Source organism: Heterodontus francisci, chromosome 12 (assembly GCF_036365525.1).
Source record: "Heterodontus francisci isolate sHetFra1 chromosome 12, sHetFra1.hap1, whole genome shotgun sequence".
Taxonomy (NCBI): Eukaryota; Metazoa; Chordata; class Chondrichthyes; order Heterodontiformes; family Heterodontidae; genus Heterodontus; species Heterodontus francisci.
Window position 1 is genome coordinate 104071555 of NC_090382.1, and position 60948 is coordinate 104132502.

The 60948-nt window shown below is 46.2% G+C and overlaps 1 protein-coding gene across 1 annotated transcript; it reads right to left on the reverse strand.

The window, feature by feature from the left end:
* Positions 1-20349: 20349 nt before the first annotated feature.
* On the reverse strand, positions 20350-60602 carry mat2b (methionine adenosyltransferase 2 non-catalytic beta subunit methionine). The gene is made up of 7 exons (XM_068043985.1): positions 60498-60602; positions 51850-52044; positions 49248-49362; positions 47095-47247; positions 45565-45758; positions 43728-43841; positions 20350-23795 (listed from the first exon to the last, which is right to left on the reverse strand). Exons 1-7 carry the CDS (start codon positions 60564-60566, stop codon positions 23625-23627), a joined length of 1011 nt encoding a protein of 336 aa, XP_067900086.1. The 5' UTR covers positions 60567-60602; the 3' UTR covers positions 20350-23624.
* Between the last annotated feature and the right edge of the window lie 346 nt (positions 60603-60948).

Sequence of the window (60948 nt, forward strand, 5' to 3'; positions counted from 1 at the left end):
ATGCAGCACTCCCAGTACTGCCCATCCAACAGCGCAGTGCTCCCTCAGTATTGGCCCTCTCACAGTGTAGCGCTCCCTCAGTACTGTTGCTCCGACAGTGCAGCACTCCCTCAGTCCTGCCCCTCCGACAGTGCTGCACTTCCTCAGTACTGACCCTCCAACAGTGCTGCACTCCCTCAGTACTGACACTCTCAGTGCAGCACTCCCTCAGTACTGCCCCTCTGACAGTGCAGCACTCTCTCACTCCTGCCCCTCCGACAGTGCAGCACTCTCTCACTCCTGCCCCTCCGACAGTGCAGCACTCCCTCAGTCCTGCCCCTCCGACAGTGCTGCACTCCCTCAGTACTGACCCTCTGACAGTGCAGCACTCCCTCAGTACTGACCCTCCAACAGTGCTTCACTCCCTCAGTACTGACCCTCCAACAGTGCTTCACTCCCTCAGTACTGACCCTGTGACAGTGCAGCACTCCCTCAGTACTGACCCTCCACTAGTGCAGCACTCCCTCAGTCCTGACCCTCTGACAGTGCAGCGCTCCCTCAATGCAGCCCTTCCGACTGCAGTGCTCCCTCACTACTGAATCTCCAACACTGCAGCACTCCCTTAGCACTGACCCTCTGACAGTGCAGCACTCCCTCAGTACTGACCCTCCAACAGTGCTGCACTCCCTCAGTACTGACCCTCTCAGTGCAGCACTCCCTCAGTACTGCCCCTCTGACAGTGCAGCACTCTCTCACTCCTGCCCCTCCGACAGTGCAGCACTCCCTCAGTACTGACCCTCCAACAGTGCTGCACTCCCTCAGTACTGACCCTCTCAGTGCAGCACTCCCTCAGTACTGCCCCTCTGACAGTGCAGCACTCCCTCAGTACTGCCTCCAACAGTGCTTCACTCCCTCAGTACTGACCCTCCAACAGTGCTTCACTCCCTCAGTACTGACCCTCTGACAGTGCAGCACTCCCTCAGTACTGACCCTCCAATAGTGCAGCACTCCCTCAGTCCTGCCCCTCTGACAGTGCAGCGCTCCCAGTCCTCCCCCTCTGACAGTGCAGCACTCCCTCAGTCCTGCCCCTCTGACAGTGCAGCACTCCCTCAGTCCTGCCCCTTTGACAGTGCAGCACTCCCTCAGTCCTGCCCCTCTGAGTGTAGCACTCCCTCAGTTCTGCCCCTCCGACAGTGCAGCACTCCCTCAGTCCTGCCCCTCCAACAGTGCAGCACTCCCTCAGTCCTGCCCCTCTGACAGTGTAGCACTCCCTCAGTCTGCCCCTCCGACAGTGCAGCACTCCCTCAGTCCTGCCCCTCCGACAGTGCAGCACTCCCTCAGTCCTGCCCCTCCGACAGTGCAGCACTCCCTCAGTACTTCCCCTCCGACAGTGTAGCACTCCCTCAGTCTGTCCCTCCGACAGTGCAGCACTCCCTCAGTCCTGCCCCTCCGACAGTGCAGCACTCCCTCAGTACTGCCCCTCCGACAGTGTAGCACTCCCTCAGTCTGCCCCTCCGACAGTGCAGCACTCCCTCAGTACTGCCCCTCCGACAGTGCAGCACTCCCTCAGTCCTGCCCCTCCGACAGTGCAGCACTCCCTCAGTACTGCCCCTCCGACAGTGTCCTGATTTTGTGATTAAGTCTTGCTCCCACAATTATGAAATGAAACCTGTGAGTGCCATTATGAACCCAGATTGGCACTGTGGGATACGGGAGAAAAAGATACGGCTTAGTAAACAACAAACATATTTCACAAAAGAGTCCTAGAGAGTTTTCAATATTGACAAAATGCAGAAGGTGTGATTCAATCTTCCCTGTTTTCTCTGCTCTTTTTTTTACAGTGCTGCATTCCAGAGTGGGACAGATTGCTATCCTCAGGACTTGCTATGTCCTGCTCCTTTTTCTCCTCCTCCTCACAGGTTATACTGGATACTGCACGTACAAGAGTGAGTCTTCTTCATTATGGAAGCTTGTTCTGTTAGATTATAATTAAGGGTTTTGCTGCCACATTCTCCCATCATTAGAAAACTAATCTTCCCAAATACTTCACTTTGAAGTCCCTGTAACTCAGTGAACAGATACAACACCCTGCGTGGAAATCAGCCAAGTAGACCAGGGGCATCCCTGGTTTGATTCCCACTCTATGCTGATTAGCTGGTTGTAACCGAGAGTGTGACTGGGGTCCTTCACTCACTCATTCTCATTGCCCTGGTGTGGAAGTGGATGTTGAGCTCGGTTTCCCACTCCTGATTGCTTAAGGAGTGACCTCTGCTGGTAAATATGTGCACTTCAGATGAGGGGAGAGAAAAGGTCATCATTGCTGCTTCATGTAGTCGAATTGCCTCGCTCTCTGGGCTGATGTGAGCAGAATGGATGCTGGGGGCTGACTGGCACCAGTGGAACCTGTAGCCCAGCTGGACTCTATCTTCAGGAGGGCCGGGAAGCTGTTGAGCATCAGTTTAGCGAGTGCAAGTTATCCTAAACACTCCGATTACTGTAAAGCACCACATTAGGAAAACTAATTTATTTTCTTGTGTTCCACTTCCGATTTCTAATCCTCTCAAAGTCTAGCCCCGGTGCTCAAATAATTGTGAAACACAATCTCCAACGGGGGGAGGTACACACAGCGTCCCCTTCAAACTGAACTGGGTTTGCTGTACAATTAAAGATTGATAAACAATTGTCTGATTTTTCACATTAGTCCAGTTTTCAGAAGTGAAATAACAGGCTGTACAATTCTAATTGTGGTTGTAAGTAGGCATTTTATAACATAGAATTACATAGAATCTACAGCATAAATAGGCCATTCAGACCAACATAGGAGTATAGGAACAGGAGGAGACCATTCAGCCCCTCAAGCCTGTTCTGCTATTCAATGAGATCATGGCTGATCTATGATCGAACTCCATCCACTCACCTTTGCTCCATATCCCTTCATATCTTTGGTTAACAAAATTCTATCAGTCTCAGATTTAAAATTAACAATTGATCCAGCATCAATTGCTGTTTGTAGAAGAGAGTTCCAAACATCTCCTGCCCTTTGCATGTCGGAGTGTTTCCTAATTTCACTCCTGAAAGGTCTGGCTCTAATTTTTAGACTGTTTCCCCTAGACTCCCCAACCAGCAGAAATAGTTTCTATCCTATCTGTTCCCCTTAATAGTTTGAAAACTTTGATTAAATCACCCTTTAACCTTCTGAATTCCAGGGAACACAACCCTTGTTTGTGTAATCTCTCCTTGTAATTTAACCCTTGGAGTCCAGGTATCGTTCTAGTAAATCTACACTGCACTCCCTCCAGAGTTAATATACCCTTCCTAGTGTGTGGTGCCCGGAGCTGCTCACAGTAACTCCAGGTGTGGTCTAACCAGGGCTTTATATCGCTCCAGCATGACTTCTACTCCCTTGTATTCTAGTCCTCTAAATATAAATGCTAGCAATCTATTAGCATCTTGATTATTTTCCGTACCTGTTCATGACATTTTAGTGATCTGTGGACCTGAACCCCCAAGTCTCTTTGGACCTTCACTGTTTCTATATTTTCAGCATAGGAAGTACTATGTTCTATCCTTTTTACATCCAAAGTAGATGATCTCATATTTGAAATAAAAACAGAAAGTGCTGGAAATACTCAGCAGGTCTGGCAGCATCTTTGGAGAGAGAAACAGAGTTAAAGTTTCAGGTCGATGACCCTTCGTCAGAATTGGGAGTGCTAAGAGATGTAAGGCAACGAAGGTGGGGAGGGGAGGAAAGAACTAAAGGAGAGATCTGTGATAGGGTGGAGAGCAGGAAAGATTGATAAATAATGGGGGCAGGGGATACAGTCTGCAGGTTGTGAACTCAGTGTTGAGTCTAGAAGGCTGTAAAGTGCCATGTTGTTTAATGAGGTGCTGTTCCTCAAGCTTGCATTGAGTTCCATTAGAACACTGCAGGAGGCCGAGGACAGAAAGGTCAGAGTGGGAGTGGAGTGGAGAATTAAAGTGACAGGTGACTGGAAGCTCTGGGTCACAGCTGCAGACTGAATGGAGGTGTTACCCAAAGCGGTCCCCCAATCTACATTTATTCTGTAGAGGAGACCACATTGTGAGCAGTGAATACAGTATACTAAATTGGAAGAAGTACAAGTATATCACTGTTTCACCTGGGAGGAGTGTTTGGGGCCTTGGACAGTGAGAAGGGAGGAGGTAAAAGGGCAGGTGTTGCATCTCCTATGCTTGCAAGGGAAGGTGCCAGGAGAAGGGGAGTGGGTGTCGGTGGTGAGTGAGGAATGGACCAGAGTATTGTGGAGGGAACAGTATCTTTAGAATGCTGAAAGGGAAAGGGCGAGGAAGATGTGTTTGGTGGTGGCATCGCACTGGAGGTGGTGGAAATGACAGAGGATGATACGTTGAATACGGAGGCTGGTGAGGTGGAAGGTGAGGACAAGAGGAACACTATCTTGGCTCTGGAAGGGAGGGAAAGGGGTGAGAACAGAAGTGTGGGAAATGGGGTGGACATGGTCAAGAGGGCCTGTCAACCACGGTAGGGGGGAATCTTCAGCTGAGGAGAAAAGATATGTTGGAAGAGCTGGTATGGAAGGTTACACCGTCATAAGACATGCAACAAAGAGGGAGAAACTGGGTTAATGGAATACAGTCCTTACAGGAAGTGGGATGTGAGGACGTGTCGGCAAGGTAGATGTGGAAGTCTGTGGGCTCATAGTAAATATTTGTTGATAGCCTATCCCCAGAAATGGAGACAGAGAAGTCAAGGAAGGAAAGAGCTGGTGAAGGACCATGTATTCTGCTCCTGACCTCACATTTGCCACATTAAAATCTATTTGTCACAGTTTTTCCCATTCACTTAATCTATTAAATATCTCTTGGTGATTTTATACTTCCATCCACACTGTTTACAATGGTGCCTATCTTTGTGTCATCAGTAAACTTGGATATGTGGCTTTCTGTCCCATTACCTAAATCGTTAATAAATGGGTGATTAATCAAGTTCCCAACAAACATCTTTGCAGGACATCAATAATAACATCCTACCAATTCGAGTACCTGCCCATTATCCCTACTCTCTGTCTCCTGCTGTTCAGCCTATTTCCTCACCATCAATAATTTGCCTTTAATTCCAGGAACTTCAAGTTTAGCTCGCAGCTTCTTATGAGGAACTTTATCAAATGCCTTTGGAAGTCCGTATAAATAACATCCATAGACATTCCCCAGGCCACTACTTTATTTATTTATTTTTTATTTAGAGATACAGCACTGAAACAGGCCCTTCGGCCCACCGAGTCTGTGCCGACCAACAACCACCCATTTATACTAACCCTACAGTAATCCCATATTCCCTGCCACCTATCTACACTAGGGGCAGTTTACAACAGCCAATTTACCTATCACCTGCAAGTCTTTTGTTGTGGGAGGAAACCGGAGCACCCGGCGAAAACCCACGCGGTCACAGGGAGAACTTGCAAACTCCGCACAGGCAGTACCCAGAATCGAACCCGGGTCCCTGGAGCTGTGAGGCTGCGGTGCTAACCACTGTGCCGCCCCTCTTCAAAAAATTAATTCATGTTCGTCAGGAAAGACCTACCCTTTACAAATCCATGCTGGCTCTCTCTATCAGCTGACATTTTTCAAGGTGTTCAGTCACCCTATCTTTAATTATAGACACCGGCAATTTCCCAACAGTGGTTACTGATTGATGCCAGTGTTTATACACCACATAAACCTCCTCCCACTCTAATTGTTTTTCCCACTCTGCCCCTGTATTCTTCTATTCCCTTCTCCCACATGTGTGCATCAAGTCTCCCCTTAAATGCATCAGAGCTCTCTGCCTGAACCATTGCATGTGGCAGTGAGTTCCACATTCATGCCCGTCTCTATGCATTTGCCTGAGGCAATTGGTTACAAATCCCACAAACAGAAAAACTTACCGGCAGTGTAGTGTGTGGTGAGGTTTATTCAAATGGGCATTTCAGGTAATTAATGAATTAGTCATTAAATGCAGCATCTGTGGTTTCGAGCTCGACAATCTCGCACAATCCAACACCATCTCAGTACCCTTTCAATCTGCCCCAGTGAGGTTTCAGGTTTGGATCAATGGGGAGCACACTCTTGCTTCGCATTCAGAAGGTTGTGAGTTCACGTCCAATTTCAGAGACTTGAGCACAAAAATTAGGTGACACTTCAGTGCATTACTAAAGGAGCGCTGCACTGTCAGAGTGGCAGTACTGAGGGAGTGCGGCACTGTCTAGGGGCAGTACTGATGGAGCGCTGCACTGTAGGAGGGGCAGTAGTGAGATTGTGTTGCATTGTCAGAGCGGCAGTACTGTCGGAGGGGCAGGACTGAGGGAGTGATGCACTGTTGGAGCGGCAGTACTGAGGGAGTGCTGCACTGTCGAGGGGCAGTACTGAGGGAGCGCTGCACTGTAGGAGGGGCAGTACTGAGAGAGTGTTGCATTGTCAGAGCAGCAGTACTGAGGAAGTGCTGCACTGTCGAGGGGCAGTACTGAGGGAGCACTGCACTGTAGGAGTGGCAGTACTGAGGGAGTGCTGCACTGTAGGAGGGGCAGTAGTGAGATTGTGTTGCATTGTCAGAGCGGCAGTACTGTCGGAGGGGCAGGGCTGAGGGAGTGATGCACTGTTGGAGCGGCAGTACTGAGGGAGTGCTGCACTGTCGAGGGGCAGTACTGAGGGAGCGCTGCACTGTAGGAGGGGCAGTACTGAGAGAGTGTTGCATTGTCAGAGCAGCAGTACTGAGGAAGTGCTGCACTGTCGAGGGGCAGTACTGAGGGAGCACTGCACTGTAGGAGTGGCAGTACTGAGGGAGCGCTGCACTGTAGGAGTGGCAGTACTGAGGGAGCGCTGCACTGTAGGAGTGGCAGTACTGAGGGAGCACTGCACTGTAGGAGTGGCAGTACTGAGGGAGCACTGCACTGTAGGAGTGGCAGTACTGAGGGAGCGCTGCACTGTAGGAGTGGCAGTACTGAGGGAGCGCTGCACTGTAGGAGTGGCAGTACTGAGGGAGCGCTGCACTGTAGGAGTGGCAGTACTGAGGGAGCGCTGCACTGTAGGAGTGGCAGTACTGAGGGAGCGCTGCACTGTAGGAGTGGCAGTACTGAGGGAGCGCTGCACTGTAGGAGTGGCAGTACTGAGGGAGCGCTGCACTGTATGAGTGGCAGTACTGAGGGAGCGCTGCACTGTCGGAGTGGCAGTACTGAGGGAGCGCTGCACTGTAGGAGGGGCAGTACTGACAGAGTGTTGCATTGTCAGAGCAGCAGTACTGAGGAAGTGCTGCACTGTCGAGGGGCAGTACTGAGGGAGCACTGCACTGTAGGAGTGGCAGTACTGAGGGAGTGCTGCACTGTAGGAGGGGCAGTAGTGAGATTGTGTTGCATTGTCAGAGCGGCAGTACTGTCGGAGGGGCAGGACTGAGGGAGTGATGCACTGTTGGAGCGGCAGTACTGAGGGAGTGCTGCACTGTCGAGGGGCAGTACTGAGGGAGCGCTGCACTGTAGGAGGGGCAGTACTGAGAGAGTGTTGCATTGTCAGAGCAGCAGTACTGAGGAAGTGCTGCACTGTCGAGGGGCAGTACTGAGGGAGCACTGCACTGTAGGAGTGGCAGTACTGAGGGAGCGCTGCACTGTAGGAGTGGCAGTACTGAGGGAGCGCTGCACTGTAGGAGTGGCAGTACTGAGGGAGCACTGCACTGTAGGAGTGGCAGTACTGAGGGAGCGCTGCACTGTAGGAGTGGCAGTACTGAGGGAGCGCTGCACTGTAGGAGTGGCAGTACTGAGGGAGCGCTGCACTGTAGGAGTGGCAGTACTGAGGGAGCGCTGCACTGTATGAGTGGCAGTACTGAGGGAGCGCTGCACTGTCGGAGTGGCAGTACTGAGGGAGCGCTGCACTGTAGGAGTGGCAGTACTGAGGGAGCGCTGCACTGTAGGAGTGGCAGTACTGAGGGAGCGCTGCACTGTAGGAGTGGCAGTACTGAGGGAGCGCTGCACTGTAGGAGTGGCAGTACTGAGGGAGCGCTGCACTGTAGGAGTGGCAGTACTGAGGGAGCACTGCACTGTAGGAGTGGCAGTACTGAGGGAGCGCTGCACTGTAGGAGTGGCAGTACTGAGGGAGCACTGCACTGTAGGAGTGGCAGTACTGAGGGAGTGCTGCACTGTAGGAGTGGCAGTACTGAGGGAGTGCTGCACTGTAGGAGTGGCAGTACTGAGGGAGTGCTGCTCTGTAGGAGTGGCAGTACTGAGGGAGTGCTGCACTGTAGGAGCGGCAGTACTGAGGGAGTGCTGCACTGTCGAGGGGCAGTACTGAGGGAACGCTGCACTGTAGGAGGGGCAGTACTGAGAGTGTTGCATTGTCAGAGCAGCAGTACTGAGGAAGTGCTGCACTGTCGAGGGGCAGTACTGAGGGAGCACTGCACTGTAGGAGTGGCAGTACTGAGGGAGTGCTGTACTGTAGGAGTGGCAGTACTGAGGGAGTGCTGCACTGTAGGAGTGGCAGTACTGAGGGAGCGCTGCACTGTAGGAGTGGCAGTACTGAGGGAGCGCTGCACTGTAGGAGTGGCAGTACTGAGGGAGCGCTGCACTGTAGGAGTGGCAGTACTGAGGGAGCGCTGCACTGTAGGAGTGGCAGTACTGAGGGAGCACTGCACTGTAGGAGTGGCAGTACTGAGGGAGTGCTGCACTGTAGGAGTGGCAGTACTGAGGGAGTGCTGCACTGTAGGAGTGGCAGTACTGAGGGAGTGCTGCACTGTAGGAGTGGCAGTACTGAGGGAGTGCTGCACTGTAGGAGTGGCAGTACTGAGGGAGTGCTGCTCTGTAGGAGTGGCAGTACTGAGGGAGTGCTGCACTGTAGGAGCGGCAGTACTGAGGGAGCGCTGCACTGTCGAGGGGCAGTACTGAGGGAGTGCTGCACGTAGGAGGGGCAGTACTGAGGGTGTGTTGCATTGTCAGAGCAGCAGTACTGAGGAGGGCAGTACTGAGGGAGTGCTGCAATGTTGGAGGGGCAGTACTGAGGGAGTGTTGCATTATCAGAGGGGCAGTACTGAGGGAGTGCTGCATTATCAGAGGGGCAGTACTGAGGGAGTGCTGCACTGTCAGAGGGGCAGTAAGGAGGGAGCGCTGCACTGTCAGAGATACTGTCTTTGGGATGAGATGTTAAGTCGAGGCCCACCTACCATCTCAGGTGGATGTAATAGATCCCATGGCACTATTCAAAGAAGAGCAAAGGGCTTCTCCCTGATGTGTTGGCCAATATTTAACTTTCAACCAACACCACCAAAAAACAGATTGTCTGTTTATCTCATTGCTATAAACGGGATCTTGCTGTGTGCAAGTTGGCTGCTATGATTCCTACACCAGTGACTACACAAAATACTTAACAAACAAGTTTAGTTGGGGAAAATATATCTTTCAAGTTATGTTCTTGAGCTCAGTCATCGTGGGTCGAATCCAAATTTTCATTGCTTTTTGTTGGTTTAAATATCTTGACTACTAATCACTTGTCTAAATGTCCTCATAAAACATTGAATTCTGCATCACTAAGCTGAACAATGTTAAAGTTATATTGTTGACGGACATGGGTTAAGACTGCCTCACTTTATATTTAACATTCTCAGGGTCTTATCTCTCTCCTTCCTGAGATTACCAAACAAATTGAATTAAATCTCAATGGGTTGGTGTCATGTCTCTTCTCTCTCCAATGGTCAGTGCCATAAAGAAAGACTTGCATTTATATAGCACCATTCACAACCTCAGGACATCCCAAAGTGCTTTACAGCCAATGGTACTTTTGGAAGTAGTCACTGTTGTAATGTAGGAAATCCGACAGCCAATTTGCGCTCCCATAAACAATCCATGATAAAGATGCAGGCGGAGCCTCTCTGGGTACTTCGAAGAACCTTGCACTGACATTAGCATTCTACCTAACCCTTTCTTACCATGTCTGCAAGGAGCATTATAACCAGCCTTGCCACACTTTGGATTAGAGGATTGGAAAGGAAGATCAGCTCGGACTCCCCCTCCTGCCCTGTGGCTCTGGTGTTTTAACATTGAGAAAATGATTAAGCCCAAATTTGACAGCCTGTCCAACATCTAATCACCTGCCGATATTTACTGTCTGGCCTCACACTTCCAGTAGCCAGTTGCTAACAGCCAGGTAACTGATATTCCAGTGAGAGGCAGGAGGCAACATGAAAGGGAGCAAGGACAGAGGATTTTTTAATTCATTCATGGAATGTGGGTGAATCTGGCCAGGCCAGCATTTATTGCCCATCCCTAATTGCCCTTGAGACGGTGGTGGTGAGTTGCCTTCTTGAACCGCTGCAGTCCATGTGATGTAGGTACAGCCACAGTGCTGGTAGGGCGGGAGTTCCAGGATTTTAGCCCTAAGCAGTAGCAAAGGAACGGTGATATAGTTCCAAGTCAGGATGGTGTGTGGCTTAGAGGGGTACTTTCAGGTGGTGGTGTTCCCATGTATCTGCTGCCCTTGTCCTTCTAGGTGGTAGAGATGGCGGGTTTGGAAGGTGCTGTTGAAGGTGCCTTGTCAAGCTACTGCAGTGCACCTTGTAGATGGTACACACCACGGTAGTGGAGGGAGTGAATGGTTAAGGTGGTGAAAGGGGTGACAATCAAGCGGGCTGCTCTATACTGGATGTTGTCGAGCTTCTTGAGTGTTGTTGGAGCAAGTGGAGACTATTCCATTATGCTCCTGATTTGTGCCTTGTAGATGGTGGACAGGCTGTAGGGAGTCAGGAGGTGAGATACTCACTGCAGAATTCCCAGCCTTTGACCTGCTCTTGTAGCCACAGTATTTATATGGCCGTTCCAGTTAAGTTTCTGGTCAATGGTAACCCCAGGATGATGGTGGAGGATTCAGTAATGGTAACACCATTGAATGTCAAGAGGAGATGGTTAGAGTCTCTCTTGTTGGAGATGGTCATTTCCTGGCACTTGTCCACTTATCAACCCAAGCCTGAATGTTGCCATGTTTTGCTGCATGCAGACACAGAATGCTCCAGTATCTGAGGAGTTGTGAATGGTACTGAACATTGTGCAATCATCAGCGAACATCCTCACTTCTGACTTTCTGGCGGAGGGAAGGTCATTGATGAAGCAGTTGAAGATGGTTGGGCCCAGGGCATAATCATGAAGCTTTGTAACATCTCTTCATTTCTTCACTTAGGGTCAAGAGGACATGTGACTCCATGTATCCGATTGGAAGCTTTTGTGAGAAGACACAGTTTGCTCAGAGAAGAAAGTTAGAATCATCGAATCTGACAGCACAGCAGGAGGCCATTCAGCCCATCGTGTCTGTGCCAGCTCTTCGAAAGAGCTGTCCAATTAGCCCATTCCCGTGTTCTTTCCCCCAATCCTGCAAATTTTGCTTTTCAAGTATTTATCCAATGCCCTTTTGAAAGTTACTATTGAATCTGCTTCCACCGCCCTTTCAGGTAGTGCATTCCATATCGCAACAACTCACAGTGTAAAAATATTCTCCTCCTCTCCCGTCTGGTTCTTTTGCCAGTGATCTTAAATCTGTTTCCTCTGGTTACTGACCTTTCTGCCAGTGGAAACAGTTTCTCCTTATTTACACTATTTTTTTTATTATTGATATTTGTGGTATGTGGGCATTTCTGGCTAGGCCAGCATTTATTGCCCATCTCAAATTGCCCTTAACTGAGTGACTAGGCCATTTCAGAGGGCAGTTAGGAGTCAACCACATTGATGTCGGTCTGGAGTCAGATGTAGGCCAGACCAGGAAAGGACAGCAGATTTCCTTCCTAAAGGACAATGAGTGAACCAGATGGGTTTTTACAACAATCGACAATAATTTCATGGGCAACATTAGACTAGCTTTTCAATTCCATATTTATCAAATTTGACCATCTGCCGTGGTGGGATTCAAACCCATGTCCCCAGAGCATTAACCTGGGCTCTGGATTACTAGTCCAGTGACATTACCACTATGTCACCGCCTACCCTAATGAAAACGCCTGAAGGCTCTCCTCAGGATGCAGGTTTCAGCGGCTCCTTGCTGCCTCATTCAATGTCCATTGCTTATGTGAACAAGGATCTATCCTTGGTCCCTTCATATTTCTCATTTACATGCTGCTCCCCAGCAACATCATCCAAAAGCACAGCATTAGTTTTCACATGAACGCTGACAACACTGTTGTTACATTATAGACGGCTTCTCTGACATCCAGTACTGCAGTAAGGAGGGATGACATCTTAGAAGGTTCCTCAAATGAGGCCATTTGGGTAGAACTTAAAAACAAAAAGGAGGCATTCACTTGGCTGGGAGTGTACTACAGGCCTCCAAACAGTCAGGGAGAGATAGAGGAGCAGATATGTAGGCAAATCTCTGAGAGGTGTAAAAATAATAAAGTAATAATAGTATGGGATTTCAACATCCCCAATATTAACTGGGATAGTCTTAGTGTAAAAGGGGCGGAATTCTTAAAATGCATACAGGAGAGCTTTTTGAGCCAGTATATAGAAAGTCCGACAAGAGTAGTAGTAATGGCAGTATTGGACCTAATCCTAGGGAATGAAGCCGGTCAAGTGGTAGAAGTGTCAGTGGGGGAGCATTTCGGGGATAGTGGCCATAACTCTAAGATTTAAGGTCGTTATGGAAAAGGACAAAGATGGACCAGAAATAAGGGTACTGAATTGGGGGAAGACCGATTTCAATACGATAAAACAGGATCTGGCCAAAGCGGGCTGGGAGCAGCTACTTGTAGGAAAGTCTACATTAGACCAGTGAGAGTCATTCAAAGAGGAAATTGTGAGAGTTCAGAGCCGACATTAAGGTGAAGGGTAGGACTAACAGGCACAGGGAACCCTGGATGTCAAGGGATATAGAGGATTGGATCAGGAAAAAAAAAGGAGGCTTACGGCAGATGTCAAGCGCTGAAAACAGTGGAGGCACTAGAGGAGTATAGAAGTGTAGGAGAGCAAAGAAGGGACTTGAAAAAATACTGGCAGGCAAGATAAAGGAAAATCCCAAAGCGTTTTATCAGTATATTAAGGGTAAGAGGATAACCAGAGTAGGGACCAAAGTGGCAATCTGTGTGTGGAGCCGGAGGACATAGGTGAGGTTTTAAATGAATACTTTTCATCGGTGTTCACTATGGAGGAGGACGATGTAGGTGTAGAGATCAGGGCGGGGGATTGCGATATACTTGAACATATTAGCATTGAAAAGGAGGAAATATTAGCTATTTTAGCAGGCTTAAAAGTGGTTAAATCCTCAGGCCCAGATGAGATGCATCTCAGGCTGTTATGTGAGGCAAGGGAGGAGATAGCAGGGGCTTTGTTACAAATTTTCAAATCCTCTCTGGCCACAGGAGAGGTACCAGAGGATTGGAGGACAGCGAATGTGGTACCATTATTCAAGAAGGGTAGCAAGGATAAACCAGGTAATTACAGGCCGGTGAGTCTAACATCAGTGGTTGGGAAACTATTGGAAAAAATTCTGAGGGACAGGATTAATCTCCACTTGGAGAGATGGATTAACCAGGGATAGTCAGCATGGCTTTGTCAGGGGGAGATCATGTCTAACTAACTTGATTGAATTTTTCGAGACGGTGACTAGATGTGTCAATGAGGGTAAAGCAGTTGATGTAGTATACATGGATTTCAGTAAGGCTTTTGATAAGGTCCCACATGGGAGATTGATTAAGAATGTAAGAGCCCATGGGATCCAGGGCAATTTGGCAAATTGGTTGCAAAATTGGCTTAGTGGCAGGAGGCAGAGGGTGATGGTCGAGGGCCGTTTTTGCGATTGGAAGCCTGTGACCAGTGGTGTACCACAGGGATCGGAGCTGGGACCCTTGCTGTTTGTAGTGTACATTTATGATTTAGACGTGAATATAGGAGGTATGATCAGTAAGTTCGCAGATGACACGAAATTGATGGTGTTGTAAATAGTGAGGAGGAAATCCTTAGATTACAGGGAGATATAGATGGGCTGGTAAGATGGGCAGAGCAGTGACAAATCGAATTTAATCCTGAAAAGTGTGAGGTAATACATTTTGGGAGGACTAACAAGGCAAGGGAATATACAATGGGTGGTAGGACCCTAGGAAGTACAGAAAGTCAGAGGGACCTTGGTGTATTTGTCCATAGATCACTGAAGGCAGCAGCACAGGTAGATAAAGTGGCTAGGAAGGCATATGGGATACTTGCCTTTATTAGCCGAGGCATAGAATATAAAAGCAGGGAGATTATGATAAAACGCTAGTTAGGCCACAGCTGGAGTACTGTGCACAGTTCTGGTCACCACACTATAGGAAGGATGTGATTGCACTGGAGAGGGTGCAGAGGAGATTCACCAGATGTTGCCTGGGCTGGAGCATTTCAGCTATGAAGAGAGACTGAAAAGGCTAGGTTTGTTTTCCTTGGAGCAGAGAAGGCTGAGGGGGGACATGATTTGAGGTGCACAAGATTATGAGGGGCATTGATAGGTTAAATAGGAAGAAACTTTTTCCCTTAGCGGAGGGGTCAAGAACCAGGGCGCATAGATTTAGGGGAAGGGGCAGGAGGTTTAGGGGGGATTTGAGGAAAAAATTTTTCACCCAGAGGGTGGTTGGAATCTAGAATGCACTGCCTGAAGAGGTGGTGGAGGCAGGAACCCTCACAACATTTAAGAAGTATTTAGATGAGCACTTGAAATGCCATAGCATACAAGGCTACGGGCCAAATGCAAGAATATGAGATTAGAATAGTTGGGTGCTGGATGGCCAGCACAGACATGATGGGCCGAAGGGCCAATTTCTGTGCTGTATAACTCTGTGGATTAGCAGAAATTTTCTCCAATTGAATATTGGGAAGACTGAAGCCATTATTTTCAGTCCCCTCTCCAAACTCCATTCCCTAGCCACTGGCTCCATCCCTCTCCCTGGCAACAGTCTGAGATTAAACCAGATTGTTCGTAACTTTGGTGTCACATTTGGCCCCGAGACCAGCTTCTGACAAGATATTTGTGCCATTAATAAGACCGCCTATTTCCACCTCCGTAATATCTCCCAACTTCACCCGCTTCAGCTCATCTGCTGCTGTAACCCTCATTCATAGAGTCATACAGCACTGACAGAGGCCCTTCGGCCCACCAAGTCTGTGCCAACCATCAACCACCCATTTATACTAATCCTACATTAATCCCACATTCCCTACCACATCCCCACCTACCCTCAATTCTCCTACCACCTACCTACACTAGGGGCAATTTACAATGGCCAATTTACCTATCAATCTGCAAGTCTTTGGCTGTGCGAGGAAACCAGAGCACCCAACCGAAACCCATGCGGTCACAGGGAGAACTTGCAAACTCCGCACAGACAGTACCCATAACCGAACCCGGGTCACTGGAGCTGTGAGGCTGCGGTGCTATCCACTGCGCCACTGTGCCTTTGTTACCTCTAGACTTGACTACTCCATTGCACTCCTGGCTAGTCTCCCACATCCTACCCTCCATAAACTTGAGGTCATCCAAAACTATGCTGCCCATGTCTTAATTCACATCAAGTCCCATTCCCCTATCACCCCCGTGTTCGCTGACGTACGTTGGCTCCGGGTCAAGCTAAGTCTCTATTTTAAAATTCTCATCCTTACTTTCAAAGCCCTCTATGGCCTTGCCTTTCCTGATCTCTGTAACCTCCTTCAGCCCTACAACACTCAGATCTCCACGCTCTCCTAATTGTGGCCACTTAAGACATCCCCCACTCCCTTCAACCCACCACTGGTGACTGTCCCTTCAGCTGCCCAGACCCAAGTATTCCCTCTCCAGAGCTCTCCACCTTTAAGAGTCTCTGTAAAATTTTAACCATTTTTGGTCACCTCTCCTTCTGTCAATTTTTTTCTCAAAACATTCCTGTGAAGTATCTTTCAATGATTAAAGGTGCTATAGAAAAGAAAGTTAGGGCAGCACAGTGGCGCAGTGGCTAGCACTGCAGCCTCACAGCTCCAGCGACCCAGGTTCAATTCTGGGTACTGCCTGTGTGGAGTTTGCAAGTTCGCCCTGTGACCGTGTGGGTATTCACCAGGTGCTCTGGTTTCTTCCCACAGCCAAAGACTTGCAGGTTGATAGGTAAATTGGCCATTATAAATTGCCCCTAGTATTGGTAGGTGGTAGGGGAAGGTGGGGATATGGTAGGAATATGGGATTAATGTAGGATTAGTTTAATGGGTGGTTGATGGTCGGCACAGACTCAGTGGCCAAAGGGCCTGTTTCAGTGCTGTATCTCTAAATAAAAGTTGTTATCTTAGTGAGTGGACTGAAATAAACTGATTTAATTGAACTATTAAGCCTGTAGTTCATTACTCTCTTTGTGAAGTGTACCTGCAGACTGATTAAATCAGAAGCCCACTGTACGAGGAAACTCAGGCACAGACCCTCGCTGCATCACACCATAGCACTGTCCAATAGCCTATCAACAAAAGGTTAATGAGTGAATCTGTTATAAGGTTATCTTTGGTTAGGTAAATAAGCAAGCACAGTGTAACAGGTCTGAACATACACACACTGACTAGCCCTTTAAAATTCATTCTCAGGACGTCGGCATCACTGAACAATGGATGCAGGCAGCAAGGCTGGCATTTATTGCCCATTCCTAGTTGAACAAGTCCGTCATCCCTGGAACCATTCTTGTTAATCTTTTCTGCACTCTCTCTAAAACCTTCACATCCTTCCTAAAGTGTCGACTCCATTTGAGGCCGCACCAGTGTTTTATAAAGGATCATCATACCTTCCTCACTTTTGTACTCTCTGCTTCTACTTATAGCCCACGATCCCCTATACCTTTTTAACCACTTTCTCAACCTGCCCTGCCACCTTCAATGATTTGTGCACATATACCCCCAAGATAGTAGCAACCTCAACAGTTGATCTATCTAGGTAGCATTATATCAAATGATGCCACTATCAACAAGGACACAGACAATCAACTGTCCAAAGCCAACTGCTTCTTTAGCCACCTCCCTCAGTGTGTCTGGTGAAACCATCCACGACGCATCTCTACCAAAATTCATGTATACAGAGCGGCTGTCATCACCATCCTCTTGCATGTGTCAGAATCATGGATTCTGTACAGAAAACAAATGCAACTGCTGGTGCGCTTCCATCAACACTGTCTTTGATCCATCATGAACATCAAATGGCAGGACTCTATCACAAACAATGAAGACGTCAACAGAGCCACTCTTCCCAGCATTAAATGCATTCTCTTACATCAGTTGCACTGAGCAGGACATTTGTCACGCATGGAGGATTTCAGAATACGAAAAGCAATGCTTTACGGTGAACTATGCTTTGGTAAGTGAGATCGATGTGCACCTCGAAAATGCTTCAAAGACATCTGAAAAGACAGCTCTCTCTGGCTGGGAGCAGGAGGCTGCCGACACAGACAGCTCCAGCACAAGCACCAGGAAAGCTTTATTCCTACTCTATTTTCTGCCTGTTAACCAATTCTTAATCCAGGCCAGTATATTACCTCCTATCCCAGGTGCTTTAATTTTGCTAACCAACCTCCTGTGGGGGACTTTATCAAAAGCCTTCTGAAAATCCAGGTACACTATGTCCACTGACTCCTCTTTATCAATTCTGTGAGTAACATCCTCAAAAAAACTCCAACAGGTTCATCAAACATGATTTCCCATTCATAAATCCATGTTGACTATGCCCAATCAGATTATTATCCAAGTGTCCATTTATCACATCCTTTAGAATAGATTCTAGCATTTTCCCAACGACTGATGCAAGGCTAACAGGTCTGTTTTCTCTCCCCTTCCCTTCTTAAATAGTGGGAGATTTCTTGTATCTTCCTCAGTGAAGTCAGATACAAAGTAATCATTTAGCTTCTCTGCCATTTCTCTACTCCCCATTATAAATTCTCCTGACTCTGCCTGTAATGGACCCACATTTGTCTTTCCTTTTTACATACCCTTAGAAGCTTTTACAGTCAGTTTTAACGTTTTTTGCTAGTTTACATTCATATTCTATTTTCCCTTTATCAGTTTCTTTGCTAACAAGTCTATTAGGTGGCACATTAGGGAGTCCATATACATCAACCATCTGTTACCTCATCAAAAAACTCAATCAGGTTATCTAAACACAATTTGCTCTTAACAAATCCATGCTGGCTTTCCTTAATTAATACAGATTTATCCAAGTGATTGTTAATTTTATCCCTGATTATCATCTCTAAAAGCAAAGACTGCAGCGGTTCAAGAAGGCAGCTCAGCACCACCTTCTCGAGGGCAATTAGGGATGGGCAATAAATGCTGGCCGAGCTAGCGACGCCCACAACCCATGAATGAATAATAAAAAAAAACTGACTGGCCTGTAGTTGCTGGGTTTATCCTTAAATGCTTTTTTTGAACAAGGGTGTAACAATTGCAATTCTCCAGTCCTCTAGCACCACTTCTGTATCAAAGGATTGGAAGATTATGGCAAGTGCCTCCACAATTCCCACCCTCAGTATCCTCACATGCATCCCATTTGGTCCTGGCAACTTATCACAGGCAGCCTTTCTAATATCTCATCATTTTTTAGCCCATCCAGTGTCTCAACTACCTCCTCTTTCACTATATCTTGGACAGTATCTTCTTCCTTGGTAAACACAGATGCAAAGTAGTCCTTTAGTACCTCAGCCGTCCTTCTGCCTCCATGCATAAAGCTCCATTTTAGACCCTAATTTGCTCCACTCCTCCTTTTGCCACCCTTTTTCTATTTATATGCTTATAGAAGACTTTTGGATTCCCTTTTATGTTAGCTGCCAGTCTCTTCTCATACAGTCTGCTTCTTATTTCCTTTTTCACTGCCCCGCTGAACATTTTATACTCAGCCTCGTTCTCAATTGTACCTGTCATATGTACTATTTTTCTGCTTCATCGTATTCTCTACCACTGTCCTCATCCAGGATGCTTTGGCTTGTTTGCCCTACCTTTCCCCCTCATGGGAATGTTCCTCGACTGTGCCTGAATTATCTCCTCTTTAGAGGCAGCTGTCATGATCCTGTCTTTTTTTTTCCTCTGGGAAATATGTGGTGTGTCTTCAAGACAGCAAAGGATCAGTACTGCTTTAAGAACCAGCAAGCCTCAGGAATTATAAAAAGTGAATTTTGCTTGCCGTTAGCGACAAGCATATGGAGAGGGAACCAACCAGCTTCAAAGAATGCATCCTGGTTACCCGGCAACAGCCATTCAGGGACCAAGGACCGGATATAAATGTTGCAATTATCTTTTAAACTGGCTTTTTAGTTGAAAACAGACTGTTCTAACAGGAGAAACAGCTGTGTGTTAGCACCTGAAAGGAAAAACAGACCATTTAAACTGAAATTTTATCCCTCAAAAGTTCTAAAGCCAAATTGATTCATTTAAAAAGTGTTTGCAAGTCGTTAATTGTGGAAAATCATCGCTGGCGAAGGAAAGCATCACTTACTGCTGGAATTAGACTACGGACTGTTCTACTGTTGAAGAACCTATTTTCCTCCCCATCGGACGACTGTGAGGACTTCAAGCAACCTTGGACTTTTTCACCTGCGGAAGGAGCGTAAATTTGCAAGGACGTTAACTTTTTCTATTTTAAATGTTGTTTATATCGTCATAGTGTTTAAGAATTTAGTTTTTCTAATTAAACAGTTAATTTGTTGATTTAAAGACACCTGGTTTGGTTCGCCTCATTCGGGGGTTAATAGATGGTACAATATGGCTGGGTCTTTCTTTAATTTGGAAAGTTTAAAATTATATGTTAGGCGATCTGTGGAGGGATGGGATTGAATTAACTGCGTTTCTCCCACCAAAATCAGAATTGTTTATTTTGATTGGGGGCTTTGACTGGAGCAGTCAGTCGTAACACAGCCCATTGCTCTGTTATAGTTTTTACCTGCCAATCTTTGATTCCAATTTATCTGATAGACTTGTTCTCACCCCAGCTGAAACTGGACCTCCCCTGATTAATTATTTTTTTTACTCTGGATTGCTCCTTGTTCATATCCATAGCTAACCTAGCCCTTATGATACTATGATCACTGTTCCCTAAAAGTGCCTCGACATCATTCCTCAGAACCAGATCCAGCAATGCCTCCTTCCTTGTTTGGCCAGAAACATACTGATCAAGAAAATTCTCCTGAACACACTTCAGAAACTCTTCCCCTCTCTGCTCTTTGCACTATTACTATCCCAGTCTAATATTAGGGTAATTAAAGTCCCCCATTATTACTACTCTATAGTTTTTGCACCTTTCTGTAATTTCTCTGCAAATGTGTTCCTCTATATCTTTCCCACTAGTTGGTGGCCTATTTGATATTTAACCTAGCTGTTTCTTACCAAAATGTTGCACATTGTACACTTTGAAAGGAAAAGCACAGACTGGTCTGTAGAAGTTTTATTAATAAATTCTCTACTTCATGTGTCTCTACAGGACGGAATGTGAAAAGCATTATTCCTTTGATTTGCACATTTACAAGGTTGCAGTTACCTGTTCACAGGTGCAGTTTGCAGATATGCACAGAGTGAAAGAGAGACTCCAGTTTCCACAGATGTGTATAATTGTAACAAGTACTGTGAATATTTGAGCAGTTTCACAATTTGCACAAACACAACATTTTCACTGTTAAAATTAGAGATATATGTACTGGAGCTGAGCCATGTCAAACTATCCTCTGCTACACTCAGTCCGCTGCGAGCGACTGTTGCCCCGTGGAAGAGTTTTCTCATTGAGCAATGATTCATGTGCCAATGTTCTGACTCCAGCCTTTTCAACGGTGCATGAATGTTTGTGGGGTGGCAGTGGATGGGGGAGGAGGGGACTTTGGTCAGGTGAAAAGATGCATTGCTTCAGTAGTTGAGTAGCCTGCCAACACACAAGGAATGTGCACTTGACTGATGTACCAGAGATCTAACCAGACTCGTAGAACTGATTTGCAGTGAGAATTAACACCTTCGGGACATTAAGGCAGGCTAGTTTAGCAATTCAAATAACCCAATGAAAGTAAGGCTTAAAAGTAGGATTCCTCAACAATCAGAGCTCGAAGCTTTGGTCCACGTTTAGAGTGAGTGCTGCGAACTTTACTAAACATCTGGGGACAATTAATGTACACACATAAAAAAGGAAAGTTTTAGGTAGATTCATAGCCCGTGGCTCAGCTCCACTCAGACAGGTGATAATCATTTATAGAGTGTCTCAGGAATGTGCATGTGTGAGAACAATCCCATATCACAATGATTATCAATAAGACAGCATAGTATCCAGTGAAAATTACAGAAGGTGGTGATCAAAATATCCTTAGAAAATAAGGAAACAAAAAAACCATAAGCTGGCAGTGTAGGCATGTTTGATTGACCAATGGGCAGCTTTCAACAAGACATTCAGAGTTATCCTGACATACACAATCAGCCACATTAATTGGGAAGGAGTGTCTTCGGTTTGCAGTCAACAGGTTAGATACAGAGTAAAGTTCCCTCTACACTGTCTCATCAAGTACTCTGTCAGGTACAGCATGGGTTAGATACAGAGTAAAGCTCCCTCTACACTTTCCCAGTCTCAGGTGAATGCCGCACTCTGCACCTCAGTGATATGTTTCATTCCCTACACCAACCGTCCCATTTTCTGAGGGACATTAGTATTTGGAGCCAAATTGTGTTCAGTAGCAGATTTACTGCCAGCTCAGTCTCCTATACAACCAAAGTGGAGAGAGGGGAGCCTCAAATGCTCATGAGACACCACTCCTCTTCACTGTCAATTCCCAGCAGCGAGCGAGAGGTTAGTCAGCATGACAGTGGGCATGATGACTTTTCCCATAATGCAAGGGTCTGGAGTAGAATTGGCTAATATATCTGTTCACACGCATTCAATGCTGAACTCATTCTTGTTCAGTTTCTATGTATGGTCTCAATATGAGACTGTCGCCTTTCTCTATCACTCTCCATTAATATCGGATGGCAGCATCATGGGCCGTCCTGAACTTATACATGGTGACAAGTCTCACATGAACGGGAGTGGAACTTTTATACCCAGGGAAACATAAGCTATGAACAGAACAATCATTTAAAAAGCAAAAAAAGAGAGGCTGACATCAATTAACATGCAGCATTGAAAGTCACAAAAGAGAGATTAGAAACGAGAACACATTATTGGAGCTTCTGCTGTTTGCAATTATTGAATAATTGGAAAATCCTCAAGAACCAAAGATCTGAGGCCTTACCTGCTGAAACATGGTTTACAAATGAAAAATAAACGCTTTTCATCTTGATCAAAAATTACGTCCAAAACTGTTTCCTCACCAGCAATTCAAGTTTTAAAGATACAGGTCCAGTAACTTTGAATTTGTTTCAAAACTCATACAAATAATTGGAACAGTGAAAACCTAATTCATCAATTTTCCAACTCCCATTAGAAACCTGAAGCTCTCGAAAGCCCCCAAATAACATGAATTTGTTTCATCCTTACAAGCCCCTCAGGCATTAACAGTCAACCATGGAGTGGGGGGTGGGTGGATGGAGTCATGTGTAGGCTAAACTGGGTAAGGGTGGCAAGTTCCTTTTCCTGAAGGACAATAATAAACTTGTTGCGTTTTTATGACAACCCAACAGCTTCATGGTCACTTTATCTGGTGCCAGTCCACAAATCAGCAGGTTTAGTGAATTTAGTTTCACAACTTGCCCGAATGGGGCTTGAATTTGCAACCTGTGTTGTTCGTTCAGTACCAGAACCAGAAGGCTGCCTTACCAATTGGGTGAAAGCAGGATGGGAGCCAAAATTGGCTCCATTGTGTCTTGATTAGGTGATGGGTGGAGGGAGTTGAAAATCAGGGAGGGTTCCTGTTCGTGCTTACTATCTAATAACTCCTCGTGAAGATGTATATACAAAAACAGGATTGGGCTCAGCTGCCAAGCCCTTCCACAGTCGAACAGCCTGCTGGCACTAGAAGGATGAGGTATTGGCAGCTGGCCTGCATCCCAGTGAAAGACAGAGACTAGGGGGGGTGAAACAGACCATCACTCTGCTCCCTTCTCCATTTAGATAGTATGTATCTGTTGCAATGAGGAAACAGTGAGTGAAAGAGTCGCTGCATGGCCGTGCGCTGCAGATAGCAGGGGGGAGGGGGGGGCAGGACTAGCAACGGGTCAACTTCCACCGCTCTTCCACTCAACAGTAAACTGAAGCAACCTCCACTGAAACCACTTTTCAGTCACTGGTTGCGCTATATTAAGCAGGGGTTGGGAAGAGTATGGGAAGGATTGGAAAATTCCAACTTATCCTTTGTCACACTGAATAAAATATTCAGTAGTCTTGTTCGCCCCCCACCCCCGACACCAGCTGGAATGGGACCAAACAAAATTAAAATAAAGTACAAACTCCTCTGCATTTACAAACAAAATTACAAAAGCAAAGCAGAAAGGAAAGAGTTTAAAATGTGCATACATTTTTGTAAAGTTTACCCACAGGCGGACACGTGGAATGAGTAAACCGGCGATGTGCAAGGTTGCGTGATAGCAGAGAGCTTAGACAGATAATCTCTCAAAAATATTCTCTGGGGTGGAGAGAAGGGGTCGTCAAACTCTTGACACCCTTGTGCTTTTACACTGAATCACTTCTTGCTGCTGTCCCTCTCCCACACCGACCTCTTTCACTATGTCACAGGTTCAGTGAAACACCGTCTGTCTCCACTGCTTGTCCAGGAGGTAGGGCCAGAGGCAGCGTTGCATTCCCTCTCGGAACGGGGTCTGCTGTCCAATCCCCATCTTCTCTAGGCGTGAGCGGTCAAGCTGGGCATTCTTGGGTCGGGGAACACCAACAGCAGGACAATCTGTGACCTGGAGGGAACAGAGAGCAAGGAGTGACCATTCCACTAAAACTGCACAAAGCAGCTCCACAAAAGTAACTTGCATTTACACAGCTCCCTGAATCCAGTAAAATGCTCAGGAAATCTCACAGGAACTTGAAGACAAAAACTGAAAGCAAGTCAAAGGCGACATTAGGAAGGCTGATCAAACACTTGGTAAAGGAGGCACATTATGAGGGCGTTTAGAGATACAGCACTGAAACAGGCCCATCGAGTCTGTGCCGACCATCAACCACCCATTTATACTAATCCTACACTAATCCCATATTCCTACCACATCCCCGCCTGTTCCTATATTTCCCTACCACCTACCTATACTAGGGGCAATTTGTAATGGCCAATTTACCTACCAACTTGCAAGTCTTTTGGCTTGTGGGAGGAAACCGGAGCACCCGGAGAAAACCCACGCAGACACAGGGAGAACTTGCAAACTCCACACAGGCAGTACCCGGAATCGAACCCGGGTCCCTGGAGCTGTGAGACTGCAGTGCTAACCACTGCGCCACTGTGCCGCAATGTGGGGGTGAAAGCCATTCATTGGGTGGCATCCGGAAGCATCTCTTCACACATAAGGTAGTGGAAATCTGGAACTCTTTCCACCAGAAAGCTGTTGAGGCGGGAGGGGATCAATTGAAAATTCCAAAACTGAGATTGATAGTTTTTTTTTGTAAGGCAAGGATGTTAAGCATAAAGAACAGAGATGGGTTAATGAACTGAAGATATAGAACAATCATCTTAAATGGCACAACAGGCTCAAGGGGCAGAATGGCTTACTCCCATGTTCATAATGTGCGTTCTCCACAACTTTATTACACGTTAGGTGAAAAAAGTTCTCCCAGAATAGAACATAAGAAATTGGAACAGGAATAGGTCATACAGCCCTTGAACCTGCTCAGTCATTCAATAAGATCATGGCTGATCTACTTCCAACTCCGCTTTCTCACCCGATCCTTCGATATAGATTTTTGGGCACTAAGGGAATCAATCTGAGTCTTGAATACACTCAACAACTGTGCATCCACAGCTCACAAGGGTAGAGAATTCCAAAGATTCACAACCCTGAGTGAAGAAATTTCTCCTCAGCTCAGTCCTAAATCAACACTTATACTGAGACTCTGATCCCTATTTCTAGACTCTTCAGCCAGGGGAAACATTTTCTCAACATCTACCCTGTCAAGCCCTCTAAGAATTTTATATGTCTCAACGAGATCAACGCTCATTCTTCTGAACTCGAGAGAATATAGGCACATTGTACTCAAACTTGTTAAGAACAACAAGGAAAAGACTTTTGTTCCTCACATCAAACTTCAAACTTTTTAAGACTCACGTCTCATGGGTAGTTGAATACTTCACTATGATTAATTTGCCTGGATTCAACTTTTTCAGTTTCCTCCCCCCATTGAATCCTCTTAAACAAAGTTTTTAAGAGAATGGAATTGAAACTAACAACTTGCATTCAATTTTTTTTAAATTAAGTCTTCCTGCATCCCAAGGTGCTTCTCTATATATAGATATATACACACATATACATACACATACATATCTGTGAGCGTCTGCATATCTATTCAACACTTACTTAGTTTTTATTGTGGGGCAGGGAGTTGGACAACTCAACTTAAAAAAAAAAAAGTTTAGCTGTCCCCATTTTTTTTTTTTAATCAGTCTGGACCCAGCCAACCTTCCCCTCCGCACCTCTCCCCACCCCCAACAACATTCAACCTCTGGGATGATGAGACACAGATGATGCCCCCTCCCCCCCACCTCCCAGGTGTGCGCTCCCACTGGGAAGCTAATGGGGACCAGACAGGGAAGACCTCCAACTCTTCCCCTTGCTGCCACACTCAATCTTCCTCCACCCCCGGCATGTCAAGGAATGCCTCACCTCCACTTGGCATTTCTACATGTAGTGGCTTAGATAAGGATCTAAATGGAGGGGTTGATGCCACACAATTCCAACTCCACACACTCAATTCCAAGCCCCTCTCAATTCCAACCACATGACACTGCAGAGAGCTGGCACAGACAGGACGGGCCGAATGGCCTCCATCTGTGCTGTGACCAGATATTTACAGCTAAGTTTTTAAATCCCATTTTAAAATACCCTATAGTATACAGATTCTTATTTTACACAGGATTCCCTCATTGGGATAAGTTTTCTGAATGAATAGCGTATTATTTTGACATACTACTGTCTGGTTGAATCAGTGTCCTACAGGAGGATACACTGGCAGATTACCAACAAAATACTGAGAACATAAAAAGAGTCAGAATTAGCGGGCAATGTCCCAGGAGATTTACATAGAATCAGACTATTTGGCCCAACCAGTCGATGCCAGTGTTTAATACTCCACACGGGCCTCCTCCCACTTTACTTCATCTCAGCCTACCATCATAAACATCTATTTCTTTCTCCATTGTGCATTTCTACAGCTTCCCCTTGAATGCAGCTATGCTATTCACCTCAACGATTCCATGTCGTAGCAAATTCTACATTCTAACCAGGGTTTATCAAATGCCTGGCCTATACAAGAGGTGTCTCACAGGGCATGAATCAGCGCTTCTGTAGGGCTTTCCCAGGGTGCTGTTTCTGCTTTCAGGCCTGTTATTACCTTTTTAGGAGGCAGTCCTGGTGTATGTGCCTAGACTTCCAGTCAGCTACTTAGAACACCAGGTAGACTCTGGTTTCAGCAGCGCAGAGGACAAGGCAAAACAGCAAGGTAGCAATAAGGGAAATAATAATCAGGCAGGACGGGACAGAATACAAAATTAAGAGTGTGCAAGCACCAAAATATCTATGATCTGATAGCTATTACAGAGACACGGCTGCAAGATGACAAAGGCTGGGAACTGAACATTCCAGAATACATGACATTTTGGAAGGACAGGAAACGGTGGAGAGGTAACTCTGTTAATTAAGGATGACATTAGTACAATACAGAGAGGTGACCTTCATTGTAAAAATCAAGATGTAGAATCAGTTTGGGTAGAGATAAGAAATAGTAAAGGTAGGAAGTCACTTGTGGGAGTAGTTTATAGGCCCCTAACAGTAACCACACTGTAGGACGGGGTATACATGAAGAAATAATGTGGGCTTGTGACAAAGGTACGGCGATAATCATGGGTGATTTTAATCTACAGATAGATTGGACGAATCAGATTGACAAAGGTAGCCTGGAAGATGAGCTCAGATTGTTTTCGGGAGTTTCTTAGAGCAGCATGTTCCAGAGCCCAATCAGAGAGCAGGCTCCTCTAGATCTGGTAATATGTAACGAGACAGGATTAATTAATGACCTCATAGTAAAGGCACCCCTAGGTAGCAGTGACCATAACATGATTGAATTTCGCATTGAGTTTGAGGGTGAGAAGACTGGATTTAAGACTAGTGTTTTAAATTTAAATAGAGGGGAATTATGAAGGTTTGAAGACAGAGCTGGCTAAAGTAAACTGGGAAATTAGGTTAAGGGATAGGTCAGTAGAGATGCAGTGGCAGACATTTAAGGGGATATTTCATAACACTCAGATACATTTCAGTGAGAAAGACAGACTCTAGGGGAAGGACGCACCATCCATGGCTAACAAAGGAAGTCAAAGATAGTATCAAATCGAAAGAAAAAGCATACAATTCAGCAAAGAGTAGTGGCAGGTCAAAAGATTGGACAGAATATTAAAAAACAGCAAAGAATGACTAAAAGAATGAGAGAAAAATTAGAGTATGAGAGAAAGGTAGCTAGAAATATAAAAGAGTTTCTACAGGTATTTAAAAAGGAAAAGAGTAAGTAAAGTAAGTGTTGGTCATCTAGAGAGGGAGTTTTGGGAGTTAATAAGGGAAAATAAGGAAATGGCAGAGGAATTGAACAGATATTTTGCATCTGTCTTCACTGTAGAGGATACAAATAACATCCCAGAAATAATTGTGAATTAAGAATTGAAAGGGAGGGAGGAACTTAAAACAATCATCATCACCGGGGAAAGGGTACTGAAAAAACCATTAGAACTAAAAGGTAACAAGTCCCCAGGTCCTGATGGACTTCATCCTAGGGTCTTAAAAGAAGTGGCTGCTGAGATAGTGGATGCATTGGTTTTAATTTTCCAAAATTCCCTAGATACTGGTAAGGTCCCATCAGATTGAAAAATAGTGAATTTAACTCCGCAATTCAAGGAGGAAGATAGAAAGTAGGAAGCCATTGGCTAGTTAGCTGAACATCTGTCATAGCAAAAATGCTGGAATCTATTAAGAAGGTTATAGCAAGTCATTTAGAAAATCTCAATGCAATCAGGCAGTCAACATGGTTTTGTGAAAGGGAAATCGTGTTTGACTAATTTATTGGAGTTCTTTGAGGAAGTAACAAGCAGCATGAATAAAGGGAAACCTGTGGATGCGGTGTACTTGAATTTTCAGAAGGCATGTGACAAGGTGCCACAAAGGTTACTAAACAAAATAAGAGCCCATGGTATAGGAGGTAACAGATTAGCATGGATAAAGGATTGGTTAGCTAACAGGAAACAAGAGAGTAGGCATAAATGGGTCATTTTCAGGTTGGCAAACTGTATCTAGTGGAGTGCCACAGGGATCAGTGCTGGGGCATCAACTATTTACAATCAATATCAATGACTTGGATGAAGAGACAGAATGTATGGTTGCTAAATTTGCTGATTTATTTATTTAGAGATACAGCACTGAAACAGGCCCTTTGGCCCAGCGAATCTGTGCCGACCATCAACCACCCATTTATACTAATCCTACACTAATCCCATATTCCTACCACATTGCCACCTGTCCCTATATTCCCCTACCACCTACCTATACTAGGGGCAATTTGTAATGGCCAATTTACCTATCAACCTGCAAGTCTTTGGCTGCGGGAGGAAATCGGAGCACCCAGCGAAAACCCACGCGGACACAAGGAGAACTTGCAAACTCCGCACAGGCAGTACCCAGAATTGAACCCGGGTCACTGGAGCTGTGAGGCCCCAATGACACAAAGATAGGTAGGAGAGAAGTTGTGAAGAGGACTTAAGGAGTCTGCAAAGGGATATAGATAGGTTAAGTGAGTGGGCAAAGGATGGAGTATAATGTGGGAAAGGGAGAACTTGTCCACTCTGCCCAGAAGAATAGAAAAGCATTTAAATGGAAAGAGATTGCAGAACTCAGATGCAGAGGGATCTGGTGTCCCAGTATATGAAACACTAAAAGTTAATGCAGGTACAGCAAGTGATTAAGGAGGCAAACACAATGTTGTCGTTTATTGCAAGGGAAATGGAATATAAAAGTAGAGATGTTTTGCTACAGTTGTCCAGAGCACTGGTGAGACCACATCTAGAGTATTGTGTACAGTTTGGTCTCCTTACTTAAAATATATAATTGCATTGGAAGCAGTTCAGAGAAGGTTCACTCAACTGATTCCTGGGATGATCTTATGAAGCAAAGGTTGGACAAGTTGGGTCTGTATTCATTGGAGTTTAGAAGGATGAGAGGTGATCTTATTGAGGGGACTTGACTGGGTGGATGTTGAAAGGATGTGGTAAACACTAAAACTAGAGGGCAGTGCTTATAAATAAGGGGTCTCCCATTTAAGACAGAGATGAGAAATGTTTTCTCTGAGAGCCATGAGCCTGTGGAACTCTCTTCCCTGGATAGCGGTGGAGGCAGGGTCATTAAATGTTTTTAAGGCAGAGGTAGACAGATTCTTGACAAACAAGGGAGTCAAAAGATATTGGGGGGGTAGGCAGGAGAGTGGAGTCGAGTCCACAAACAGATGATCTTATAGAATGGCAGAGCAGGCTCACGGGTCCAATTAGCTTACTCCTGCTCAGAGTTCGCATGCCTCCCAAATCCAGGACCTCCTGTAAGAAGGGGAGCAGCAGACGCAGGGAAACAACACCACCTGAAAGTTCCCCTTCAAGTTACATACACACCATCTTGATTTGGGTATATATCGCCACCCCTTAATCATTACTGGATCAAAATCTTGGAACTCCTGACCTGACAGCACTGTGGGAGCACCTTCATCACACCCAGTGCTATGGTTCAAGGTGGCAGATCACCACCACCTTCTCAAGGGCACTTAGGGAAGGGCAATAATTGTTGGCCTTTCCAACGATGCCCACATCCCAAGAATTAATTTTTAAAATCTCTCATTTGTCACGGAGACAGTTTTACTTAATTGCAAAGGCAAGTTTAAGCAGAGCATTTCGCACATAATGTGATGCTTAGCCCACGTGTTGCTCTAGGCACTTGCTCCCCACGGCTAGACCGAGCAGGATTGGATCTAGAAGGACTGAGGGGGCTTTGAAGCCTCCTGGCCAAAATGGTTGCCTGCATTTTACAGGGAAGGCACAACTAGATTGTGTAGCAAATGACACCATTGCAGAGCAGGTCATCAACAGCACTCCCCTCCACACTCGGAGAGGTGCAGTCAGTGAAGCATCCGTGAGCTGAGGGGGATATCTTGAGCTTGCACATTCTCCAGTAGGTGGCAGTTGCAAGAATCTGTTCATCCACATTGCCCGGCAGACTGGCTTTCATCATCAGCTCCTCAGAGAGTCAATGGGGTCTTACTTCTTTTAGCAGACCATCTCCGTGCAGTTACTGGGCTGGTTACAATTATTTTTAATTGCTCTGCCCTATTTCTAAATATCACAAATAGGACTGAAGTCAAAATCTACATAATTCTAACTATTGCAATTTTGCCAGCAGTCAATGGCCATTCATCATTAATGCTCATCTCCTGCCAGACTCCTTCTACCCAACCCTCCCTCACTATTCTGTTGCTCACTGCCTCTGCACTCCTCGGGATTCTGCAGGGTCCCTGGAGCAGAGGCAGCAAGAGAGAAGACTAGAATAATCTATTACCACATTTAAAATAAGAAACCTTGAACAAAAAGACACAGGAGAAGCTGGGTTCCTCTCCTTAGAACAGAGAAGGTTAAGGGAGAGATTCAATAGAGGTGCTTGAAAGCATGAACAATTTTGATGGAGTAAATAAGGGGAAACCACTTCCAGCGGCAGAAGGGTCAGTAACCAGAGGACAGAGATCGAAGATAATTTGGTAAAAGAACCAGGGATGAGATGAGTTTTTTTTTTTGAAACATAGAAAGTTGTTTTGATCTGGAATGCACTGCCTGAAAGGGTGGTGGAATTAGGTTCAACACTAACTCCCCTAAGGGAATTGGACAAATACTTGGAGGAATGGGACTAATTGGATAGCTTTCAGCGAGCTGGCACAGGCACAATAATCTGAATGGACTTCTCGACTGTAGGATTGCATCAAAAGGACAGTGAGGAAGGCAGACAGCAGGATGTCAGCAGGCTAACAGTGAGTATGATGATAAACAGCCATTTTGTGCTGTGATTATTTAGGTAGCCAAATCCTGCAACGCAGTAACCAATTCTGCAGCCATGGTCCAACATCAGAAAACACCCTGTAATATTTATTAAGTACTTTTTATTTATTTATTTAGAGATACAGCACTGAAACAGGCCCTTCGGCCCACCGAGTAGGTGCTGACCATCAACCTCCTATTTATACTAATCCTACATTAATCCCATATTCCTACCACATCCCCTCAATTCCCCTACCACCTGACTTTATAAATTTAAAGGCAGTTTTAATGCATCAGGCCCCAAGGTTCCACTCAAGTCTTTGGGGCCACTTAACCTGTATCTGCTTCACCTGACCTTTCACTCAGCCTGGTGACAATGTGGTATACCAGAGGGTTTCCTGTTTAAAAGGAGCAGAATATACAACATGGTTTCTCGTAGAGTTTAAAAGTACAACTGTGCATCTCTTAATTGTTAAAATTAGTGATGACCTCAGCACTTCCTGTTGACAGACTCAGAACCAGCTGGTGTAACATTTAACACGCTCCAAATACACAGGGAGATGATAACTGCTGTTGTGTTAAATTCGAATGGCAAAGTGCTGTGTGCTCCATAGCAGGAGACTGAACATCAGCACCTTAAGGCTCAACTCAAACCAGCTGCTGATTTAAGATGTAGAGATCACAGAATTCATTCCTGGGCATTCAATGTTCTGCAGACTTCACCTGTCTAGCAATGTGCAAAATTCAAGGCGATTCTTTCCTTCTTTCTTTCTTTTGGGCCTCCTTATCTCGAGAGACAATGGATACGCGCCTGGAGGTGGTCAGTGGTTTGTGAAGCAGCGCCTGGAGTGGCTATAAAGGCCAATTCTAGAGTGACAGGCTCTTCCACAGGTGCTGCAGAGAAATTTGTTTGTCGGGGCTGTTGCACAGTTGGCCCTCCCCTTGCGCCTCTGTCTTTTTTCCTGCCAACTATTAAGTCTCTTCGACTCGCCACATTTATAGCTGCCCGCCAGCTCTGGCGAACGCTGGCAACTGACTCCCACGACTTGTGATCAATGTCACAGGATTTCATGTCGCGTTTGCAGACGTCTTTAAAGCGGAGACATGGACGGCCGGTGGGTCTGATACCAGTGGCGAGCTCGCTGTACAGTGTGTCTTTGGGGATCCTGCCATCTTCCATGCGGCTCACATGGCCAAGCCATCTCAAGCGCCACTGACTCAGTAGTGTGTACAAGCTGGGGATGTTGGCCGCCTCGAGGGCTTCTGTGTTGGAGATACGGTCCTGCCACCTGATGCCAAGTATTCTCCGGAGGCAGCGAAGATGGAATGAATTGAGACGTCGCTCTTGGCTGGCATACATTGTCCAGGCCTCGCTGCCATAGAGCAAGGTACTGAGGACACAGGCCTGATACACTCGGACTTTTGTGTTCCATGTCAGTGCGCCATTTTCCCACACTCTCTTGGCCAGTCTGGACATAGCAGTGGAAGCCAAAGTCTTTGCTCGAGTCGCACTGAGCAGGCTCCAGAAGCTGGCCGAGCGCATCTACCCTGAGGCACAGTGTGGCTTTCGTGCAGAGAGATCGACCGTTGACATGCTGTTCTCCCTTCGTCAGATACAGGAGAAATGCCGTGAACAACAGATGCCCCTCTACATTGCTTTCATTGATCTCACCAAAGCCTTTGACCTCGTCAGCAGACGTGGTCTCTTCAGACTACTAGAAAAGATTGGATGTCCACCAAAGCTACTAAGTATTATCACCGCATTCCACGACAATATGAAAGGCACAATTCAACATGGTGGCTCCTCATCAGAGCCCTTTCCTTTCCTGAGTGGCGTGAAACAGGGCTGTGTTCTCCCACCCACACTTTTTGGGATTTTCTTCTCCCTGCTGCTTTCACATGCGTTCAAGTCCTCTGAAGAAGGAATTTTCCTCCACACAAGATCAGGGGGCAGGTTGTTCAACCTTGCCCGTCTAAGAGCAAAGTCCAAAGTACGGAAAGTCCTCATCAGGGAACTCCTCTTTGCTGACGATGCTGCTTTAACATCTCACACTGAAGAGTGCCTGCAGAGTCTCATCGACAGGTTTGCGGCTGCCTGCAATGAATTTGGCCTAACCATCAGCCTCAAGAAAACGAACATCATGGGGCAGGACGTCAGAAATGCTCCATCCATCAATATTGGCGACCACGCTCTAGAAGTGGTTCAAGAGTTCACCTACCATGGCTCAACTATCACCAGTAACCTGTCTCTAGATGCAGAAATCAACAAGCGCATGGGTAAGGCTTCCACTGCAATGTCCAGACTGGCCAAGAGAGTGTGGGAAAATGGCACACTGACACGGAACACAAAAGTCCGAGTGTATCAAGGCGATGAACATACAAACCAGTGGGGATTGGAAGACTGCTGTCAGCCGACATCACTTGTATCTGATCCAAAACAATGACTATGGAGGGGACTGCCACAAGAATGGACAGGGAGTTCTAGCAGAATGGGTGCAATTTCACTTAATATTTATTTATTTTTATTTATTTAGAGATACAGCACTGAAACAGGCCCTTCGGCCCACCGAGTAGGTGCTGACCATCAAACACCTATTTATACTAATCCTACATTAATCCCATATTCTTACCACATCCCCTCAATTCCCCTACCACCTACCTACACTAGGGGCAATTTACAATGGCCAATTTACCGATCAACCCGCAAGTCTTTGGCTGTGGGAGGAAACCGGAGCACCCGGCGGAAACCCACGTGGTCACAGGGAGAACTTGCAAACTCCACACAGGCAGTACCCAGAATCGAGCCTGGGTAGCTGGAGCTGTGGGCTGCGGTGCTAACTGCGCTGCCCCGATTTCATTCTCAAGTCCACCAATATTAGAGATGGGAGGGTGAATCTGGAAACTTCTGTATTTACATTTAGCTGAGTAAAACTGACATTTGATCTCTAAACTTTTTTTTTTTAAAAGAAAAAAAAAAAACTGGTGTTGACTGTATCACTGGCACCACTTGTTAATGGCTGAAAAAAATCACTTGTATTAAGAAAATGGGGGTGGGTGGGTGGAGGAAAACAAGCAGAGGTATTCTGACACCAACTTGGTTCATCTGAGTGTGGTCTGGTCTGTCCAGAACTCATGCAACGTATCCAGGACATAACTGTGGAGGTTTTTGAGCAAAATTAGCGTCAGTCTTTTTTTTTTAAAAAGGGAGCAAGTTGGGTGCAGGGGTTGGACTTTGCAGACTAAACGATGCTGGAAAAATTACAATTCAAACAGGTAATGTCTCATAACATATTCAACAATAATCCTCCAATACACAGGGGGAAAGTCAGTGATGGGCTAGAAGGGGAGGATTTTGTGGCATTTGGACTGTGTTAAGACACAAGATGGTAAGAAATAGGAGCAGGTTTAGACCACACAGACCCTCAAGTCTGCTCTGCCATTCAATACGATCATGGCTGATCTTCTGTCTCAACTCCACCTTCCTGCTCACTCCCCATATCCCTCGATTGCCTAAGATCAAAAATCTGTTTAATCGCAGCCTTAAATTTCTCAATAAATCAAGAATCCACAATCCTCAGAGGGTAAAGAATTCCAAAGATTCACATCCCTCTGAGTGAAGTAATTTCTCATCTGTCCTAAATGATCAGCCCCTCATCCTGAGACTGTGCCCCCATGTTCCAGATTCCCCAGCCAGGGGAACAACCTCTAGTGTCTATCCAGTCAGGCCCATTCAAAATCTTTTATGTTTCAATGAGATTACCTTGCATTCTTCTAAACTCCAGAGAATATAGGCCCAATTTACTCAGCTTCTCCTTATAGGACAACCCTCTCATCCCAGGAACCAATCCAGTGAACCCTTGCTGTACTGCCTCCAAGGCAAGTATATCCTTTCTTAGATAGGGAGACCAAAATTGCACAGAGTACTCTAGGTGTGATCTCACCAAAGCCCTGTACAACTGTAGCAAGACTTCTTTATTCTTGTACTCTAATTCCCTTGCAATAAAGGCCAACATGCCATTTGTCTTCCAGATTGCTTGCTGCTCCTGCATGCTAACCTTGTATGAGCACTCATGATTGGTGATCAACATTTCAAAGTTTTATGTCCTTGAAAAAATATTCTGTTTTCCTATTCTTGCTACCAAAGTGAATAACTTCACATTTTCCTACATTCCTACCCATTCACTTAACCTTTCCATATCTCTCTGCAGCCTTTGTGTCCTCCTCACAGCTTACATTCCCACCTAACTTTGTATCATCAGCAAATTTATATACATTAAACGAAGAGACAGAGTGTATCACTAATACAGATGATAAATAGCTGAGGACGCAGCACTGATTGTTGTAGCCTGCTGCAAGTGCTACTAGCTATCCTGCTGACTTGAAAATACCCTGTTTATCCCTACTGTCTGCTTCTTGTCCATTCACCAATCCTCTACGCATGCTAACATATCACCCCAATTCTATGAGCCTTATCTTGCGTATTAACCTTTTGTGTGGCACCTGATCAAATACCTTTTGGAAATCCAAGTATATTAAATCGGCTGGTTCCCCTTTGTCTATCCTACTAGTTACATCCTCAAAAAAAAAACTAATATTTGACAAACATGATTTCCCTGTCGTAAAACCACATTGATTTTGTCTGATCATACTATGATTTTCTAAGTTCACTGTTAAGACTTCTTTAATAATAGATTGCAGAATTTTTCTGACAAATGATGCCAGGCTAATTGGTCTGTAGTTCCCCTTTTTCTCCTTCCCTCTGTTCTTGAATAGTAGTGTTACATTTGCTAACTTCCAATCCATTGGGATCGTTCTAGAATCTAGGGAATTTTAGAAACTCAGAACCAGAGCATCCACCATCTCTGCAGCTACCTCTTTAGAGCCCTAGAACGTAGGCCATCAGGTTAAAGCCTGACTGGGGTATAAAATTAAAACCCGACCCGACAACAGCCAACCCAAACCAGAGTCCTTTAGTTTTTTTAAATGCCCGACATGAAAATAACAAACATATTTTTGAAACAGAAAAAGGTCATAGACTAAAACAAAAATACAAAACAAAACAGTACAGTCCAGCCCAACCCACCTCGAAAGCCGGACACAAAATACAGACCCAACCCGAACCAGACACATGTAGTTGGGTTTGGTCGATTAGCCAGGCTTTACATCAGGTCCTGGGGATTTGCTGGATTGTGGTCCCTTAGGTTTCTCCAATACTTTTTCTCTGTTACTATTAACACATTGGTTACCCTCAATTTCTGGTATCTAATTTATGGCTTCCACTGTGAAGACAGACATAATATTTGTTCAACATCTCTGCCATTTCATCATTTCCCATGATAATTTCTCCTGTCTCTGCCTCTAAGGGACCAACTTGAGCTACTTTTTTATTTTTGTAAAAGCTCTCTTGTTTTTAGTTTTCTAACTAGTTTTTTTCCCCTCATCAACAATCTTTTGGTCACCTTTTGATAGTTTCTAAAACATTCCCAATCCTCAGGCTTACTACTATTTCTTGCAACATTATAAGCCTCTTTTAATTTTATACTATCCTTAACATCCCTAGTAAGTCATGGACGGATCTTTCTTGCTGACTTTGTTTTTTTTAAAAATTGAATGTATTTTTGTTGAACATTCTGAATATTTTATTTAAATGTTTTCCCACTGTTTATTTATTGCCTACCTTTTAGTCTATTTACCCAATCAACTTTAATTGGTTTCAATTTTAAGATTCTTGTTTATGATTGAAGTATGTCACTTTCAAACTTAATATGGAATTCAGTTGGATCATGATCACTTTTTCCCAGCGGATCTTTTGCCTCATTACACAATACTAATCTAAGATAGCTTTATCCCTAGCTGGTTCCATCAGAAAACTGTTTCAAAATCATTCTACAAACTCATCTTCAAGACTATGTTTGACAATTTGATTTGTCTGGTCTATAAGTGCCCCAAAATTATTATATTGCCGTTCTTACAAGCTCAAATTATATCTTGTTTAATACTCTATCCAACGGTATAACTACTGTTAGGGGGCTTATAACCTACTCCCAGTGTTTCCCTAATCTCCACCCATACTGATTCTACTTCCTGATCTTCAGTTCCACAATCCTTTCTCACTACTGTCCTTATGTCATCTTTTACTATCAGGGCTACACCTTCTCCTTTTCCATTCTGCTTGTGTATGCTGGAATATTTATTTTCCAAGCTTGGTCACCTTGTAACCCTGTCTCCATAATGGCAATTAGATCTAAACCATTTACTTCTTTGTGCCGCTAGTTCATCCATCTCATTCAAATGCTTCTCACATTCAGATAAAGGGCCTTTAATTTTTTTTTTTAATTATTTGCAAGGACCTTATTCATTGATGCACCTGTACCGTTAAACTCTCTCCCTTCCTGTCCCACTCTGCTTACCTTTACCCAAATGGTTCCACTGCTCTATTGTCTCAACTTTTCTCTTTAGATTTCTAAATCTCCCTTCACCTGAACCCTCCCTCACTTTTTAGTTTAAAGCCCTAACCACAGTCCTAGTTACATGATTCACCAAGACATGATCCCATCCCAAAGGAACAGCTACCTCTTCCTCCAGTACTGGTGCCAATGCCCCATAAATCTAAACCCCTTCCTCTCTTTGAGCTATGTGTTTAATTCTCTAATCTGCTTGACCCTTTGCCAATTGGCGTGTGGCTCAGGTAACAGATTACTACCTTTGAGGTTCTGCATTTTAATTTGGACCCCAATTCCTCAAATTCTCAGATCATTCCCAAGTTCTACCTATGCTGTTGGTCCCTGCGTGGACCACAGCTGGAACCGCTCCCTCCAAGCTCATCTCCAGCTGCAAGAGGTCTCTTACCCTGACAACGGACAGGCAACACAACCTTTGGAATTCCCAGTCGTGGCTGCAGAGAACAGTATCTATTCCGCTGACTATACTGTTCCCTATTACGACCACATTCCTTTACACTCTTTTCCCCCTCACCCACTTGAGATGCTTCCTGCACCATGGTGTTATGGGCAATTTGCCCTTCCACCCTGTAGTCCTTGTTCTCGTCCACACATGTTGGTCAAAGACAAGGGTCAAGGCTCCTCCATCACTGCATCCTTGGTCCCCATACCTACCTGATGTGCAGTCACACCATCCTGTCCCTGACCATTGATCAACCCCTAAAGTTCTACTTAACCAATGGGGTGTGAATGCCTTCTGGAACAAAGTGTCCAGGTAACTCAACTCCTCCCCGATGCCCCGCATTGTCTGCAGCTCAACAACTCAGACGGTGACAGAAGCTAGGTGTTTAAGATTTCAGAGCAGTGTCAAAAGCCTAGGCATTGAGACTGAGGAAGTCGTTGTGGATTTGTCCAGATGTGTGGCCTGCAGTGTGATTGGAATCACTAAAGAATGAAATGAATACCATCAGTTGGGGGGGGCAGAGATTGGCATTATAATTTTTAAAATATCTCACTCCTCCCCTCAAAAAAAATAAACTTTAAATTTGCAAATGTATGCGGCCGTAGCAAATGAAAAGCATTTATCACTCCAATTGTGTATTTTACCAAGGATTCTCAACCAGAGGTCCATAAATCCATAGGTTTCACAGGGTCCTTGGAAATTTCCTCCAATTAAATATTCAGAAGACTGAAGCCATGGTCTTTGGTCCCCATTAAAAACCCCATTCCCTAGCTACCGACTCCATCCCTCTCTCTGGCAATTGTCAGAGGCTGAACTAGACTGTTCACACCTTGGTGTCATATTTAACCGAGATGAGCTTCCAACCACATACCCACACTATCACCAAGAATGCCTATTTCCACCTCCGTAACATTAGCTAACTCTGCCCCGTCTCAGTTTATCTGCTGCTGAAACCCTCATTCCATGCTTTTGTTACCTCTCGTCTTGACTATTCCAATGCACTCCTGGTTGGCCTCCCACATTCTTCCCTCTATAAGCTTGAGATCATCCAAAACTCGGCTGTCCTTATTCGCACTATGTCCTGTTCACCCGTCACCCCTCTGCTCACTGACCTACACTGAATCCCAGTTAAGCAACACCTCGACTTTAAAATTCTCACTTTTGTTTTCAATTCCTTTCATAGCCTGCCCCTCCCTAACTCTAGTCTCCTCCAGTCCCACAACCCTCAAAGACATCCACACTCATCTAATTCTGGCCTTTCGCGCATCCCCAATTTTAACTGCTCCATCATTGGTGGCTGTACCTTCAGCTGCCAAGGCCTTAAGCTTTAGAATTCCCTCAATAAACCTCTTCGCCTCTCTTTCCTCCTCCAAGATGTTCCTTAAAATCTACCTCTTTGGTCAAACTTTTGGACAACTGCCCTAATATCACTTTATGTGGCTCAGTGCTAAATTTTGCTTTATAACACGCCTGTGAAGCGTCTTGGCATGTTAAAGGCACAATATAAATACAAGTTGAAGGTCGTTTATGGAAGACAATGAGTTTTGCATGGGTTGTTGTCTCCCACTCCCCCAGGCTAATTGGGGCTGTTCTACTATCACCCCTTTCTGCCATACATCACCGGTGGCAACTGTAACCCATTTAGTTCAAACATCCCACAACTATTTAAATCAGCAAATGGCAGCTCTGCATGCGCCCCTACACTGCTCCTGTTTCAGATTTGAATTTGTCATATTTTTGATATCTACGTGATCCCGACCGTCAATCAAATGAAGGGGAAAAAAGATAGGCGGCAACTACAAGGAGGAAGGGAGCTGCTGAGGTCAGTGAGTCTTTGTGGAGGAAGAAAAATGGAATGTCAACATTGGGAAACTATTGAGATTGGGACATATGTCAGCAAAACTGAAACTGCGTGCAAACTCATTTAAATGTGGGGAGGGTGGTGGCGTAGTGGTAATGTCACTGGACTAGCAACCCAAAGACCCAGGCTACTGCTCTGGGGACATGGCTGCGAATCCCACCATGGCAGATGGTGGGATTTGAATTCAATTAATCTGGGAACTTTTTTTTTAAAAAAAAGCTAGTTTAATTGTGACCATGAAACCATTGTTGATCGTTGCAAAAACCCATCTGGTTCACTAATATCCTTTAGGGAAGAAAATCTGCTGTCCTTACCTGGTCTGGCCTATATGCGACTCCAGACCCACAGCAATGTGGTTGACTCTTAAAATGCCCTCTGAAATGGCCTAGCAAGCCACTCAGTTCAAGGTCAATTAGGGATGGGCAATAAATGCTGGCCTCGCCAGTGATGCCCACATCCTACAAATGAATAAAAAAAATTCTGCACTGTCTAATCATTCCCCGTTTTCTCCCCAGGGCAGTCAGCATCCTTGTAACTATATACAATATGACTCAACACTCAGCAGGAGAGAAAATGGGGAATGATTAGATGGTGCAGAAGGAGGAGACCCAGAAGGGGCCGGGGGTGGGGGGTGTCAGGTGATTGGGGCTCATGTGGTGAATTAGCAGCTTTGGTGGGGGCCGGGGGGCGCAGTCTGTCCCTAACCCTACGCAGTCCCATTCACCCAGTGCACTGACTAGGTGCAAAAAAAAGACACATTTATATAACACCTTAACGAGCACAGAATGTCCCAAAGTGCTGCACAGCCAATGGGAATGCTTCATTTTTTGAGAAGTGTAGTCACTGCTGTAATGTAGGAACCATGGCAACAGTTAGGGTTAGGTTTAAGGTTATGCACAGTCCAACATAGCTTCAGCAGAGTGTCCAGTCCAAGTCACTGCGCCATGAAGGAGGAAGAACCACAAGTTAAATGTTCAGTGTTAATGGGACGAAGGAATGACTGCACGAGTCTGATGACTGGTGTTACAGGGATGGGGAAATGACTTAGTCAGGCTGGAGAGAAAGTGCCCAAGAGGAGACCTATTGGTGTGCGCAAGATAGTAAATGGAATGGGAAAGGTAAATCCAGTAAACTACTTTAAACTCCAGGAGCAGCATCACAGCAATGCAGTGAAGTCACTCCGTGTACAGCACAGAAACAGGCCATTCGGCCCTACATGTCCATACCAGTGTTTATGCGCCATAAGAGCCTCCTCCCATCCTTCTTGAGCTAATCTTATCAGCAACTTCTTCTATTTCTTTCTCTCATTTATCTAGCTTCTCTAACTGCATCTAGAAGACCGTCTGAACCATTCCTTATAGTAGCGAGTTACACATTCTAACCACTCTCTGGATAAGAAGTCTCCCTTGAATTTATTAGTGACTGTTTTACAATCCCTAATTTTGGTCTCATCCACAAATGCAAACATCTAGTCGACGTCTACCCTGTCAAACCCTTTCATAATCTTAAAGACCTCTTTCAGGTTACCCCTTCAGCCTTCTATTTTCTAGAGAAAGGAGCCACAGCCAATGGAGCCTTTCCTGATGAGTATACCCTCTCAGTTCTGATTCATCTTTGTGAGTCTTTTTGTATCTTCTCCAGTGTCTTTATATCCTTTTATCTAATATGGAGGCCAGAACTGTTTACAGTACTCCAGTGTGGTCTAACAAAGGTTCTATACAAATTCAACATAACTTATATGCTTTTTAATTCCGTCCCTCTAGAAATGAACCCCAGTGTTGGTTTGCTTTTTAAAAAAAAATTAAGCTGCGCTTTTAGTGATTTGTGTATCTGTATCCCTAGATCCCTCTGCTCCTCTACCCCATATAGATTCTTACATTCCGAACAGCGTATGGCCTCCTTATTCTTCTGACTGAAATGCACCACTTCACATTTATCGAAATCGGTCAAACCAGGTAAGGACGGTAGGTTTCCTTTATTAAAAAGGACATTACAGACCAATTGGGTTTTTACAACAATCCAACAGCTTCATGGTCACTTTTGCTGATGCCAGTTTTTCAATTCCAGATGTTTTTTTTTTTAAATAACTTCATTCAACTTCTCAAACTGCCGAGGTATTTTTAAAAAGTGGTTCTCAGGATGCGGGTGCTGCTGGCAAAGTTGCCATTTATTGCCCATCCCTAGCTGCCCTTAAGAAAGTGGCAGTGAGCCACCTTCTTGAACTGGTGCTGTATGTGTGATAAAAGTGTTCCTTCAGTGCCATTAGGGAAGGAATTCCAGGATTTTGACCCAACGGCGATGAAGGAATGGTTGCGAGAGTAGTGGGATTTTAACTTACATTCACTGGATTACAAATCCAGTTACATAACTACTACACTACCGTACCCAATCTGTAAGCTATCTGGTGATCAAGACTATTCTGTTTTGCCAGAAATAGGCAGAGCCCCACGTGGCAGAACAGCCATTCTCTCAATGTCACATGTTTGCAGGGGTCTCACTCCTGCCAGAAATCCAGGTGCACATTTTTCACCAACTCCCTGTCATCCTTTATGAGCAAACTGTTGCCTCCAGTTCCACAAATACCAAACACCCTCTGCTAACACTGTCATCGCAGAGACTCCATAGGGACAGTGGGCAGAGAAGGGAAACCTTCATTACAGATATTGACGAACCTGCCATGTTTTCACAACAAACAGAAAATACTGGAAATACACAACTTGTGTTTACAGCATCAGTAAAGAGGAGAAAGTACAGAAAATAACCTCTCAACCAGTATTTTCAGTTTCTTTTTATCAGAGCTAAAGGCCAGCTCGGGTGTGCAAATGAATCCCAACCCGAGCCCGACCTGGCTTGAGTCCTTTCATTTTTTCCCGTGCCCAACCCGACCACTGGAATGTTCAGTTAACCTAGCTTCCATTTTTCACTTTTTAAGCTTGTGCAGATAAACAAAAACTGTAAATGGACTTGAAAGGTTGTTTAAAAAGTACATTAAGATTGGAGCCATGTACCGGAGGTAGTGATAGAGTGTTTCCGACCCAGCCCGTGCCCGAATCCGGAAGAGCAACCTGACCCGAACCGGACACGTCCCGGCAGGTTCGGGTCGGGTAGCCATGCTCCAATCAGAGCAAAATCATAGCTTGGCCTGTTTGAAATCCCGCTTGTTGTCCATCCACAGACTCACCAGCAGGAATCCCTGGCTGGTGCCTCCCCTCCCTGTCAAAGAGGGACACAGACCAAGGGCGGCACAGTGGCGCAGTTGTTAGCACCGCAGCCTCACAGCTCCAGGGACCCGGGTTCGATTCTGGGTACTGCCTGTGCGGAGTTTGCAAGTTCTCCCTGTGTCTGCGTGGGTTTTCTCCGGGTGCTCCGGTTTCCTCCCACATGCCAAAGGTTGATAGGTTAATTGGCCATTATAAATTGCCCCCAGTATAGGTAGGTGGTAGGGAAATATATAGGGACAGGTGGGGATGTGGTAGGAATATGGGATTAGTGTAGGATTAGTATAAATGGGTGGTTGATGGTCGGCACAGACTCGGTGGGCCGAAGGGCCTGTTTCAGTGCTGTATCTCTAAAACTAAAACTAAAAACTAAACCATTCGAAGCTTAATTGTTGCCATTTCAGCTGTGGTCAGCAAACTGAGCCAAGATTTGAATGGTGCAGGGTGGGTGATCAGACCTGGAATCCTTCCTCACTTGTAAGGAGCAGGATCACACAGGATGATCAGGCACTGACCAAGTTAAGCTGCAACTCAGTACATGGCCTACGGCAGCACACGCAGAGAGATTACAACCGCACAATAAAGCACTGGCACTTACGGGCCGCAAGTGGCTGCTTGGGAGATTGAAGACGTCCGCCATGGCACAAGCCATCTCATATTTGGTCATTTGCTCATTCCCAGACCAGTGGAAAACTCCGTTGATCGAAGGGTCCTGTGAAGAGGCAAACAGAAAAAACTCTGAATGAGGATAAGATTAAAATCTAAAATTCAAATTCACAGATAAGTCTAGAATAAAGCAGCTAGGATCAGTCAGCGATCATGAAACTAGTGGATCATAAAAACCCATCTAGTTTACCAACATCCTTAGGAAAGGAAATCTATTGTTCCTGCCTATTCTAGCTATAGGTTACTCCAGCCCCTTAGCAATCGGACTCTTAACTGCCCTAGCAAGCCACTCAGTGGTCAAGAAGGCAACTCATTACCACCTACCCAAGGGCAATGAATGCCTTAGCAGTGACACCCACATCCTGTGAATGAGTAAAAAATGGAGGCAGGGAGAGAGAGAAAGGAAGGAGAGAAAGAAAGAATGTTTGTGGAGGTGCACATACTGAATGACTGACCTAACAATTGAAAATTAAGTGTTTTACATTAATCCACATAGAAGTCAATAAAAAAAAAAATTGTGAGGACAGCATTGCTGAGATAAGTGACTTCTTGTGATGAAACCCTGATAGCACAGCAAGTTCAGAGGTCCTGTACTAGGGAAGGGTCCACACAAACCTTACTTATGCTTTCACTTACACTGGAAAGAATGGCCGACTGGACAGGGTGGGCTGCCTGTAGCAGGCAAGTGGCCCATATGTCGTTGGTTAATCAACTTTTACACACATGCCTAATGTGGTCCATCTCACAACTCAAAACTTAAAACTTAAAACAACCTCACAAGTGAGGAAGTTGCATTCATAGAGCACCTTCACATCTCCTACTCTACTTCCAATAAACTTAAATGCAGGCAATCATGGGAGCCAAATTATAGCAAGATCACGTAAATGACAAACAGGCTGAATCAGGAGTTTATTATTTCATTTCAGTGATGCTGCTTGAGGGTTGAAGTGTTGACCACGAGAATATTGTGCTTCTTTCTGAATCTTTTACACCCATGAGCTGAGAGTTATTTGGGCCACAGTCCAATACCTGAGTCACTCACCACACATGGCTGAGAATCCAGAAGTGGCTAACTGAATTTCTGATCAGTGAATAATAAATGTGTAATAAGCATCGTCAACTCTGATCTCAATACACATGCATGCGAACTTCCACCATTTTGTACATTGGTTGGTAAAATGCTAAGAGGAAAGCAATGTGTGAGTGTTTTCTGATCGCTGTGAATTCTTTACTTCCTTGGTTACTGAATGGTGGTGGATGTTTGTCCAGTAAAGATACACCTGTGAACGAGATTTACCTGTATTGTGTGTAAGGGGATTTCTACTAAAATTGGTGTGCGGGCAAAAACCATGTCACCATTTCAACACCTGCGGTTAAGCAGTGATTGCTATTGGGCAACACTGGCTTAACATCTCATCCAAAGCACATCACTTCATGCATGCACTGTAAAGTCAGCCCAGATTATCTGAAGTTCCTGGTGCCAGGTTTGGAGGCGAAAGTACAACTAATTTCTCCAAGGTCACACTTCACCTGCAAAGCTCACGAGGGGTTTCGTGAATCTTTTGTGTGCTGGTTATTTTGCTACAAGTGAGGAAAGAAATTCTCAGTTTGTGGGAGTTGAAAAACACTCGGAACTAGGAATGAGAAAAACACATTGCTGGATAATAACACAAAATTAAACAGGCTTATCAAATTTGAATGAAGCCTATCCGAGTGCTTTAAACTGGTGTGGGTAGTTGCTGCCAACGGACTGTGCCTACTAAGCGTACCTGTATTCTGCGCTCCGACAACTGTCTGCACACTCTGGCCACATCAGCAACATGTGTGGGGAATCGCTGCTGCCAGTGGTCCATGCAGGCCACTACATTATGGCACTGCACTTTTTCAAATAGTACAGTGACTGCACTTTCCTCCAGCTTCTCTACCTTGCCATAAAGGATCGGAACTCGGAGCACCGCAGCACCTGAAATCCAGAGAACAGAGACAGTCAATGCCTCCCTACACTCCACACATTGAATACCCCACCCAGCACTGTACAGCCAGACAGAGAATGCCCCCTCCCCACCACTGTATGCAGACAATGATCGGCTTCCACACCTCCACAATATGCACAGTGACCACCAACCCGCACCTCCCCACCCCCCTCCAACCATGTCCAAAGACAGTGAACACTCCCCTACACTGTAAACAGAGACAGACAGTGAACATCTACCTCACAGCACTCAATTAGCAAGTTAACAACCAAAAAGATAATCTCAAGAGTAATGAGATACAAAAGCAAAACTGATGTGGAACACACAACGACATCAACTTGCATTTATCACAGTATCGTACAACAGAGAAAAGGGCCATTTGGCCCTTTGCGCCTGTGCTGGCGTTTTGAAAGAGCTATCCAATTAGTCCCACGTACTCAATTTTAAATTGTCTTTCACATACAGTATTGGGAAGCGGAGACAAGCAGAAGGAAAAAACTGGAGTCAAAAATACTATGAAAAAAAAATGGCTTTTGAAAGGAGGGATGGAGATTGCGAGGGCAAAGAAACAGTTAAATGACTGAACGACCATCCCCAGTTGACGGAAAGTGAGGGGGTAGGGGTGACGGGGCTAAGTAATCTGAGCAGAGGTCTGAGACGTACAGTTGGAGAAGCTCACAGGAGTCAAGATGCAGATCAGCCACTGATTGGCAGAATAGGCTCGAGGAGCTGAATGGCTTCCTCCTGTTCCTTTGCAAAATGGAGGAATCAGGCTGAAAACCAAAAAGGCTAAGGGAGCCAGTGGGTCTCAGCAAAGATCAGGGGTGCTCAGAACATGAGATGGGACTCAGGCTGCAAAGTACTGGATAACATTAGGTTTGTGAACGGTGGTGGGGGAAGGAGTACAGAAGAAATGCACCGTTGAAGTGACGATGCGGATTACAACTTCAACAGCAGAGCACGAGGGAGGGGCATGTTTCAGAGATGGCTACATCCAGGTTTGGTCAGCTCAGGGCGGCACAGAGGACGATGGAGGTACTCAGGAAAAAGCTTTGGGAACAGACAATATAATTGGGCTTGAAAGACAATTCAAATGCTCTTCTGGAGAAAGATTGAGTTGAAGGGCACAATGAGAAGACAGTCTGTGGGGTCCACACCTATTGAAAGTGGAACAGAAACGCTGGTCTTAATGGCATTCTGTGCTCCTTTTTTTTTTAAAATAACCGCCCTCCCTGTTTTATCACAGCTTTATCCCAGTAATCCCTAATCTCAGGATCCTGGAGCCAACCACAAACACTGCACGTGGGAGCTGGATTCCCGCCTCACCTGGGTGATTTTGCAAAACCACCCTCTCTCCTTCCAGTTTGGTTTTCCCGTACAGGTTGAGGGGGTTCGGGGTGTCATTTTCTCGATAAGGAGGGTGTGATCCATCAAAGATATAATCTGTGCTCATGTAGATCAGGAACGCTCCAATTTCAGCTGCAAGGAATGGAAACAACAGCTCATTTTTTTTTTTAAAAAAAAGGTAATTATAACTCATTTCAAACTGGTCAAATTCTGCTCATTTTACTTTGACTTTGCAGGAGGGATTATTTTTTCCCCCACTTTCTCCTCCATCCCTCTCCTGAAGGCACAGATCCTTGTTGGGTACAGCTTCCCAGGGCCCCTATCACCAAGTCTTTTTTTTAAATTATTCGAGCTGCGGGTGTGCGGGATGCTGGCAAAGCAGATGCTTACTGTTCATCTCTAGTTGCCCAAGAAGGGGGTGATACAACTGAGTGGCTGGCTAGGTTATTTCAGAAAGCGATTAAAGGTCACAGCTATCCCATTGGGGGGGGCAGTAGTATAGCAATGTTATTGGACTAATAATCCAGAGGCCCTGACTAATGCTCCAGAGACACAAGTTCAACGGAGCATCTCCTGACAATGCAGAGCATGAACAGTGCGATCGCTGATGTCATCAGTGCATCCAAACGTTTGCCAGCATTAGTCTGCGCATGTGCGCATCAACGTCACCACGCAATGACACCAGATGTAATACCTCACCCCTCAATGGCCGCAATTGCCGCATCCATTCCCCCCCCACACCAGTATACCGCTTCGGCTGCTCCCTCCCTCACTGCTTGCTTCCCCCCGCCCCCGCCTTGTTTGCTCACTCCCAGTCTCGCTGCTTCCCCCACACCTCAGCCAATCGCTCCCCACCTCACCACTGTTCCCCCGCCCACCCCTGCTCCACTCAGCCACTCACTCGCTGCTTCCCCACCCGAAAAACGGCAGGGAGCGAGCGAGCGGCCAAGGGGCACCAGAGCCACACGGGGAGCGAGCGAGGGAGGCTGGGAATGAGCGGCCGAAGCGACAAGGTGGGGGAGCAAGCAACAAGCAGACAGGAGTTGGAGGGAATGGCGAAGAGAAGTGCGATGGCAGGAGGGAGCAGGATACTGTTGGGGGTGGGACGGAAGGCGGCGATCGCAACCATTGAAGGGGGTTGGGTTTAATTTTTTTGTGACAAATCGAGCAGCGTCATCTTTATTACTGGCAGATGCCTAAGACGTCACAGTGACGTTTCAGTGGATGAGGCTGCATTTGCACACGTGCCAGTACTGTGCCACCTAGGGCAAACACAGCCCAAGTTCAAATCTCACCCTGGCAGCTGGCGGGATTTAAATTAAATTAATACATCTGGAATAAAATGTTAGTCTCATTAACAATGATCATCAAACCACCAGATTGTCATAAAAACCCACCTGGTTCACTGATGTCCTTCAGGGAAGGAAATCTGCCCCCCTTACCTGGTCTGGCCTACATGCGACTCTAGACCCACACAAATGTGGTTGACTCTTAATTGCCCTCTGAAATGGCCTAGCAAGCTCATCAGTTGTAGGGGGCTCAGCACCACCTTCTCAAGGACAACCAGGGATGGACAATAAATGCTGACATTGCCAGCTATGCTCACATCCTCGGAACGAATAATAAAAAAAAAAACTGGCTAAGGACAACAGAGATCTCAAGTTCAAATCCCATCATGACAAGTTCAGAAACTGAATTAAGTTTAAAAAATCTGAAATAAAAAGCCATTACCGGATCATAGAGCTGTCAGATTGTTGTAAAAATCCAACTGTTTCACTCATGTCCTTCAGGGAAGGAAACCTACCATTTTTACCCAATCCTGGCCCCTATGTGAATCCAATCTAATACCAACATGGGTGATTCTTGTCTGCCCTCTGAACTGGCCCAGCAAGACATTTTGTATCAAAACCTGTTACCAGCGGTTGAAGGAGACGGCCCACCACCACCACCTCAGGGCAGATAGGGATGGGCAATAAATGCCAGCCTTGCCAGTGATGCCCACACCCCAAGAATTAATTTTAAAAACCCGGCTGAGGACTTTGAAGAAGTTGTACAGCTGTCCTATAGACATTCCTTCAGGAAGGAATGATCAAGAATTATTAAGCATACGAGCCCACAAAGAGCTTTAATACCTGACTCCTTGGCTATGCATCCCGATGTGCTTACATTCAACTGCCTGACATATTCGGGCTGACTCTCCACGACATCAGGTCTCCGCTCCGCAGCACAGTGTATAACAGCATGTGGCTGTAATGGGATTAACACAAGACGTACAGTCAGTTTACAACACATTTCCAGCACCGTTCCTGAAGGTATTCCTACAGATTTTAACAGCACAGCTTGATTTTATTTTTCACGGAAGGCAGGGAAAGGAATGCTGTTTATTAAAGTAAGAGAACAGTAGTTTGGGACAGAGACTGGGGAATCCATGACAGAATGATCCTAGGATGGACAATGGATGAAGGAAGCTTGGCCGGTCGAATGCTCTTTCTCAAGGAAGACGACAATTTGTTTTTAATCCGAGAGTGTAAATCAAGAATCAACAATGTGTCACTACAGTCTGTGCATAAAGCTAACAGACACACAACCTGTCTTCTTCCTTCAAGTTATTTCTTGTTACATTGTGCTGGGGAAAATGAAGCAACAACTCACTACATATCATGTCAACAAACACTCCTAGGGGAGTTACAGCACGGGTTAGATACAGACTGAAGCTCCCTCTACACTGCCCCTAAACACTACATGATGAGCCAATGATTTATATCCCATGAGTAGTTTAATCCATAAGCTCATGATCAAGTAGGAAACAACTGTAGCCCATAAATTAAAATATACTATAAACTGAATAAAGATTCAATAATAAAATTGCAAATCCAAGTACCATGGAATACGTTTAATTAGTTCACTATAAATAAATTGTCACGCTGTTATACAACACCCTCACAGCTATAACACAATGAATTGTACAACTTGCCATTGCACAGCACAAGAGTCCTACAATTATATCCACTAAGAGTCTGGTGTACAGCAAGAATGCCTGTAAGTTAGTAGAAACATGAAAACAGGAGGAAGTCATTTAGCCCCTCAAGTTTGTTCTGCCATTCAATGAGATCAATCCAAACTGCTATCACCCTTTTTATGTATTTCCTAACTTCACTCCTAAAATTTCTGGTTCTAATTTTTGGGCTACGTCCCCTAGCCCTAGACTCCCCAACCAGTGGAAATAGTTTCTTTCTATTGACCCTATCTGCTCCCTTTAACATCTTGAAAACTTTGATCAAGTCACCCCCTTAACCTTCTAAATTCCAGGGAACATAATCTTAGTTTATCTCCTTGTAGTTTAACCCTTGGAGACCAGGAATCATTCTGGTAAATCTACACTGCACTCCCTCCAAGGCCAATATATCCTAAGGCGTGGTGCCAAAACTTAATGTAGTTTGCAAGGTGTGATCTAACTAGGGCAGGGGAGGGGGTGAGGTTAGGCACTGGTATCAGGATTGAAAAAGTGGAGAAATCAGGCAACTTTTTTTCCCCTTTTTGTTACAACAGAGGAGCCTGCACGGTGTTTTGACAGAAATATTTAATGTTAATGACTGGGATAAAGAAGATAGAAACAGAGTTCTCAATCGCTGGAAATAGTCTAAGATAAAACACATTAAATGGAAGAAGTTTAGAAGAAAGCAGAGAAACAAATTTTACATCGAGGGCTGTGGAATGCACGACTGGAGTTCATAACTGAAGCAGACGCATCAACATCAAGAATAGATTGAGGGAAATGTGGAACAAAGGGATGTGGAAATATGGGAGTTACATGTGATTAGGATGCTGCTTGCAGGGAGGAGAAACAACCCTGGTTGGGTCGAATGGCTTCTCTTCATGGTGTAATTTCTAGGCAATTAGGTATCAGCCGTGGCTCAGTGGGAAGCATTCTCCCTTGTCTCTCAATCAGAACGCCATGGGTTCAAGTCCCACTCCAGAGATTTGAACACAAAATCCAGACTGACACTCAAAGTACAGTACTGAGGGAAAGCTGCACTGTCAGAGGTGCTGTCTTTCAGTTGAGACGTTAAACTGAGGACCCGTCCTCCCCCTCAGGCAGATGTAAAAGGTCCCATGAGGAGCAGGGGAATTCTCCCCAGTGTCCGGAGTCAATATTTTTCCAAGCAACATCACCAGAACAAATGATCGGGTCATTATTTCATTTTTGCATGTGGGATCCTGTGCACAAAACTGACTTTCACATTTCCTACAATGCAACAGTGATGACATTTCAAAAATATTTTGTTGGCAGTGAAGCAGCTTGGCAGGCTCGGTATAAACACAAATCCTTTCTTTCCTTAATTCCACGCAGCTTCTCTCGTCCACCATTCTGTGAAGATTCCAGGTGCGATAACATTGCTTGATGACATAGCTGATCTCAGCTGGGGAAGGCCTGATCATTAACCAACGGCCCTGCTGGAAAGAGCATGTTTCTGGGCATCGTGTGGAGAGAACATCGGCTTTGCCTGTGATGCCTTCTTAGTCAAATAGTCAGTGCGACTTCAGACTCACATCAAGGGTAGCCACATATGCAAGAAACCAGAGATTAACCAACACTGTGAACAGTGAGTCCCTCAATACAACAGTGAGTCCCTGAGGCCCGTCCCACCGATAGTGAGCCCCCGTCCTGTCCCAGCTAACAACTGCTTCACAGGACAAGTTAAACTCTCGGCAGAATGCGCTGATGCTCAATACCTTAAAATCCTGGATGATTTGCCGCACCGCCCCTGGATCCAGCAGGTTCACTTTTTCAAACTTAGGTCGAGCTCTCTTGTAACCACAGCCCACTGCGTCCCAGTCATTGTCCAGAAACTCCTTATACACAGCACGGCCGAGCAGTCCTGTTGCCCCAGTCACCAGGACACGTCTGTCTGGCACACAAGCATCCACCTGGAACAGAAGGTGCAACAACCACTCAGTCCTTTCATTGGTAGCAACACTCTCTCCTGAGCACGCCTATCCTCGCAGGACCCAGGCCAAGGCATCCTGAGGTTTTGAAAGGCATTATAGTAATGCAAGTTCTTTCTTTACACAGGTCACAGTATATACCTGTACTGAATATAGTGTTACTGTGTACTGGATTCGACCTCAACAACTTCCCTTACAACACTAGCATGAACATCCCATTCAGTATTTCCAAGTCAGGAGTGTGATGGCATGCTCTTCACTTACCTGTATGAGTGCAGTGCCAACAACACTCAAGAAGCTCGACACCATCCAAGACAAAGCAGTCCCATTGATCGGCACCCCATCCACCAGCTCAAACACTCACTCCTTTCACCACAGGTACATAGTGGCAGCAGTGTGTACCATCTAGCAACGCACCAAGGCTCTTTCGGCAGCACTTCCAAATCCAGGACCTCTACTGCCTAGAAGGGCGAGGGCAGCAGGCGCATGAGAACACCACCACCTGCACGTCACACATCATCCTGACTTGGAAATATTTTGGCTGTTTCTTTACTGCTGCTGGGTCAAAATCCTATAACCCCCTGCCTAACAACACTGTAGGAGCACCTTCACCAGACAGTCTGTAGCAGTTCAAGGCAGGGACTCACCACCACCTTCTCAAGAGCAATAAGGAGTGGGGAAAAAATGCCAGCCTCAACCGTGACACTCACATCCTGGGAACTAGTAACTTTTATTTTTAATTTCCTACACCAGCTAAACAGAGTAAAACTGACAAATTAGCTTCAGGCTATGTGCAGCTAGTTTTGTGTGCGGCACACTCACATAACTAGCTGGAACTAGATACAGGTGGCACAGAGCAATTCCATGCAAGCCCTCTGCAGCTAGCAGAGAGAAACTTTGATCCAGTCAGTTATGGTTGGCTCTGGATACAAGTCCCAGGGACAGGAGGATAATGTTCAGGTAACTGGTCCATATTTATCCTGAAAGCAACATCGCTAAAACAGATTATCTGGTCATTATCGCAGTGCGGTTGTCGGGATATTGCTGTGTGAAAATTATATGCTGCGATTCCCTACAACAGTGACCGCACTTTAAAAGTACTTCATTGGCTGTAAAGTGCTTTGGAATATCCTGAGGTTGGGGAAGGCGCTATGCAAATGTAGGTCTGTCTTTCTATTCTTTTAATTGAGGCCAAGTACCAACCTGAGGAGGAATACTCACATCCTTAAGCTGAGCCCGACTAAGTAATTCCCAGCAGTGCTGCCAGGTCAAAGGGAGAACGGTTAGACCAGCAAGAGAGGTGGGACAGGTGCAGAGAGTGGCAGCAGGCGGGGGGAGGGACAGGTGCAGAGAGTGGCAGCAGGCGGGGGAGGGACAGGTGCAGAGAGTGGCAGCAGGTGGGGGGGGAGAGGCAGGTGCAGAGAGCGGCAGCAGGTGGGGGGAGAGGCAGGTGCAGAGAGTGGCAGCAGGCGGGGGGAGGGACAGGTGCAGAGAGTGGCAGCAGGTGCGGGGAGGGACAGGTGCAGAGAGTGGCAGCAGGTGCGCGGAGGGACAGGTGCAGAGAGTGGCAGCAGGCTGGGGGAGGGGCAGGTGCAGAGAGTGGCAGCAGGCGGGGGGAGGGACAGGTGCAGAGAGTGGCAGCAGGCAGGGGGAGGGGCAGGTGCAGAGTGGCAGCAGGCAGGGGGAGGGGCAGGTGCAGAGAGTGGCAGCAGGCGGGGGGAGGGACAGGTGCAGAGAGTGGCAGCAGGCGGGGGGAGGGGCAGGTGCAGAGAGCGGCAGCAGGCGGGGGGAGGGGCAGGTGCAGAGAGCGGCAGCAGGCGGGGGGAGGGGCAGGTGCAGAGAGCGGCAGCAGGCAGGGGGAGGGGCAGGTGCAGAGAGTGGCAGCAGGCGGGGGGAGGGACAGGTGCAGAGAGTGGCAGCAGGCAGGGGGAGGGGCAGGTGCAGAGAGTGGCAGCAGGAGGGACAGGTGCAGAGAGCGGCAGCAGGCGGGGGGAGGGGCAGGTGCAGAGAGTGGCAGCAGATGGAGAATTGGAGAGAGCAGACGTTTACAAATTTTAAATGGGCAAATTAATCCGTATTTTGTGGAAGCTCGGCCAACAGTAGGCACAGTGGTGGTGAACTGAGTTTAGGAAGCTGCACAGTCATCCCCACTTGTACAATCAGCCTGACATATTCAATATGGACATCATTATGGCAACAAATGTTGGCACAAATACATTACAACAGGAAGTCAACTGGGCAGACAGGAAGCAAGATATTTTAGATTTATAGATCCCATATATGTGATTGTTAGTTCAGTTCCCACCTCTCCAAGTGAAAATTCAGACTCTGTAGCAAGTGTCCCTGTATCCTTCCAAATCTGGCATCTTGTGCAACTCCCACTTCTTTCGCTCCACCAGGTGGCTGTGCCTGGACCCCAAGCTCTGGAACTTAGCCCTAAATCTCTCCGCCTCTCTCTCCAAGATGCTCCTTGAAACCTACTCATTGACCACACTTTTGGTCATCTGTGCTAATATGTGCTTATGTGGCTCAATATCACATGTTGATTGATAACATTCCTGTAAAGTGCTTTGGAATGTTTTACTACATTAAAGGCACTCGGCAAATGCAAGTTGTTGTTGTGCCCTAGATTACACAGGATTCCTGTTGACAGAAACTGACGGGTCTGTGAGGACACTCACTAACAAAAAGAGGAGATTCACAGCGCCAGCTTGGAGAAGTTGCCAAGAGTTGTGGAAATATTAAGAACTGCATTTGAGAAGCCTGTAGACACACAGAACGGTGATAGCATAGGAGGTGGCCATTTGGCCCATTGTGTCTGTGCCAGCTCTCTGTAAGAGCAATTCAGCTAGTCCCATTCCCCCAATAGCCCTACAAATTTTCTCTTCAGACAATTCAATTCCCTTTTGAAAGCCACAATTAAATTTGCCACCACCACACTAAGGCAGTGCATTCCAGATCCTAACCACTGACTTCATCATCTCTAGTTCAACTGGAAGCATCTAAAAGCTGCATCACCAAAACCAAAGACCTATGAAGCAATGTTTTCATACAAGAATCATGTTCATTTAGCAATCACAACCTATTTTTAAAATGTGCACTTTGCAAATAGTGCTTAGAGTTCAGGTTTTTGACAAATAGGCACAATTTTTAAAGTGTGAAGTTAATAATCAAACACAATCAAAAAAATCCCCAAGGTTATTCTATATCAAGTATATAAATTGGTAAGTTGCATCTGAATTGTAAACAAGCTTCTATGCATTGAAGTTGAGAGTCGGTGTTCAGCTTAAAGTTCAGGAACTGAGAATCTAACCACAAAAAGTTCCCACATCCAGAAATGAGATTCTGGTTATGGGTTCAAGGTCGACTCCAGAGATTTCTCTGTTCACACTAGTGCAGGACTGATGGAGTATTGCACTGTTGGAGGTACCTTCTTTCGGATGCGACATTAAACCACCTGCCCTCTCACATAGGCGTAAATGTTTCCATGGCACTGTTTCAAAGAAGAGTAGCAGAGTTATTCGCAGTGTCCTGACCAATATTTATCCTTCAATAAACATCACAGAGAGATTATTTGGTCATTATCACACTGCTATTTGTGGGAGCTTTCTATACGCAAATTGGCTGCTGTATCTTCTATATTAAAACAGTGACTACACTTCAAAACTACTTTATTTGACAAAGTGCTTTGGGATGATTTTTGGTCATGAAAGATGTGAAACAAATGCAAGTCTTTCTTTTTAAGATTTAGATTTCAAAAGGCACTTGATAAGGAGGTGCCATATGAAAAGATATTAACAAGGCTTCATGGGGTTGGAGTAATATATTAGAATGGATTGAAGATTGGTTAAAAGACAGAAAGAGTCAGAATAAGTGGGTCGTTTTCAGGTGGACATGCCGTTACTATTGGGGTGCTGTAAGGATCAGTGCTTGGGCCTCAGCTACTTATAATCTATATCAATGGTTTAGACGATGAAGGGACTGAGTGTAATGTATTCAAGTTTGCTGACAATACAAAGGTGGATGAGAAAGTAAGCAGTCAGGAGGACACCAAGAGTCTGCAAAGGGATATCGACAGGTTAAGCAAGTGGGCAAGAAAGTGGCAGACGGAGTATAATGTGGGTAAATGAGGTGTTACTCACTTTGAGAAGAGTAGGAAAATATTTTTTAGATGGTGAGAAACTATTAAATGTTGTTGTACAGAGGGATTTGTGCGCCTTTGTACACAAAACACAGAAGTTAATATACAGGTACAAGAAGCAATTAGGAAGTCAAATGCCATGTTGGTCTTTATTGCAAGGGGGTGGGGGTTGGATTATAGGAGTAAGGAACTCTTGCTGAAATTTTACAGAACTTCAGTAGTGTATGTAGTTTTGATCTTAGACAGGGTGCAACGAAGGTTCACTAGATTGATTCCTGGGATGAGAGGATTGTCCTATGAGGAGAGATTGGGCCTATACTATCTGGAGTTCAGAAGAGTTGAGAGGTGACCTCATTGAAACTTAAGAGTCTGAGGCCTTGACGGAGTAAATTCTGAGAGGTTATTTCCCCAGGCTAGACAGTCTAGTCTCAGGATAAGGGGTTGGCCATTTAGGACCGAGATGAGGGGAAATTTCTTCACTCTGAGGGTTGTGAACCTTTGCAAATCGCTACCCCCAAAGGGCTGTGGATGGATGTTCAGTCATTAAACATATTCAAGCCAGAGATCAAATTTTTGGACACTGAGGGGATCAAGAGTCAGGGAAGTGGAGTTGAGGTAGATGATCAGCCAGGATCTTATTGAATAACGGAGCTGGCTCCAGAGGCTGTATGACCTACTCCTGCTCCTATTTATGTTCTCTAGCCACTTTCTTTTGTTCAATGCTCCTGACTTTAAATATAACAGATCATTCTAGCTCCAGATTCCTCTTTCCAAATCAGGTTAAGACACCCTCTCCACCTGCTCAGTCTGTTCACGACCATAGCCTGTTGGAACAGTTAAGAATCTGTACCAGTCACACTGACAGGTAAAGACAGTTGCACAATCCTCTGCACACTGTACCATCATGCCCTTTGCACACTGAACCATCATGCACACATCAACAGTCAGTGCTCTTCAAGTAATTGGATTAGAACCATCTTGAAACACTGCTAGAGAAAACTGATACCATTCTATATAAAATTTAAAATCCACCCATAATATCCTTCACCCGGGCTCAGGATGTTCCAAACACTTTACAGCCAATTAAATACTAGTTAAAGTGAGGTCACAGTTGTAATGTAGGAAACGTGGCAGTCAACCTGCACACAGCAAACTCCCATAAACAGCAATGAGATAATGACCTAATTATCTGATTTTTAGTGATGCTGATTGAGAGATGATTACTGGCCCCAGAACACCAGGGAGGACTCCCCGTTGGTGAGGATGGACAAAGGACGGCAGCAGATTAGCTGCCTGTTATATACCAAGAAAGTCTGGGCCGAGGGGAGACGAACAGGCACCAATACCCTCCAGTGTGCCCTGTAACCTGACTGAAACTAGATTTTACACCCAATGAGTCTGTACAACTGCAGTACTTTATCCTAAACTCTGCTGCCATATCGTAAATTGCACCATCGCCTATCACCGCAACCCCCCACCGTGCTCACTGGCCTACACCGGCTCCTGGCTTGGCAATGCCTCGATTATAAAATACCTCTATGGCCTCACTCCTACCCATCTCTGTAATCTCCTCAAGCTGTACATCCCTCTAAGATATCTGCACTCCTCCACCTCTAGCTTCCAACCCTGAATTCCATTGCTCCACCATTTGCAGCGTGTCCTTCAGCTGCCTAGGCCCTAAGCTCTGAAATTCCCTCGCTACTTCCCCCGCCTCCTTTAAGAAACTCCTTAAAACCTACTACTTTGACCAAACTTTTCGTCACTGTGCTAATATCTCACGTAGCTTGATGTCAAACTGTACTAGGTGACACTCCTGTGAAATGCCTTGGGACATTTTCTACATTAAAGGTGCTAGATAAATGCAAGTTGTTGTTCAATTCTGTATTCGAGAAGGATCCAGGTATTAGAGGGGGAAAAAAGGGGAAGAAACCCGACACTGTTCTTAAGGTATCGGAGTTGTGCTGAGTGAGGAGATTGGGATTGATTGCTACAGAGAACTGAAGGTACAGAGGTGAGATTATGCTCGATTCTAGATCTTTTAAGGGAATTGATCAATTATGGCTGAATAAATGTTCAAGAATATTCTATGATGAGAGGCTGAGTAAATTGGGTCTTTATTCTCTAGGGTTTAGAAGAATGAGAGGTGCTCTCATTGAAACATTCACGATTCTGAAGGGGCTTGACAGTGTAGACACAGGTTGTTTCCCCTGGCTGGGGAATCTAGAACACAGGTGCACAGTCCCAGGATAAGGGGTCAATAATTAAATACTGAGATAAGGTGAAATTTCATCACTCGAAGGGTTATGAATCTTTGGAATTCTCTACCCCAGAGGGTTGTGAATGCTCCATTGTTGAATACAATTAAGGTGTCTCATGGAAATCATGGGATATGGGGCGTGGGCGTGAAAGTGGAGTTGAAGCCGAAGATCAGCCATGATCATATTGAATGGCGGAGCTGGCTCAAGGGGTCAAATGGTCTACTCCTGAGCCTATTTCTTGTAATATTCATAAACTGTTGAACCGGAGACTGAATCTTAAAAGAGAAAAGCTGCTCAGACAGATTAGATTTAAATACTTAACACAGGGCTAGCGTGAATGTGTGGAATGGAGTGTCCAAGGAGGGAGTAGAAGCAGAGTGTTGGAAAACATATGGGAGGTTTAAACAGACACGAGGGAGTGTGCCAAAGCCCTCATTCGTATTCCATAACTCTGAAAGAATGAATACATACGGCAACTTCCACGACCTCAGAGTATCCGAAAGCGCATGACAGTCTATGAAATACCATTGACATGGAGTCACTGTTGTGATGTAGGAAATGCAACAGTTAGTTTACACACAGCAAGAACCCACAAACAGCACTTCGATAAATGATCACATAACCTGTTTTAGTGATGTTGTCTCGAAGATAAATATTGGCCCAGGACATGCAAAGAACTACCCTGCTCTTCTTTGAAATAGCAGCCTCGGGATGTTGTACATCCACCTGAAAAGGGCAATTGGGGGCCCCAGTCAAACGTCTCATTCAAAAGATAGCACCCTTGAAAGGCCAGCCCGCCCCCGCCAGCAGGGCGGCACTCCTTCAGTACTGCCCTCTCTCAGCGCCGCCCCTCCGGCAGGGCCCCGCTCCCTCGGCCCCGCCCCTCCGGCAGGGCCCCGCTCCCTCCGGCAGGACCCCACTCCCTCCGGCGCCACCCCTCCGGCAGGGCCCCTCCAACAGGGCCCCGCTCCCTCGGCGCCGCCCCTCCAGCAGGACCCCACTCCCTCCGGCGCCGCCCCTCCAGCAGGGCCCCTCCGGCAGGGCCCCGCTCCCTCGGCGCCGCCCCTCCGGCAGGGCCCCGCTCCCTCAGCGCCACCCCTCCGGCAGGGCCCCGCTCCCTCGGTGCCGCCCCTCCGGCAGGGCCCCGCTCCCTCCGGCGCCGCCCCTCCGGCAGGGCCCCGCTCCCTCCGGCGCCGCCCCTCCGGCAGGGCCCCGCTCCCTCCGGCGCCGCCCCTCCGGCAGGGCCCCGCTCCCTCCGGCGCCGCCCCTCCGGCAGGGCCCCGCTCCCTCGGCACCGCCCCTCCGGCAGGGCCCCGCTCCCTCCAGCAGGGCCCCTCCGGAAGGGCCCCGCTCCCTCGGCACCGCCCCTCCGGCAGGGCCCCGCTCCCTCCAGCAGGGCCCCTCCGGAAGGGCCCCGCTCCCTCGGCGCCGCCCCTCCGGCAGGGCCCCGCTCCCTCCAGCAGGGCCCCTCCGGAAGGGCCCCGCTCCCTCGGCGCCGCCCCTCCGGCAGGGCCCCGCTCCCTCCAGCAGGGCCCCTCCGGCAGGGCCCCGCTCCCTCCAGCAGGGCCCCTCCGGCAGGGCCCCGCTCCCTCCAGCAGGGCCCCTCCGGAAGGGCCCCACTCCCTCGGCGCCGCCCCTCCGGCAGGGCCCCACTCCCTCGGCGCCGCCCCTCCGGAGGTGCAGCGCTCCCTCAGTACTGCTCTGGAAATGCCAGCCTGGATTTTGTGCTCAAGTCTCTGGAACGGGCCTTAAACCCAAAGCCTGGAGAGGCAGAGGAGTTCAGCGTTGTCCCTGAGCCGGACACACTCTCTCTGTTGCCCGAGCTCGGGCCTGACTGCGCTCTGGTTGATTTCAGCCTGGGGCTCCACTAGGGGTTGTTATTGTTTGGCCCCTGCCCCAGGATTGGGAGCCTGCAATCCGCAGGCAGCGCCTAACCGCAGACGCTGTCCCAGGGCTGCTGCTAAGTTGGGGCTCAGGCTGAGTGGGTGGCTATGTATAGGCCGGGCTCTGGGAGGGAGAGCCGGCCTCCAGCTTACCTCCAGGAGCCGGACGGAACCTGGGGTGAAGTGGATCTTCTGCTCCTTCTCCTTCTCCTTCCCCACCATGACGGAGCGACACTACCATACCGGCCCCGCCCCTTCACCATGGCAACCGTCCTGTCTGACAGCACTACCAACCAATACGTGCAGCCTACGTTCCACCCCGCCAATTCACCATAACAACCGCCTTGATTGACGGCCCGTACACCAATCGGAGCAGCGGACGGACGCTCCGCTCATTGGCCCTTGCGCAATACACGTTCCACCAATCAAATCCTCAGTGAAACTCAGCCCGCATTGAGTGACGGGCACATTCACCAATCAGTAGTAAAGGCTCAGCCCCGCCCCTCCCTTGATTGACATGAGCTCCACCATGGTTCACAAAGATAATAAAAACAAGAAATGCTGGAACCACTCAGCAGGTCTGGCAGCATGTGTGGAAAGAGAA

Bases quoted from the DNA above. Each gene is read 5' to 3' on its own strand.
- mat2b (XM_068043985.1), bottom strand. From the start codon at position 60,566: ATGGTGGGGAAGGAGAAGGAGAAGGAGCAGAAGATCCACTTCACCCCA. The intron at 52,045-60,497 runs GTAAGCTGGAGG...CTTCTGTTCCAG, and splicing joins GTTCCGTCCGGCTCCTGGAG to GTGGATGCTTGTGTGCCAGA. The intron at 43,842-45,564 runs GTACGCTTAGTA...GCCTCTTCACAG, and splicing joins TGTCGGAGCGCAGAATACAG to GACCCTTCGATCAACGGAGT.